This window comes from Chiroxiphia lanceolata, chromosome 1 (assembly GCF_009829145.1).
Source record: "Chiroxiphia lanceolata isolate bChiLan1 chromosome 1, bChiLan1.pri, whole genome shotgun sequence".
In the NCBI taxonomy this organism is placed as follows: domain Eukaryota; kingdom Metazoa; phylum Chordata; class Aves; order Passeriformes; family Pipridae; genus Chiroxiphia; species Chiroxiphia lanceolata.
In genome coordinates this window covers 53,440,727-53,512,815 of record NC_045637.1, presented here as the reverse complement: position 1 = coordinate 53,512,815, position 72,089 = coordinate 53,440,727, and the positions used below count along the sequence as shown (strand labels likewise).

The following is a 72,089-nucleotide window of genomic DNA, read 5'->3' as shown; positions in this document are numbered from 1 at the left end:
CCACACAGCTTTTGTAGAAGGAAGTCACATCACTATGTTGATGTAGCTCGTGGAAGGATTCAACAAGTATGGACCAGAGGAGATCAAATGGATCTGGTAATTCTGGATTTCCAAAAAGTGTCTCACCAAAGACAGACTGTCAAATGAAATTCAGTATAAACAAATGCGTATGCGCTGAACAAATCCTAACTTAAACTTCACTATTGCCCTGTAAAGACAAGATTTTAAGATCACAGTAGCTAATTCCATTCCCCTGACTGTCCTATAGTCACCAAAAAAGCAAATCAAATACCAGAATTTGTTAGGAAAGGAGGAGATATCAAAACAATTGCATTAGTCTATGTGCATATACCTGCTGAATACTGAATAGAGTTTTCATTTCACCATCACGAAATGTAAATAACAAAGCTAGAAAAGGGCCACAAAAAGCCAGTCAGGTCGACAAAAAGCATGAAGCAACTTCTGTAGAAAAACTGATTTAAAGGACTAGGACTCTTCATCTCAGAAGAGAGACAAAAGAAGAAAATACAAGTGGAAAGGAGGATATGAGCAAAGACTTCATAATACCCCACAATATAGGAAATAAAAACAAGAAAAGAAGTTGCCAGGTGGTAATTTCAATGCAAATAAAAGAGGGCTATCTTTTAAACCATCATATGCTTAATATGGGGAATCACTGTCAGACAGCTTTGTGGATGTCGAAGTTTACATTGTTAAAAGACATAATTAGACCAATTCACAAAAGAAAAATCTTTCATGAGCTGTCAGATGTCAAGATAGCCATTTCTGGGTCAGGAAACCACCAAACTGCATCTCACTGAAGCTTGAACAGTGCACCAGCAAAGTATCATTACAAGCTGTCGGGTGGGTAGCAGCCAGCACTGACAGAAGTCAGACCACTGAGCTGTGTGTACGTGAGGAATGGCTGTGCAGCTCCTGCCCGTGGTCTCCCATGGGTCTGCTTCAACAGTCAATCCATAAACGTCAGATTGCATCATTTCCCAATACATGACATCAGGGCATAGGGAGGTTTGGGACCCTGTTCTGTCACCAGCCAGGCTGGAATTTGCAATACCAACATCTTATTCAGTGGGAACAGCAAGGGGGTTTTGCTGCTTTTGGCAGGGCACAGCTCTCCCACCTTTGACTATTTTTTTTATTGTTCTGTGCATCTCTCCGCAATCTTTTTTCCACAGGACTGTGCTGACAGGAGCAAAAATGCATTCATTTCACTGACACTTCCCAAAGGAAAGCATGTCCTAAACAACACCATTTTCAGGAGCTTTCTTTGTGAAGGGGTGATAAGATGGCTCCCCAGAGAACGTGTGCATGTGTCCCCTCAGTAGCTGTTTTCCCTCTTGCAGAGCACAACTTGTTGGAATTGCACACGCAGCCCCAAGGACTTTTTTTTACTCCACCCACGCACTGCCAGGAGGTTTTTCAGACTTGCAACATGCTGTTTCCAGGGTGACCATTGATCTCAGATTTCAAACATTGCCAGAGCTACATAACCTCTTGCTATTCTCTCCTTTTGGAAAAAGGCGTCTGCGAGCCCAATTTTGCCATAAGGAGACTCCACACTACACATACCACAAGTCTCTAACAAGTCCATTACCTAATGCCTGGGGATTCCTCTTGGTCTTGTACCTTATACAGTGTATGCCCACTAAGGAACTATAAAATACTACTAATCCAAAGTGCTTTCTGGTAATTGAGTCTTCAATGTTTAATTCCTTCTTGTCCTCAAAAAACCTTATAAATAAGGGGTTAAGTCTCACTCAGGATATCTGGGTTTTGTGGGAGGGTCCTTCCAGTATAAGGAGATGTATATTGTTTTTAAACCTCTTTCTGCTGCTTCCCACACCATTACCATTCAGGAAAGCTAAAGAGACTCGAAGAGCAGCCTGCAGGCGAAAGCCTAAATTCATTGCATATGCACTTGAAAGACAAGAGACAGGGACCCAGCAAGTTTTCCAGGGGCTCCAGAGGAGAGAAAGGAAGCGAGCAGGACAAACAGACACAATCATACCACATGCAGTGATATCTGCACATGCTTTGCTGCCTCTCCAGATGGGGAGCCTACAGCCCAGGCACAGTATTTCCAGGAAGAGTAAGTCCATGGCAAATCAGTCTTAAACCTCCTGCCAAGCATCCCAGAGACTGCACAGCCTCCAGTTCCTGCTCCCCACCGAGAATGAGGCAAGATTAACCTTTTGAGCAATCGGTGTCTGGAAAACAGGGGCAAAATCCCATCCCAAATTGGGTTCTTTTATGAGGTCAGTAAACACAGATCCCTAGTAGCCCGTATAGCCCTAAAAATCAGCATCTTCAAAAGGTCTACCTCAACCACTTAGTTAAGGACACAAACTCCTGCTAATGCAAAATACCTTGCTGAATCTCATCCTAAGGACACTGGAGAGAAGAGACAAAAAGCAGCCTTCTTTATGATTCCCTTTTGAACTCACTGCATTATTTCTGGCCTGTACATTAAAACAGATGTCTCATTGATTTCCCAGTCACAAAGAAATCATTCTTTTCTTGTCTTGTGACGGATGTTTCTTCAGATGAACAGCTTTGACTTCAAACGGGATCTTTACCTCATGGAATAACTTTTCCCAAACATTTAAAAATATCTATTAGCAAACTAAAGCCAGCCTCGTATTTCTCAGGCAAAGGGGGAGGAGAAATTATCTCTTTTCAAAATTGTGCAGAATATCACCATCATTTGGCATTTTTGTCTCTTAAAGCACTGATCACAATGCAACATTACAGGTGCCTAATTAAGTAGCATTAACTTTTTTTTTTTTGTAAATCTCATTATCAGCCCTGAAAGAGTAAGCCCCAGACACATCTATGTTTTACTTCAATCACCTCTCCTTCATTAACAAGGGGAAGTTTAATGCACTTTAAACTTTCTCAAACTACTTTTGTAGGGTTTGCTCATTCTGTATCCCCTGGAAAAACATTAAAGGAGGGAAAACACAGAAGTATATAAATGACATTTTCTACTTTGAAAGTAAAATGTCCTGTGCTGAGGTAAAGGAAAACTGGGGAAATAACTTTGTGATTTACTGAAGTGTAAGAAGGGAAATATTTTATATACCATTTTGGGTTTTGATTTAGAGAGAGGCATAATAACAGAAAGACTAGCTTGGTCTTTTCCTTGGCCACACAAATCCTTTGTCTCACTTGAACACACTATAAAAAGGGAATAAACCTCTCCCATGGGCTACTTAGTTAAACAGTCTGGTGGTGGGGAAACACTGGATTACAATTTTAACATTGCTCTTGATTTAGCCAGGAGATTTATAGTGTCATTCTCTCCAGCAGATCTTTTTTTCTCAAGAGATTACATCAGCGGTAAAGAAAAGAGCAGCTAATACGTCTTACAATGAATATGGCATGAATAGCTACATGCACCAATTAACTTCACAGGTTGCTTCTGAGCATATGCTTCTTAAGAATATGGTTGCAGTAGCTACTGTTTGCCTGACAGGCAGTACTTTAAAAGGGCTCATACAGAGAGCCAAAAATACAAAAAGTCACTTTCTTAAATCAGCAACAAGCCTGTAAACAACTTTCTTATTAGAAATTTAATTTAGTAGAGGTTACAGGTTTATGATTTAAGAATAAGGGCAAATATGAGCATTGGACATGCCAAAATTTAGACACCACAAGGCGTTCTCGCATGGATTGCTTATCCTCAACTCAGCTATATTTAATGCCTGCTTCTGCTTTACAGGTAATACAGAGAAATACAGAATAAAAAGTGATCTTTGGGACTGGGATTTCACATAGTGAACTTGGGAATTTCTGCTCATTTATGCCATTCTTCATGTGTGCTAGTGACCACTCTGTCTACATATCTGTGTATACAGACCTGCAAAATAAGTACATTACCAAACAAGACAAAAGGGTAATTCAAAGGTCACAACCATACTTTTCCCGCCCTGGAAATTTGAAACACCAGAACACAATAAAAAAAATTTCGCTAGTGAAAAAATTAATCCCCTCAAACATTTTTTAAAACTTACTCTTTGTTGCAAAAATTCTTTTCAAAGAGAAACAGTTTTAAAAATGAAAATGTCAGTCACGCAAAAAAAGAGACATTTTATTTCATGACAAATCTTTTATCAGCAATGGCGGCATATACCTCCTTCTGTTTTTTCTCTGTCTTATCAAAAGACTTTATGGCTTCTGGTGGAGTAATATAGTCCTGTGCCTGCTTTTTATATAGAAACATAGAACATTCTGAGTTGGAAGAGACCCACAAGGATCATCAAGTCAAAGTATGGCACTTCAGCTCACATGTGGATGTAACTATGGGATACTTGCAGCCACAAATCATGATAACAGGGCCTCATAGGTATGACATGTGGCACACATCTATGTCCATGACTGCTTATGTGCAAAGGCATGCATAAAAATACCAGAAGACTTGGAGTTCCAGCAGCACAGGCTGCATTATCCCCCAATCCACCCAGCAAACCAGCTATTTTAGGCACTACAGGAGCACGGGTTATTCTCACATACAAAAACAAACATGTGGAGTGACATCCTCTCCACATAAAAAGAGGAGTCTGTAATCTCTGTGGGTGTCAGTTTAGCATAATCCCCACAGAAAGTTTTAGCTTGCTTTAAAATACACAGATGTCATATTTAAGAAGGGCCCGTTCATTTCAGGCCCAAAATACATAAACATGCTTTGAGTAATAAAGCAAAAAAGGTACTTTTTGCTGATGTGTTGTGGTTTAGGATTTCTGAGGAGGTGAAGTATGGAGCTCAATTGTTGTTTTCATTTTCTGAGGGGGTTTTATTATTATTAAGTTTTAATTTAGCTTGGCTCAATCTTTATTTTGCAGGTATGTAAATACAGGGAATCCACTGCCAACAGCTAGAGCAATAATTCTGGTCAAAATGAAACACAGAGCTTTAGGCTACAAATGTAAGACAAAAATCAAAAGATTTAAATGAAATCTGACATGGCAACTTGTTAAATTCAAGAGTATCCATGATATTTTATTAAACATCAGTTAAGTGCATCTTTAAACAAGATGAATGCAAGTTCAGGAAATGAAACAGTCATTGCCTAAATATTTAATATGCTAAAGGCAAAGGAAACACACCACTGTGCCGGAGGAATCACCCCAGCTAGCCCACAGCCTTATCTTCAAGACCTGACCATTTCAGCATCTCCAGAGGAATTAACCTCCTTTCTAGAACAACCTATAAAACTGGTTTTAAGACTGGCTGACTGAACTGAACACAATATTTCTGATGAGGCCGCATCACTATGAAGATACCAGAGCATTTAATTGTTTGACATCCTATTTCTTAGGCATTTAATAAGTTTGATTCTGAGTTCTTTTTTTAATATGCTGAATGCAAAGCTTTCACAACAGCACCCAAATATTGGTTTTCAAAATATAAAAAATGCACTACTGGGTCAGAGACAAACTCTCAGACTGCAGTCCTGTTTCCAACCACGTCGTGGTGATTCAGTGGAAGACATATGAGACCAACAGCAAATAACTGAGGTGATCTTCCCTCCTCCCGTTCTGGAGATCTTCCCTATCTCTGCTGCTTGACTCGAGTTTAAGATCTTTTTCTGTGGTGATGGGGTTAACTCAGTGTTCCAGATGTTTCTTCTAAAAGAATGTTACTTTTTAGCTTTCCTTGATTTTTATCTGTTATTGACTCAAGTCCATCTGACATTGTCCTGTCACGTTCATTGAAATAATTTTGTGCTATTGCATGATGGGTTTTTGTCTCTTATTGCATATCATTAGCAAATAAGGTAACTTCTGTCCCAGGATATGAATTCACTCCCTTTTTTTGGAAATATTTTGCTATAATATTCTTGGAGTTTATCAAGGAGGGAAGGAGTATTTCTCAAAACACTTTGTTTCTCACACCATGACTGTCTAAACCTTTTTTGCAGGCTTTTTACTAAGATAAGCAATTAAATTAAATGCATCAACCGACTTTCCTTTATCTGTTATTTTATTTTATTATGATCCAATTTAAGTTTATTAATAGACTTCAAAAACTATGCCAATTACATTCAGGTATATCATGATAGTCTTAATCTTTAATTTCACTTTCAATGTTCTTAATTAAGCAAGAAGAATCATTCAGTGCAGATGTTGCCACTCTATAATTACTCGTATTGCCTTTTGCCCTTTTAAAAGATACAGATCCAACACAGTAAATAAATTAAAGCAGGTTAATTAAAGCAATAAGTATTTTAAAGCAATGCAATCTTTAGATACTTAGCTACTGCCTTAATCATGTAATGTTAAGAAAAGTCTCTTTTCCTGTATATGTGTAAATAATTAGGACATAGATGACAGTATAGCAGAGGTTTTTCTAAAATAAGTGGTCCCATTCCTGACATTTTGAGAGCCGATATATTTGTATGTTGATCTGCACTACAAGCAGCCCTACTGTTCATCTCACTGCTCAGACATACATGCATTGAATGGCAATTCAAAACAGATTTGCCCAGTATACCAAATCAAGTCCTGAATCCCAGAGAAAAAAAAGTGGTTAAGAACAGGGAAACTTAAGTAGCTGCAAAAATACATCTGAGTGTGGCCATTCTCCCCAGCCTCCCCTGCTGTAACAGGCTACAAGAAACATGGCTTGTTTTACCATATATCTCAGGACATGGCCACACTTCCTGTCGTCAGAGCTCTGTAAACTGTCTGCAATGTGTGTTCTTGTCATAGGACTCAAGACTGCTACAGAGATTATTTTTATCAATATTATCATAGGCAGTGTATTAATCATAAAGTTACCTCAGAGGTGCTATAAAGAAAAAGAAGGGGAAAAAAGAACTTAAGAAAGCTTACCAGCTGAGAGGAAGATAAGTCACAAAATGCCTGTGTTAGAACCACAGATGTTTTGTTCTGCCAAATTTAAAGGACCAGTTTCCAAAAAGTATTCCTTGGGAGCAGTATGACAGCCATTATCCATGGCTGCCATATAAATGAAGCAACATGCAGCATTTCATGAGTAAAATCAGTAGTGACCATTTAACTAGAAATGAAAAGACTGCTTTTCTGTGGCTTCTCTTCGTTATTCTGCATCTGGTTGTGAACCCCAAGTTGTCCATATATACAGAGCAGCCACAGAGCTCACAGTTACCTCTGAAAAGCCAATATCTTGGTAGCTCATACTTCACTTGCCTTGAACATGAATATGTCTGAGCTTTTTTTCTGCCCTTCCATGCAGCCTGTTTCCCAATTTTTTTGTGGTGTAACACACCTGATACATAACCCAACATAACACATAACCCTGCTTGCTCTGGCCAGCTTTTAAAATACTGCAACAGGTGCTAGTCTTCCATGTGTGATAACACCATACCACCACATCTAATCCACTGCAGAAGAGCAGATCACTTGGGCCATGGTGTGATCCAAAGAAAAAAACCTAATCCCTCCTCACTTTTCTAGAAGTATGAATGGCACCAGCATTTTCATAAAGCCCCCCAAAGCTGGTAGACCTAAGGCATGGTTACCAGTGAGGCATCTCAGCAGTGATATGCAGAGATCAGCAGACAGTTCTGAAAGACCAAAGGCGAGAATCACAGTTCGAGGTGATTTCTGACAGTCCAACATTCATAGCTACACAATACCCTCCTCAGAGCAACAGGAGATCTCAGCACCATCCAGGAAAAGTAAACCCCTTGTTAATCTAAAGAGGATGGCATGAATGGCCACAGCATCAGTGATATGAAACATAATCCAGGGGACAGGAGAGGGAGTCAGAGCAAAGGGAACTTCTGAGGCTGAGTACTTTTTCAGATGGCAGTGGCAAAACAATCATATGACTGTGGGAGTTTCTTGCAAAGGACACACCATGATGGAATGAGTCCAATATCCATGAGCTCTTTGATCTGAACTGTGAAAATAATTTTTTTATGGGGTTAGATGGTATCTTTGGGAATTCTAGTAGTATTGTCTTTAAATTTCCTTTAGCTGTGTGTAACAGATGGGCAACATGTTAGTTTTATTTACAGACAGTCCTCATTCGCAGGATAACGGAGGGGGAAGGGGAACAGCCTGTTTAGCTTTGATGTGAAGGACTTCTCTTGGAAAAAGTTCTGCTGAGAGGTTTAGAGAGACTTTTTATTTTAATTGTTTTACTTTATCGTCTATTCCACATCTCTATTGTTCTCCCCTGGAAAACCTTTATGAAAATTTAAACATTAATCAAAAAGGAAATTAAAACTAAAATTACCTTTAAAATACAGTGAGTTATGCCTTGGCAACTCTACCCTTTTGACCCTGCTATCACTTTGATGAATTTAGCCTATTGTGTTGTGTAGTAAAGTGCTGGATTGCACAAGCCACAGCACAGGCTGTCAAGCAGTATAATTACTGGTTTGTTGATGCCTCTATTACCAAAGCCTCTGAGTGTGTTTAGACAATGTCATGTATTGGTTTAAACCAAACTACTGAATAAAAACAACATCCAGGCAACAACCCCTATTCATCAGACAGAAGTCTGGAAGTGACTTGGGCCTTGTACTATTTTATGAAGATCTGAAATTCACCTAGATCAATGGGAGAAAAGTTGCAGAGATACTATTTTTCCTTAAGAATAATTGATTGGGATCTACTATTAGCTGATAATAATCAATTAACACCAATAAACTGCTGTTTATACTAATAATCCACTCATTTCACTTGTCTTGTTAAGACAAGTAGCAGTTCAAAAGGTGTTCCTCCAACCTGAGTAAGGAACCAAAAATCCTTGAGTCCAACAGCCTTAGTGTTGTCGCACAGAAATCTGTATCAACACCTTCAGGTGCACTCACAAAGCAGAGAGTTCAGACTGGAGAAGAACTTGTCTAATTTGTCTTCCTCTGGCAGACCATCAGACCTGTACGGTTGTGTTGGGTTTACATGGCAAGGTTTTGGTGGCTAAGGCTAAGCCCATCAGTGACAGTGGTAGTGCCTCTGCGATAATGTAGTTAAGAAGGAGAAAAAGCTACCGCACAAGAGAAAATTGCAGGCAGAGAGAGGAGCAAAAATATATATGTGAGAGCAACAACTCTGCAGACACCAAGGTTAGCAAAGAAGGAGAGGGAAGAGGTGTTCTAGGGGCTGGAGCAGATTCCCCTGCAGCCCATGATGAAGACCACGGTGAGGCAGGCTGTCTCCCTGCAGCCAGGGAGGTCAATGATGGAGCAGAGACCCACCTACAAACCTACCACAACAGTGTAATCATGGTTTCATGTACCTCAGGTTTCATGAAACCTCAGGTCCTTTGAATTAGGAAACCTAGACCAAGCTCCCAGCTCTGCCATTGCTCTGCACTGGGACTACTAATGCCATGTCAATGCTTTGTCATTCTCATCATCTCTGCTTTAGCTTGATGTTTTGCACTACACCCTCCTACACTAGTAAAATTCTGTCAAAATCTAAATCTAGCAGTAGGCTGCAATTATCATTGGAAAAAATTCTTTTCTAGCGATATAATTTCAGTGTCATCAGAGCTGCCTAAAAAAAGAAAATACTTCATTGTTTTATTGCATAAACATCCTTGTAGGTCATGTCTGCCTTGATGAACTTTATCTGTGCCACCAGAGGATGGAAGATGGCAGAGGGAGCCAAAGTGCGTCAGCTCTGCAAACCCACTGCTTCCTGCTTCAACAGCTTAACCGAGCTCTGTCCACACGTCATTCCCGGGGAGCCGGCTGTTTCCCAGAAGGAAAATAGAAAACGTACTGTATCATTGTGGGGCAGCTCCAGCACACTAAATAGAGCCATATACTATCACTCTATAAGCAAAACCTGCTGCTGAGGGGAAAGAAAGGTTATGTTTGGTTTTGAGGTTTTAAAGCTTTTTTTTTTCCTCTGAACCCAAAGGGATCCAAACCAGAAGTTCCTTCCTGTCTGAAAGAGTTAGGCATAGGACATTTGTGGCCTGATTCTCTTCTCAGCTTGAGTTAAGTCAGATATACCTCCAGTGAGCTGACAGAGCTACTTCAGATTAAAGCCAGGGCAAGGGAGACAAGGATCTGTGCCACGCTAATGAAGTCATAACAGCAGCAGCCGTCCAGAGCAGAGTCAGCATTTTAAAACCAAAATTATGTTGATCTTTCAGCTGGAACACACAAGATTTTGAAGCTTTTTCAAGTACTCTGCACCAAAACATTCAATTTCTTTCCAGCACCATTTTATTGCAGTCAATAACATGGGTCTGTAGCCTGTTGAGGCCAAGAAAAACAGTAATGACTTTACTATCTTTTCTCTTCTTGCCAGTTTTTGACCCAGATGAAAGAGAATACTAAGTAGAATAAGGAACAGCAATAGGTAAAGAGCCCTTGTGGATGCCAAAAGGTGTGACATTCTCCAAAGCATCCCGACACTTGATGACAAGAGCGACTGTTGTGATGAGAGCCTATGGCATACAAACCACAGAAGTCATTCAGAAGTTTCTACAGTCAGACCACAACCTTTGGGTGACTTGGAAGGTCTAGACTGGAAGGGTTTAGACACTGTAAATTATTTTGAATATTTGCAAAGATGAGGCCTACCATCATGTGCTTCAGCACTTTTTCTTTTTAAAGCTAGTTATCTTCATAGAGAAAAAAAAAAGAATCTCAGAATATTCTGCCTGTGATAAATAAACCTCCTTTCTTTGAAAAAAGACAAGTGCAGCCTCCAAGTTTCATCCCTGTAAGTATTTGAGACCCAGCACAAAATCAGGGTTTCTGGTTCTAATTAATCCAGTACAGGTAGACTTTGCTATGGGCCATATGTATATTTTCAGCATACACTGCTTCTTATCTGTTCAGTCTTTGCTTTGGCCTTTGAACCTCACTTGTAATTCCCTACTTAGCTCTTGACCCTTCTGCACAAGCTTCTGATCTGACCTTTAATAATTTTCTTTCTCCTAATCCTGACCCGCTTGTCTTACATTGCTTAAACCTTATCTCATCTACTGTCCCAGAATGTGCTCTGCAGTTTATAGTCCCTAATCTTGTGGTTAAGCCTCTAAGGACCTTCTTGACCAGCCCTTCTGGTGAAGTGCAGCGTATTTCCCAGATTATAATTGACTGCAGTACCTTTATCCCACCTGATTCCAGTTTGTCTCTCATCAGGGGGCCTGATTACCCATACCCTACTGCGTGCGTTTTACCTCTCAGACCAGTGGAACGTGGCAGAGTCGCTCCTGAGTCTTCTGGGATGACTATCAATATCCAGTCTACTTACAGTTCTAAGCCAACCCATCTCTCCCACATCAGAAATTCTCCCCATTTTGGAGATTTTTTTTTAAGCTGAAATTTTTTGCACTTCTTTTTGCATTCTGTACTTAAGCATTTTCATGTAGATTCAAGTAGAGGCCCTGAACTATCAGTAGATATCCTGGACCCACCTTGAACACTCAGAGTAAAAGGTGTCTTTTTCTGTTTTGTTACAAAAGACATTTCCCACTCTAGCAACAGACAGCATCAGCACAAGGCAGTGCTAACCATTCAAGTTGCACATTATTTTTCCACTCCCATTATATCTTCTCTGATACTTTCCTGTGCTACCGTACCTCTCCTTCTCAATTCCATCCTGATCTTCATAGTCCAACAAGTCTGTTGACCAAGAGAGGATTTTTACAGGTCTCATCTTGCACAGCATATGGGCCCTGTTACACATCTGAATATTCAGCAATATTACAGAGTGACTGTACACCACCCCAGGCAGTCATGAGGGCATTGCCTTTCCTTTTGTCTGCATCTCCTGAATGGAAGATCCTTATTCTCCGCATGAACTACTTTTTCTTGAGCGAAAGAAGCCCAACCCCACTGACAAATGTAGCTCCCTGTCCACACCCTGGCTGGATCTGCTGGCTCTTTCAGTGGCATCAGATAAAGAAGGAGAGATGCTTCCTGCCTGCATGCCCAAGCTCGTTGGAAGCATCCAAGCTGTGGGTGCTACAACACTCCCAAATATCTTAAATTAAGGCTCGGTAAACTGGGTATGGGACTGATGGAAAAGCACCGTCCTCTTCAGTACCACAATCAGCTGAATCAGCTCAAAGCTACTAAAGCAAAATTGGCTTCAGGTGCTGTTGGTTAGGTCATGATTATTCAGAATAATTTTTCCGTGACAGGGTACTAAAAGACAGGTGTAAAATGATTCTGACTAATATTAGGAAATCAAATAAAAATAAGGTGGATATTATAAATAGATTTTTCTCCAGGCTGCACAAAGGCAGATCTTCACAAGGTCACAGGTAATTTTGATAAGTTCTAGATCCTGTACTAGATCCTTTCTTTAATCACCTTCTAATATCTGTGAAGCAGAAAGTTTTTGGCCTCTCCAGTAAAGGAAATTGGGCTGGGTGGATGTTTGTGAATCTAACAGCAAGAACTTGTGTGATGTTCCTCCTTACCTGCAAAGGATACTCACAGACTGACTTTTTCCTTTCCTTTCTGAAGAAATAATCCAATCTGTATGCAGCACACCAGCACACTGGTGATTCTTTGATTTTCTCTCTCACTTCTCTTCTGACAGAGTGTCCAAGAAATGAAATAGGTGGAGGTTAAATATTTTATTACTTCTATAGCCTTATTCTGAGATGTTTATAAAGAAGGAAATCAACCTCTTCCTGGATACCAATGAACTGTCAACTTCCTCCAGCCAGCTTCTTTGTAATGGATGAAAAGCCTTTCCCATAGGCAGGCTTATTAGCTTTGCTCCAGTAGTAAAAGGTAAAGAAAGCAAAAGGGTTAGATGAGGAGCATACTTAAAATCCTTCTCTTGAACTACTTCTCATATTCACCAGTAACAGGTAGGAGCTCAATATGTGGGGCATGTCTCTGGCTATGTTCACTCTTCTCAGTTTTGGGAAGGATTTGAGCAAGGACAAGGCAGGCAGTGTGTCAGAGCTCTCACTGAAGCAAGAGGGCTTAGACAGAACCCTTCCTGCGCATCGAAGTACCCAGAATAAACTATTCATTGTTCCCAAATATATAAACAAGAGATTTTTGTAGTTTTCACCAAAGCCTTTACAACTTCAGCTCTTTCTTTCGCATGTGTATCTGGAAATGCTCTTTACTAAAATATAAATGCCCCGTTTCTCTGTCCCAGTAGGAAACCCGGGACGTCCATTAAGAGCATCGCAGCTTGCCAATACCCTGAAACCCATGACATCGGGTAAAACACCTGGCCTGACGGTTCCTAGGTTAAGTTTTATGCTTTTTAACACACACACACGCACACCATAAACCTGCAAGCAACTACATATTTTCCTCTGCAAGTGTCTGGAGGAGTTCTGTCCTCTCTACCTTAAGGGAGGGTTCGATTTCAATGGTTTTCCAAGCTGAACTGGAATCACAAATCAGGTTTGAACTATCAACCCACCTCTCTCAAATTCTGGGAGATAAGTTAGTGAAATTCATGCCCAATATCCCATGTCTGAGCCAGGTGGGGATTCATAACCAGCTCAGGTGATACCTTCAGCAGGATTAGGACACCAAGCCCCTCAAGGCTTGAACAAAGAAACAGTTATTGACCAAGAACAGTAAATACACATCTTTCATAATGTGATTTTGAGTTCTTATATATGAGAAATGGTCTGGGAAAAGCCCCTCCTGTACAGTGAATTGGCTCAGTAGCCAAAATAGTGCATAGCAGGGGAGTAGAAAAAAGCCAAGTTCAGTGCAGAAGGTAGGAGGTTAAAATTCATCACGTCCCTGGGGACTACAGAGGTGCCTGAAATCTTTCAGGACAAAAGTAGCTGAAGCTTCAGAAAATAAAATAAAAGATAATAGAAGACGAAAATAAAAATAAAAAAAACAAAACATAGAGACAGTCCCGGGGCACAGTGCTGCACCCTTGCAAGGATTCAGGGAAAGAACCCCTTGTGGTTATTTGTCCTGGTGGGTGGCAGTGCTGGGATTTTTGAATTTTGATACTGGGAAAAGAGAAGAGGCAGTTGCAGCAGGAAGGAGATTGGGCCTCACCACACTATGGGGAGGAAAGGGCTAACAGAAGCTCAGGAGGAAAGGGAGCTGTGGGTCTGAGCTTAGGCAAACAATCACTAACATCTCTGGAAAGCAGCCTTGTTGCAAGGGTGATAGGTGCCAAGGGACTGGGAAGACAAGTGGCAGGGTCAAGGGCTGATGGCCTGAGATAGATTTGATAGCAGGATCTCATGTTAAGAAGCTGGAGAATTTTACACTCATGAAACTCTCTTGTAGGTACAATATTTCCTTCTATTCTCCATTTAATCCTCTGACTTAAAACATGATTTCCCATGGCATGAGCAGCCCAGGCTCATCAGTTCATGCTGTCAGCAGAGATAACATTTTGTCTGTAGTGCACCCTTGCCCTCCCAGCATGAATCCATAATTTTAGTTCATTTTCACCTTACAGAATCCACTAGTAAAAGGTCAGACCTGCTGCAACTCCTCTTGCTTCCTGAAAAGAAAAAGAGAGAAGGAAAGGTAAAAATATCAGGGAACTGTACAACTCTGAGAAGCAGCCTTTCTGTAGCCAGTAGAAGACAACAATCAGTGAGAGGCATTTTGCTTCTCTGTCTGGGGAAGCACAGTGCACTAAAAATGGAAATTTTTCCTTGGATTTTTCATCTATTTTGAGTGGTCCTTCTCTCATCATCTCATTGGCCTGTTCTAAAGGTTTAAGGGGATTAGTGAGTGCTTTATGCTGAGTTTGGAATAATGCCAGGAAGGCTGAAGGAAGCTGAGAACAGCCGTGTCAGACACCCAAATTTCAGGACATTGCTATGCTCCTGTATGTCCCTAGGATTGGTTTCTAGTCCCAAAACAGCAGGGTCAAGAAAAAGGGGGACAGGTCTGGACATCAGCATAAGCCCTTGGCACATTGACATGGCAGTCGGTTGCTACTTATATTCTTCTAGTGCAAGGCACTAAACGCTGGATAAACAAAATTCTGTTTATCCAGAAAAAAAATAAAATCAATACAAAAGGTAGTATATATCACCTCGAGGGGTTTTCCCCAGCAATGACACTTTGATGTAGTTCTGCAGCATGTGGTTTTCCTTTGAACCACACCAGAAAGGCTTCTGTGCACTCCCTTTCCAAGCATTTCATGTAGAGTTGCTCCAAATATGCAAACACCAGTCGCAACAGTGCTCGTGGAACTAGAGGTCAGATATTTTAGTTCAAAAAAGCTACTCTGCCAAGAACATCAAGCATGGGTAGCTGCGAAAGCATGATTCAGGCTCAAAACAACTCCAAAGTTCCTCAGTGCAGCCCACTCCACCATCGCCTGCTCTGAATTTTGGGCCTGATGCAGCAGTGCACCAAGCACGTGCATAATGATTTTGTTATGGGACAGTTACTGCCTGTTGGCATCAGCACATATTGAGCTGCTTGTCAGAGGCAGGACCTAAGGAGGTAGGAGCTCTTCTCTGACACCCACAGGTATCTCTCCAGCATGGAGCCATGCCTGGATGAAAGGCTCATTTCTGCTGTCTTTGCCCTCCCACTCCCACTGCCAATGTTGTTTCAGTCTTGCACTTGCATTTCCCGCAGTGATCTCACCCTGACCTTTGACAGGCTCCACACAGTTAATTAAGTTTGTCTAAAGTTGCTTCATTTTCCCTTTCCCCCTCCACTGCAGGATACAGGTCTTCAAGGAAAACAAATTTTCTCTTCAGCTGGAAGTCCAGAAGTATTTTTTCATTGACCTAAATTAAATTCCAGATTTGCATTGACATCAGAATTTAGTCCTAGGACTTTCAAGTCATGCCAACTCCATAGAAATGGAGAGCACCATACTTAAAAATCCGCTTCCACTCATTATTTTAATTAAACAATATTTATAGTACAGTTGGACACATGTATGTGCATTTTGAGTGAATATTAATGTTTAAAATTATGCAATTAAATTAATCATGAAAATAAATTAGATGCCTGTACTCAGGGAGTCAGCAAAAGCAGGGACAGAGAGGATTCCTCCTCTTTTACCTGCTTAAGAGTTGAAATTATATATGTTAATGCTAGAAGGTGGTTCTTGAATTAAAATATCACAGGGCCCTCAAAGGAGAATAAAGAGCTAGGTAAGAATGATTAATGTGCTTTTACACAAAGAATGATACTTTTTATATATCTTTGACCTTAGAAGGTCAAAGGGATTATAGGACTGTTTGAAGTTCAGGAGGAGCTGAGCAAGGAAACAAGAGGGCTTTTCATGGGGTGATGAGAAGCTGTGGCTGACATTTCAAGAGCAGAAAGCCTGTTTTTATTAACTCCCTCTTTCTCAGGTAAAAAATGTTTTTGACAGCAGAAAACAAAACAAGCACACAAATGTGCAAAAAATAATCCAATTTCCTCTGCAAGCACACAGACCTAATCTTGAAGTTCAGCAGATCCAGCAGCACCAGTGTGGCTGATCATGAGGAAGCAGAACAGAAAGACCTATGGGAGGCAGGTCACTGAAGGCAGGATAGCCTGGCCTTACCAGCAGCTAAATTAGCATAGCTCACTGCGCTTTTGGAAATTTATTAGGGCAGCTGTTCAAATTCAGCAGTAGTCACAGCATATGATTATCATAGATTTTTGTGCTTAAACTTCTGAAGCTTAAACAAGAGTATGACTTGTAGATTTCTGTGCACAGCTCAACGGGTAAATGAATATCAGGGTAGTTATCTGAGCACGCAAATAACGGCAAACACAACATGTGCAAACTAGAAAAAGGAGTGCAGCATAAGGTATCTAGGGTAGGTTAGGTTATCTATCCTCAGTGAGTATTTTACGTGCTGAAAACCACTTTTTGCAGGGGGGCAGGGAAAGGATAGGTGAAATTTAATTAATAGTTTTGGCAGCGAGATCTTAGAAAGATGAATGACAGGCCAAAGTGTTTCATTTTATATTTTCAGTATTCTTTCTCTTTCTTGTTTTAAAATGGAATTTTTTCCTTTAAAGTTGTCCCATTAAAGAGTTTTTAAAAAGAGTTTAAAACCTCACAAAGTCAAATGAAAGGTTTTGATCAATTCTAAATTATTTTGGTTTTATAATATAATTACATATGAGTATGTGACTTTTGGCATGTACATTAATATTTTGTAAACGTATATACTACATAAAACATAAAGTAAATTATGTGTTTCTACTTACTCAGCCATGGTGGTAAAATGTGGAGAAGACCATTTTCTTGTTTATCTTTTCTGAAATATATGGAAATTTTGTATTTTAATGCCACAGGGAAGTCCTGATGGTGAGTCCTTGAAAAACAGGACAAGTAAAAATACAAACACAAACAAGTATTTATGATTTAGGGTCACCAATATAGGAACAGTCTACTTCAGTGTCCTCAATTCAGCTACCCAAGTGAAAATTCAGTGGAGACCTGGTAAAGAACACTTGATCAGAGCTTTCTTCTCCCTTTTAACTTTTGTCTACATTTTCCGGCGTTTTATAGACAAAATGAAGGTTTCTCACTTTTTCAAAATTATTTTTCATTTTCTAGCTCTAATAAAAAACTGGAATGAAAAATCTCATTTTTCACTCTCTCCCTTTGCTTACCCTCAAGCTATGAATGCTAGTACTTGATGGTTATTAATGCAGCTTGCTCAACTTAAATAGACTTTCTGAGCATAAGTTGAGATTGCCAGCAAAAGTTCTTCATCTGCATATACAAAGCCACATATATGGCTACCATTTTCTACAAAAATGCAGCAAGAGTTCTTCTCAAGAATGAACTCTTAAAACTGAATTGGAAATAGACTGCAAGCTTCCACAGTCTAAAGGATGAGTAACTTAATTCCATTGTTAAGAGCAATTGACTTGGTCTCAGCCTTTTTCCTTGTCTGTGTCAGGAAAACATGGGAAGCTTCCATGTTCATGACTATACCACCATAGAAATGTACAGTTCTGGAAAAGCTATTCAAGCCTAAGCCAGGCCTCTCTCAGCTCATCCTCATAAGTAAAGTAGTTTGAAGTGACTATTTCCTCTTATTCTTCTTTAATATTCTCTCTACAGACACCCAAACACTGAAAGCAACTTCAGCAAAGATTATTTGGTCAAGGGCTTAGACCAAGTACAAAATTATACCTAGAAGATATGGTATCTACCCTATAAAATCTGCTGCTTATGGACCACTCTATCTGTGTTGAGAGAAATGCCATCTATTTTCTTGATTTCTAGAGCTTTCTAAAAGAAAAGCTTAATTTCACCTTAAACAGCCCACTGTTTGCTCTGGTCTTGTACTGTAAAATCACATACGTTCAAGAAGGTTTTTTATTTGGTGTAATATCTGCCATGTAATATATATAGCAAAGGGCAGGCTGGTCAAATTCTCCAAATAATTTTGGCTTGAAGAAAAGTTAAGAAAGCCAGACTCAGGAGAGTATTAGTTGTGGTATACTTTTAACTGCTATTGTAGCAGTGGGAAAACAGCTAGATGTGAGAAAACATGGGTTCCCTTCCTCTGCCAGAGGAGATTTAACCAATGATACTCACCTCCCAAAAGTTCACCTGTGATAACAACTCTTTTCATATTCAGGGCAGGACATCTGTCTCAATATGTCCTGCTATCTATTTTCACTGGCCATTCACTAACTTAAAAAACAACTGAACTGCAGGTTCCTCACCTTTCAGTTGAGCATCCTACCTGCTGGATGTCTCAGTTCTTAAAAATCTTGTACGGGCTAGAAGAGCTTCAACAGAAGTGACTGAGGGGGCCCCACTAAAACCTGACGGTTTGGATGTTTGCAACAGAGATCTGGCTTAAAATTCACCACTTTCTGCTCCAGGGGCTTGGTAGCACAGGAAAAGTGAGCTGTACAGGTTAGACGTAGTTAAAGACTATGCCATGTAAAGAAGGTGTGTGTAAACTCACCCTTCATCTTTACCTCTGCTGTGCTTCAGAACAGGGATGGGGGAAAGGTGCTGCCTTCTGGTCTACTTTTTGTTAAATATTTTTTAAAATCTTCAAGGGAAATAGATACAAGAGGAGGCGTAGGTAGCCTGCAAGTTGGAACAGTCCTCTGAGCTCATTTCTGTGTTCCAATAAATATTTATACAAAGTTGAAAAGTGACAAAAGAGAAGAATTCTCTGGAATAGGTTAAAAGTGTCCAAACCCTCCTCCTGATTTTCCAGTTTTGTGAATCCCTTCATTTCCTTTGCTTTTCTTGCAAATGTTTGGGAAACTAAATGTTTCATTTTGGATTGAACAGAATGTTTCATTCAACAAAAGGTAATTTCGAGTTTTCATCCTTCCTTAGGGAGAAAAAAATGGAAAAAAGTCTAGATTTATTTTAATCCAAACCAAAATCTTGATTTTTTTTTTTTAACCACATCACCAGAGGAAAAAGAAATCAATTCTTTGCATAGCCTTAGTGATACATTTGATCAGTTGGATCTGCTCCAGCTACAAAAAATTGTAGAAGTCAATATGATTAGTGTAAGGTAGGTGAAAAAGGGAAAGGGAAAAAGAGGAGGGGAGCAGAGGGGAGGGGAGAGGAAGGGGAGGGGAGGAGAGGGGAGTGGAGGGGAGGGGAGGGGGAGAGGAGAGAAGAGAGAGAAGAGAGAGAAGAGAGGAGAGGGAGAGGATTATCCCATACAGTTTGCAACAAGGTAAGTCCCACTGACAGCTGCAGTTATTCTGACTTTGAGAAATGTGGAAAGCAAGCAAGCAATTAACAATTCGGATTTGCTCTTCTGTAACATTAACGAAAAGAATTAAAAAGAAAAACCGGCCAAACTTACACTTCAACACTCCCCTGCATGCAAACCAGGTGAGCCTATGCCAATTCTTTGCATTGTGTGTGTTGAGACTTGGCTGGTGCTGCATTCCACAAATAATTCCTCTTCTCTGTGCCTTGAAGACATTTTGGTGTAGGAATTAGAACACTGTCCGACATTTCAATTAAAATAATTACTCAAGACGTGGAAACTCTGAGATGCTTCTATTGTTTCTTGCTTCAGAGGTGTCATTTAAACTTTCAGAGATATGGAGAGAAATTTTGCTTATAAATTAAATGCAGTTCTAAGGAAATCCTGCACCTCACTTGCTTCTCCTGAAGATCCTGAAACCCCCTCTAAGGCCCCCTTTTAAAAGTACATTGTTAATAGGTACAGGTAACGATCTTACCACACATTCAGGAAAATATTCCTAATAAAACATAAACTACCTGGTCACAAATACTGTGGAGACAAAGGACTGAACAGCATATAAAATTATTCTCTTGCTTGCATAGAACAATCTCCCTTTCCAATGCTTTAATATTAACTAAGCATCTCACCACCTTTTTAGGTGTTTTACCTTACTTTCTCTATTAACACATAGGAAAACAGAGGAAAATGTGAGAGATTATCTTTATTTAGACTGTGAAAAAACAGGATTCATGAGAACCGCACATATAAACAAATAGCCTTTTTTAATTACAAATAGCTATTAAGTCTTATTTCTTATGCATGATCATTCTCAGAGAGAATCTGGTCTGGTGCTACAAGACTCTGTGATTTCTAAGTTCTACTGATTGTTGTGTGTATATGCATTATAACTTTGCTGAGGCAAGTTCTATTCTTTGACTCTAAATGTCTCCCCTGTGGCTCAAACCTTTCCTGTTGCTTTCATGAAAATGAGAAATAGTCCTTGATCACAAAGTTCCCAGGTTTTTCCTCACACTGACAAAAGAGATGGTTGTTAGCCTGCTGGCAAGTGTTTTAAACTATACCAAAGAAACGAGATTCAAGTGAATATTCTCATGCATTGGGAAGGGGTTTGTTAATCCTCAGTAGAAGAATCAGGGACTCAGTGATGGGAATGTGTAAGAGAGGCCAAGGGCAACAGTGCACCAAACACAGAACTTTGGACAGTTTCCCAACTTTTTCCACCAGTTTTTTCCAACTTTTTCATGACCTCACTTCCCAGTGCACTTCCAGGCTCAAGACCCCACTTCTGATTGCAAGCCCTACTCCTGCAATCAACTTCCTATCAAGCCACCTCTTAAGTACCATGACCTCTTGTTTGTAAACCAGTGTCTGGTAAATTCCCTCGTGATTCCCTCAGCACAGATCCTACCAGAAAACCATGGGATCTCACACTGCCTGCCCTGTATTTCCTCACACCAGGAATTAAGATATTTCAACTCAAGATTTTGTTTGGAGAATAATTGTCTTGCCATTATGCATCCCTGTCCTTAAAACTGTAGAAATAAGAAGTTTAAAGCCTCAAAATACAAGTAGGCCAAGATGTCTCACACTGGCCAGCCTGCTCTCCCAGCCTGTGATTTCTCAGGATTAAAGGGACATTTCCACTGATCACCGAGACCTCCACGTAGGAGGGCAGGCACAGAGAGGATGTGAAACCACACCTTGCCACGATTTTTTCACAATCACTTCACCCACAATTTGCAGTATTCCTTGTATTACCAATAGAAGGAAGGGGAAACTAAGCCATTCTGGTAAACCTCCCTTCATTTTAATCCTTCCTCATAAAACAGATCCTCAGCTCCTGAGGACTCTGTGAACATTCATCTCTGGCTTTCTCCCATTTTACCATTGAATTTTGAGAGTTTCTCAGAGGTGGTCTTTAAGGGAGAATACACAGCTAATCATAGAAGAACTAGAGACCCGGGCCATGATTTAGGACTGAAACTTATTCTTAATCAGCCTCACACATGATCTCCTCTTCTTGGTATCTCCTCTTCTGAACTGCCCAAAATCCCACTATGTTTCTATTTGTCAGACTGCAGATGTCACTGCAGATTGGGAGAACCCCACAAGGATCCACATTCAGTTCTACACGGAATGTCCACACAGGTCAGCTTCAGGTACACTCATGCAGGTCCACCAAAACAACAGAGGGGGAAACATATCCTACAAAATGTTTTTGTTTTAATAACAAATATTTTCTTACAGGTTGTTGGAACATCTGCCACACATTAAAAATACCATCTCTGACTGCAATGACCATATAGGGAACCTTGGATTCAATTGAAAATTTCAGATGCTTGTTCGTAGTAATGCCACATGACTCCCTCTCCCTGTCTTTCTGAATGCAGGGGAGATCTTCCCACCTATGCACAAAAGCAAGAAGCATGGATTGATTTTTTTCCCCCTCCCCTTAGTGAACGTGCTTGCCAGAATGCAAGCCAGGAAATACCAGCTTCCATAGGCACTGGCGCTGTGTGTGGTTCAATGCTGGTGCACCCATCCCTCTGGGGGAGCAGATGTTGCCACTGATTCACTTTGCAAGCATGTGAGTCAAAGTCTGCATCTGTGACAACTTACAGTAAAGAATTGCAAGCAGCTGCAGAGGAAAAAGCACAGAGTGAAAAGTCAATCAAGATGTAAGGCAAGATACTGCATCAACCCTGAAAACTGACAAATGGAATCCATTTGATTCAAGCTGCAGCAAATCTACCTGAACAGAAGAAAGAAAAAGAAAGAAGACACACTGAGTGCCCCATGCATGATCCACAGTGACTGCTCTCTGATGCCTTACGTACTTTCTTTGACATTAAAAGAAAGCTGGAAGGGGTCTGTACGATACTGCAGGACTTCTGACGAACTTCTGATCTGAGTGCTGCAACCACTCCCTGGCCCAGTGAATCACTCAGAGGGTCTTGTTGAGGTGCTGCAGCTTGCCATTTGCAGCCACAAAAAGATCTGGGATGTTGTTCATTGCAGTGAGAGTGTTGATTTAAGTCTGATGGTCAAATTCCATTTCTACCATTTGTTTTCCTCTTTGATACAATATTGGCACGCTATCAAAACTAAAGGAGGTTGCATCTCATTGGTATGCCATGCCTACCTCACACCATAGGCAAGTGCAGTTCAGCTGACAGCAATGTAATTGAAGTTTATGTGTTGCTTGTTGTTTGTAAAAGGGATTGGAATTCTCTAGGTAAAAAGTATTGCCTACATAAAGAAGTAAAGCTACCTCTGTGCCTACACAGGAAAGTGAATACTGGGGGTGAAAAAAAAGTCTGCAAATATTTGGTCAACTTTGTAAACAAATGTTTCACAGCTGTTTTTTTGCTGGTTTATGTTTGCTTTCTCTGGATATTTACGATATTGGGTTTTACTAGTTCAAATGTTTGTAGAAGGGAGACATGTGCAAGGTTGCATATTGAGGAAAAACAAATTCTAAATGGGTTTTATCCCCTAACTTGACAGTGGGATTATATTGCTACACAGGTCAGTCACAAAACAGAAACAATTTCACAAGTCGTAAGTAAATTAAGCCTGGGATGTGAGAACTTTCTCAAACTTATGAGTAGTATCGGTACACCAAAAGATAGTTATCTTTATAATCTTCAAATAACTTGCAATGATAATTAAACTAATTTAGTCAAAGTCAGGGTTTTCACCAATCAGAACTCTTTTCTAGCTGTTACCACCACTATAATTATGCAAAGGGAAGCAACATCTTCAAAATTATGTTCTTTATAAATGTTTTGTCTTTTAAACCTATGTGGTTCAGGGACTTCTTCAATTTAAAAGAAGTTATTTGACTACCTGAATAGTTTTTATTTCTTGCGTGGGTAGGACTTTCCCTAATGCATATGCTACTTGTAGCAGCTTAGTAGCTACATGCTAAGCAGATGTTTTTCACTGTTTCTCTTGAGTTCCTGCAACATAGGACTGTCTACAGTGCACAGAACAATTCTGTACATTTGCACTGTATTTATCCCTTGATTTTATAACTAATACTGCATTTATAAATTACATTTAGCCTTACTTCATTTGCTATGAGTAGATTTCTTAAGCTTCACCAAATTTTTCCCAGTTTTTGTCTTCCTATCTACTTCTTTCATCTTGACTAGCCTAAATTATTTGGGGGCCATCTGCTGACTTACTGCCTCTGGGCTCACCATCCTTTCCAAGTTATTACTATATACATGAAACATTGGCCCTAGTACAAAAACTTGTCAGACCCTGCTCTTAGAATTTTGTAATAATGAAAACTGATCATGGATGGAAATTGACTCCTTCCCACTTTTTCAGTAATAACAATTCTTTGACTTTTAGCCAGTGATGCCTTAATTTTTTAATAGCTGCTGTCAAAGGTCTTTCAAAGTCTAAATAAATTTTATTATCTCATTTTTCTTTATCCACTGAGCACTTTATTAACATACACAAAGAAGTCCAAGGATTTGTCCAGCACAATTTCCCACTGCAAACACATATTACGATCTTCCACTTTAATTTTATTTCATTAGTTCAAAGCCTTTTGCAAGGTCTGAATGTAAGGTTCCTGGCCTGAAACTTCCTGAATCCTCTCTAAATCACTATAATATTTCTTTAAAATGTAAAGAAAGACAAACAAAGAAAACTTACAAGTAAGACTTTTTGAAACAAAAATATGAAAAGAAAATTTCAGTGAATTGCCCTAGAAGTGTTTCTTTTCATTCTGGATTTAAAAAAAAGAAAAAGATCCTGCCCTATTTTTCTTGAAAGAAACTCTTTTTATTATTTTTTTATTGCTACTGTTCGGCGAGGCTGGTCTAGTCTAGCTCTCCAGACTGGTACAAAATGATGGCTTCTAAGACAATTACTGCCCTAGAGTGCAATCCTTTATGTGGATATGTTCACATAAATATAGGGTTTGTATCAGGAAGCCATCAGTAAGAAAAATAAAACAGTGGGATTTTTAAAGAAAAGACAAAAAAATTGTTGTTGTTATTAGTATGCCACTGCATTATTTCTGCACCTTGAATAGCCTATGCAGTTTTGTTCCTCTGACCCCAGAAGGGATATATTTGAACTGGGGAAGGTTCAGGAAAAGGTCACAAGGATGATCAAAGGTATGGAACAGTTTCCCCACCAGGATAGACTGGAGGTGAAATGACCAAGTAGGGGCACAACAGAGGTCCATAAATCACACATGTGTGTCACAGGGTGAGCAAACTGGGCACAATGGGAGGACTGTCCCCTCAGCGCAGGAACTGGGGAACAGTGTGAACAGAGAAGGTAGCAGGTGGAAAACAAGGGAAAGGCGGGGGCTCTTTACGCGATGTGTTATTAAGCTCTGGAGCACTTTGTCTCGGGATGCTGTGGATACCAGCAGTTTCAAAAAGCAACCAGACAAATTCATGAAACAAAGGTTTGCAGGGGACTGTTGCATTTTACAGATGCAACTTCCAGCTCAGGGGATGTTATACCCCAAAGCACTGGCTGGCACACCAGGCAAGTACTGCTCACTAACCACTAAGCACTATTCTTCTTTCATCTTGCCATCCATGGCTCACCAACATCAGAGAAAGGACCCTAGCTTAAGTGGGTGTCTGGTTTGCCATTCCTATATTCCTATTTTCTATCTCTGTTTCTGAAAAGTACTTTCAGTGACAGATTTTTGCTAGCATCTAAACCATCTCATACCCAAGTTACCTGCCAACCCTCTTCTTTTGAGAACACCACCTTGCTTTAGGCAAGTTACATTGGATTATCTTGTCCTCCAGGGTAAAGAAAAGGCATTTTAAAAAAAAAAAAATTCTTGCTGAGAAAACTTCAGAAGTTATGGAGGAAACGGGTAAATATATTTGATTATCAAGATAAACCATGTTATTTTCAAGCTTGTGTAACTGTAATTAAAAATTCAGGGCTTGTGAACTTTTTGTCTCATTTACTTACATGCAAACATTCCACCATATGTTCAAAAAAGGCACTTTAAAATTTATTTATAGACACTGAAAGCAAAAACACCAATGCAGCAACAACAGAACATCCAACAACAATCTTTGTTGCTAAATTTGACAGGGTCAAGCTAAAAATCCTCTGGGCTTACATAATAAATATTCAGCCTAAAAAGGGTCAGTAACACTTATCCTGGACTGATTCCAAATGTCAGCTTTTCAGAAGGCTCTCAAAATAAGCCTTTCATGCTAGTGAGACATCCTGCACTAAAAATTAGCTCTGCTTGGAAAAACATGGGATAACGTGGCCCGGTTGACATGAAGAACTAGATTTTATGGATTTCATTTCTGTAACTGTCACCAAACCATTGTATAATTCAGTCAGCAGGATGGCAGGTATTTTTTCAATTAAATAGCGTTTCCTTCTATCAAAAAATGTGATTTTTGTAAACATAGAGTTTTGATGTCTGTGTTCTTTAAACATTCCCAACTGATTTCTTTTTTATTGTTTTTTATAAGCTTTGACATTTGCTACTTCAAAAGGATGAGAAAACTCATGATCCTCTCTCTGTTATCTTTGTTTAAGTCTTTCTTTGCACTGAAAAGAAAAAGACCATAAAAAGAGGAAAAAAATACAATCAATATTTTTACCTTTCTATACTCAACTCTGGAAAACTGATGAGACAACAAAGATGTCAACCAAAAACTGTTTAAAATGCAACTTACATGATGCATATCTTTTCCATTTAAATAGGCAAAGTACTAAACCTAAGTCTGTCTCACTTCACCCATCATACATACAACACTCTGGGGCAGAAAAAGCCAACCAACAACCCTGGCCTTAACTGTAAGTCTTTTTCACCTGGAACTCCCTGCAGTCCTCGGCTCATGGTGCTCTGCATGCCTCATATTTCCACAGAGTATGTCCCTTGGGATACCACCTAACCCTAGGCCAGTCCTTCCTAACACTACTCTGGCATAGGCGTGATGTTCTCATGCTAAAAAGTGGCTGGGCTGAGGAGTGGTTATGTTTTGGGCAGATCAGTTCCCCGGTTGGGATCACCAGGTGACCAGAGAGCACCTTGTGCCAGCCAGAAGCAGCAATTGCTCTCTCAGATGGGAAGCATCCAAATCCAGAAAATCCAGCTTGGTTCTCCCAGGACCTGTTTGTTAAAGTACAGACACCATCTTCAGGAAGGCTGGACTGAAATTCCCAGCTCCTGCCATGAGGGCAGGTTAGTCCTGGCCCCAGAGATGGATGCCAGCAGCCACACAGGAAGGACAGGCAGCCCCATAGGCCTCCTCAGGAGGGTGCCACGAGGGGACTGTCTGTCTCCCACCAACAGGCACAACTCTGCCCCTTCCACCTCCACATAGCATACTGGTCACTCCATAGCCCAAAATCCCTACAAGTAAAAGCAAACCCATCATTCCATGAGAGCACAGCTGATGCTGGCCTCACTAAATGCTACATGTGCATGTGCTGCATGCCCAAGTACGTGCTATGTCAGAAATGGTTATGAAAGAAATTGATGAAATTATGCACAATGTTAGGAGCTTCCAGGAGGGAAATAGCAATGTTTACAAATGTATAAGATGATATTTCATCAGAAATAAACTATGTGGATATGGGATCTTGCCTCATTCCGCATAAAAAGCACATGTGCCACACTGTTGGATCCAATACACTTAGCAAATACAGTCAACAGACCTCACTCAAAATTAATTTAGCCGCCTGAGCTACAGAGTGCATGCATGAAAATGTATGGTGTGCCTCATCTCATAGATGATTCCCATAAATATAAGATTATTCAAGAACACAAGCACATGCTAGAATGGAACTTAAATTTTGTCTGTGGTGTCTAACCTGTAGATTAGTATTTGTTAGACACTAATACTTGTTATTATTGATTGGCTCTCTTTTTTAGTTCTTTTTCTTTAATAGCCTGATTCATTTTGCACAGTGGTCCACCATTTCACAGAATAATGTGTCTTTTGTGAAAGGAATCACATGTTAAATTTTTTCCTTTGTTTCTTTTTATTATTGTACCACTATCTTTTTAAACTTCCAATAAAAGCATGACTGGAATAAAAGACAGTTAAATTACATCCACATGGATACTAATAACCAGCCTCCAAAGTCTTAGCCAGTTGCCTAACCAAAACACAAAGCATATGGGAAAGAAGGGGGCCTAAAATTGAAAAACAGCAATTCTGTACTTCGATTGTTTAGTCTGTGTGGTTGAGGGAACATGAGAGTAGGGATAGGAGGGCAAGCATTGGAAGCCTAGTGCAGTTCATTTGGATTCATAAGGATGTTAAAGGACCCCCACCTGCATGTGTAGACCAATATGGTATACATTTATGTCTCTGCTCTTCTAAAAGCTTCTATTCATGTTTGTTTCCTCTATATCTGTACATCTAAAAGGTCTAGGACCTGGTCCAACATAATTGCATCCACAACCTTGTGTGGAAGACTGAATAGCCTTACTCCTAGAATCTCAGAAGCTTCACTAAGAGCTCAGAGCAGCTTATAAATTGTGATCTTTCCAAGGCCCCAAGTAGGATGCAACAAACTATGCAAAAGAAGATGTACAAAGTGGGAATGGCTGCAAGAGTCCCTCTGCCTCGCTGAGCCTATTTGCAAAAGGCAAATGCCACACTGCATTGACACCCAACCTGCCCCACTCTGGAATGCCCACAGAACTAGATCCCTCACGCTTCCCAGTTTGTGCATTTTACTAAGGAACAATTATAGCTGGAGAACTGTGAAATTTTTCACAACTGCAATTTGCTATTTTTCTACTCTATTTTTCTTTTCTACTCAGGCAGATAAAGTGTAACATGAAGAGATCTGATTTCCAGAGGAGAAGCAGACCTCCGCCCACTGTGCTATTCCAGTGCTGCTGTGAGCAGCACATGAGGCAGCCACTCTCTATCAACAGCAGTAAGAAAGAATGGCAATTACAAAGTGTTTTTGCCTGGTAGATCACAAAGGGATTGTTCCAGATGCAGAAATATATCCTCTACTCACCGGGAAACAGAACTGAACAGAATCTGGAATCATTTCAATCTAAGAAGCAAGAATGTCTTGTACACACAACAGGGCTGAGCACCTGAGAGACCTGGGTACCAAGACCTGACTGTAAGACCTGAGAAAAATAATGTAGATTATTTTTAAATGCTCACTAATTTTTATTCTTCGGATGGATGTCACATTTTTCTGCATGTTCAGTAAATATTACTGAAAGATACTTGCTTTCCTTGTAAAAGAAGGACTACGATACCCAGATCCCCTGTTCTAGCCCCAGGCCCCTTCACTAGGTTCATAGGCAGCATTTTCTGATAAGTAAGGTGAAATTTTTCTCTTGCATTTAACAGAAGTGGTGAAAAACTAATAATTTCTTGTTGAAGTGTTTAAAAATGTATTTCACCTTAAAGTAGGGAAACAGCTAAGACAGCTCAGAAAATTATGAGCCACTGGAAACAACAGATTACCATAGAGAACGTTACGCAAACTTAACAACTGCAATTCAGGAGAAATCTTTGCTTAAGTTCAACAGATCCTTTAGCTTCAATTTCTGAATGTACGTAATGAGATTTTTTGAGTGGAAATACTTATAAAAACTTATGTGGGTTAATGTTCACCGAATGCAGATACACCCTGCAAAAATTTCTTACAATGCCAGGGCCTTTCCAAACAGATGTTTCATTTTAGTTTTACAAAACCAAGCTGTTTAATCTTGTGACACAATCTACAGTTCAGACATAAAAGGATTTGGCATAGATACATATATATATATGTAAGTATGGATTCATGTATACATATACACACACATATTATATATATATCTCTCTCAACACATCTCAGAACAGATATATATTTAGGACATACTTTAAGTATCTTAACACTAATATTCATATGCAGAAGAGAAATAGTAACAGGAGAATACAATGCAGTTGGTATGATAAAGTGTACCCCATTCTACTTAACGTGTCTTCAGATGCAGCAATTTACTTAGTGTCCTTCACATGCAGATAAATATATCTTTACAAATAGATTGTAAAATTGTTCTTATTAGCACATCTGTCTAAGTGTTAACTGTCACCAAATCTCTGAGGTGCTACTTCCCCATATTTTTATAATAAAATATGGGTTTGTCTATGAATGTTTTGAATTGTCTTTGTTCTGTCAAATGTCTAAGGCTATTTAGCTAAATCATGGTTTCTTCAACTTCAGCAACAAGTGACTGCAGTGTTAATTAAAGCCCTTCCGTTAAACAAGAGGTCAGGTTAGACCAGGGGTCCATTAGTGTTATCATTACAGAGAGAAAAAGGACCCCAAGCACTTACAACATAAAGTCGAGGTATGAAAAGAGAGTAGAGGTATGAAAGCAGAAGATTCCACTCTTAAAGTCTATGTTACACTGCTGCAATACAGGCAAATTTCCTTGAATTGTCAGTGTGCCCCCTTTCCCACTCTCAATACTCATACATTCTTGGAGGCAAGATGCAAAGCCTCCAAAACATTAAAACTTAAGACTTCGAAAATGAACACTTAAAGCCATTTCAGACCCTAAACAGATCTGAACTAGCATCAAGGAGGCATAAAAGTGGGTTAAAGAAACACAGTTGTTCATTTAACATAAAAGATTAAAATGTTGGCATTGTTGTCTAAAACTGACACTTGTACTGAGAATTTTTCATTCCATGTCAAATGTGACAAATTTTAAATGCAGCCCATCACAACTCATGCTCAAGCCTGACCTATTGCCACTTCTGCAACAGAAGTAGTGCTTTTAACTTTCGTATATACAGACAAACACCAACACAACAACAGAGAAAGCTGATAAGAGGACCTCCTTTCTCTTGCAAACAAACACCCCAAGAATATTTCTCTGCTGTTCCACCATATGAGACATGATCAAAAATTTATACAACAGCCTCAGGGAACATCCCCTCCTTTTCTTTTTGTGGGAATGAATCTCCTTCCCTACTTGCAAATTATTTTAGAAGCATTTAATTTGTGGATATTTAAATTTTTCATCAGTATACCTTTCAAAGTGATATTCTGATAAGTTTTGCAAGAAATAAGTATGCCTGGAAGATTTATGATTAAGCCCTCAGAAATTAATGCTTGTTCATGGCTGAGCTAGTACTGGAACTTGAGAGTCCTGCTTCTGAGTTCTCTGATGTTAGATTGTGTGGATTTGAAAAGATAGACATCTTGGACTCCCAGAGGAAAGTTCTCCAGACGAAATCAATCACTGTCAGAAGTGGGTGAGATTCCACTGAAGTTATGCCAGGGGCAAGTTGAGCAATTCATCTTCAAAGAAGTTCATTGCATCTTATCTCCAGGAAGATATTAATGATATTAATGGCACATTTATGCAATGTAAGTTTCAACATGCAAATTATTAAGACATTTCTTTTAGTTGTTTGCACTTGCTTTCAGAGTGAACTATAAAGGGTTTGTCACTAGCTCTACAATCTACCTCACTTCTGTTGAAATGAGAGGTGAAACTCTCACTGACTGCAGGAGAAAAGTTCTGAACTGTATAAACCTAGACAAAACCTGGAACAACAGAGTTGGTGGTAGAGGTTTGCTGGAAAATTGGAAAAAACCAACAACAACAACAAACAAGTAAAAGGATAAATATTGTCATTATCACAGAATCACAGAATGGGAAAGGTTGGAAGGGACAAGACAAGGTTGAAAGGACACAGTGGGTCATCAGGGTAAGCAAAAAGTAGGTTAATTGCCATCCTTTATTTGAAGATACAATATTCCTGGGATACAAGCTATCCGGCTTATCACACTATGAAGCATCCCCAGTGCTTATATCTAGGGCATTTTGCCAGTGAATAAGGAATGCATAGCTCTTCAGAGCAAACTTCTGTACTGTTAAGATGCCCAAAACCAAGCATAAGCATGTAAAATAAAGTTTGGGGAGTTCATAAACACCTACAGACTCATGTCAGACAGTAACAAGATTGAGTAACAAAAGTTTGGCAATGGCCAACTCTGAAAGCATGTGAGCAATCAAACTGCATTTCTCTCAAGTTCTTGATTTCCCAATCTTGATGTTCAAGTGAGGAGAGAGTCTGAGAGCAGTGGAGCACACTGCAGAGGGCCCTTTGCATCCAACCATTTGTACTCCTCTTCCCCTTCTCCTTTATTCCTCAAAGGTGTTAACCCATAGGAATGTGAACCCTGTTGTGGTGGCATCTCCAGAAAACAGTAACCACACTACTGTCAATGTTCATAAAATACAGTTATAAAAATATACAGTAGCTAGAGTAAGACAAACAATGTTTTACACTCTGTGAGGGAAGCGTTAACTCCTATCCACTGCTTGGGTTTCTCTGTGCCCACTATGGAAGAATGAAAGTCCACAAGGCATATTTGAAATGACCTGAGGAATTTGTAGGAACTTCACCCCTTCCTCTTCCTTCCAAACAGCTCCATTAATCACAGGCAGCTTGCTTCTTTTTCACATACAATAATGGTCAGAAGGAAACTCTTTTTCCCAGACATGCATCAATGTGGAATCATAGACCGCTGCTTTCTCTGACCACATTAGCTTCCAGATCTGGGAGAGCAGAAACCAAAGTGAAAGCAGCAGCAGCAGCAGCTGTCTGCCCCTTGATTCACAGTGGAGGCAACCTTTGCAGAAGTCTCCTTTAAAAATATCTCAGGGAGTTTACCACACCTGCATGATGAGCAGAGAGCTCTGTGTGTAGACTCTATCACGTCAGACAATTACTACCAAATGTACTTTTTCTTCCTGTAACGTGATAGAGAACACTTCAGTAATTAAAGAGCAGGCTGAAGGGGATATTTTTAGTAACTTGATAGCTTTACAATTGCTGAATTATCTGCCAGGAGTAAGTCGCACACACGTGTGGTTATAATAGGAGTAGCTGCGATTATTCCAATGGGAAAAACAGTTCCACAGGTCACCCGCGCATGGGGTGTTTATTTGTTTGTGCATATGTCTGGCAGAAAAAGAGTGATGCAAGGGTCACAGCCAGTGGATGGGATAGGGATAAAGGGCTTCTGCACTGCTGTTATCCCTCCCATTGTAGGAAGAAAAGGTACCTCTATGTGCTGTTTGACACAAGTTAATTGCAACTTTGTCCAAACATAAAAGGCAGGACAGGAGGGATGAGGTATGACCAGAGAAGTGACTGTACCTCTGTACTCAGCACTGGTGAGGCTGCATCTTGAATGCTGTGTCCAGTTCTTAGCCCATCACTACAAGAAAAACACTGAGGTGCAGGAGCAAGTCCAGAGAAGGGCAACACAGCTGGTGAAAAGCCTGGAGAATAAATCCTGAGAGGAGTGGCTGAGGGAGCTGGGGTTCATGAGCCTGGAGAAGAGAAGGCTCAGGGAAGACCATGTCACTCTCTACAGTTACCTGAAAGGAGGATCTAGCAAGCTGGGGATCGGTCTCTTCTCTCAGGCAGCCAGTGACAGGATAAGAGGGCATAAATAGCCTCAACCTGCACCACCGGAGTTTCAGGTTGAACATCAGGAAGAACTTCTTCATGGAAAAGGTTGTTAAGCATTGGAATGGACTGCCCTGAGAGGAGTCACCATCCCTGGAGGTGTTAGAAACAACTCGACATGGCACGTGGTGCCATGGTCTAGTTGACAAGGTAGTGTTTGGACAAAGGTTGGACTCGATGATCTTAGAGGTCTTTTCCAACCTTAAATGACTCTGTGATTCTGTGATCCTCTGGACACAGAAACCATGCAACTGTTTGGGACTGTTTATGACAGCCAAAGATGCAAAAGGGGACACAGCAGCCCTCTGTTACTCTGAGCAGTTACTCACTAGCTGTTTTCTAGACCTTAAATATCGTCAGCCACACAAAACACAGACATGTCTTACAACACCATAGCTGTTATATTTCTACTTCTTGTTCCAAGCACAGAAACAGGAGAGGAAAGAAATGAGACAGAATTCATCTGGTCAGTATCTTTCCTTTCCTTCTTTACTCTTTTTATTACCTACAACTGTAATTCAGCAAGTGCTCTGAGAAACTTGGAGCTTCTCTCCAGGAAGCTGCTGGTAATATTTTCTAAGCAGATAGCAGTTTCCCTACAAAACCTGGCAGCTTTTAGATAGTCTAGAGAACACCTTACAGCTGCAGACAGAATTGTCTGGGAAGGTTGCAGTTTAATTCAGGTAGTCAGCAAGCTGGTTGGCTGTGTATGGACTTGAAGAGCATATGCATGGATAATGCACTATCCAGATGTTTCATAGATTTTAGGCATATAGAACATAGACAAATTTTATGCCATTCTATCTGTGAGTCAACTCCTACCTTAAGTTACAGTTCATACTGTATAAGCATTGCTTTTAGTTTCCCTAACAGTGGGAAAAAAGAACAAATCTGTGGATAACTTCATGAACTGAGGCCCTGAGAAACCAAGTGGCTTGCACTGTCCTGGCACATCAAACCAGAGCAGAGGCTTGTCCTTGGCCTCTGTTCCACACTGGCTGTCGAGACTATACATGGTAACTCTCCAAGACCTCTTGTTGCTCTTTCTTTTGTCCCTTCTCCTTATTTTCAAACTACTTGGGAAAACATATGTTTTTATATTTTTTTGAAGCCAACTGTACCACTGGTGGCCACAATGACACCTTCATTATGCCATTGCTGAAAGATGTTGGTTAGCCCCCTTTGGGAATGAGCTTTGATAAAATGGACTTGTGCTTGAACATATGAGTGGTTTTGAGAGCAAGGACCCTGAGCCTAAAATTTGGTGAATGTTTTGAACAAAAGTCAGCTTCCTAATGAACAAAGAAAAAATGCCTGCAGTGTGGGTACGTTTGAGAAACCTGCAGAATGCCAAGACTGTAATTCAAGATCAAGATTGAAAGAGGCTTCTGTAATATCAGAGTGAGAAAAAAACAACCTTAGCACAAGAATGAGACTGGATACAAGCCGGCCAAAGGGCCACTACAAAAATCCAGGGGTACTGTGAGACAGGGTCATACTTTCAACTTCCGTTTGGTCATCTGTGTATCTAAGGCACATTACAAGAGACCCACCACCAAATACAAACACTGAACAAAACCATGAGAGAAAATTTCCCACCTGCTCCCTCAAGGCAACACTCAAGTTCCATCTGGTCCAGCTGGCCACTCAGGTCAGATGCTGTGAGAAGGGCAGGAGGGCTTTCTCCTCTCCTCACTGGAGAATGGCTCTATCTTTAACAGGGCTGCATGGAACAGGTTCAGTTTCCCACTCTTTGTCCCTCCCCTGCTGCAGAACTTTACCACATGAAACAAAGACCACTGGCAGTGATCTGTGAGGGATGAAAATCCCATTTCCCCAAGGATGTTATTAACCTGGAGAAGCATTGGCCCCAAAAGGACTACCAGAAGAATATAAACTAAGAAAGTAGCTCCCAGGTGCATTAGACGCTACTTGAGACTCTTACACAAGTTTAGCAGGTCATGTTACTCCATTTTTCAGTTTGGAAATGAAATCTGCTTCTTTGGATAGTTTATAAATAATTGCCAGGACTTCCATTTTCTCTAAGAAATTAATCAAAATCAAAGTTTCATTTCACTCTGAGAAAATACAAGCAGTAATGAACAACACTCTATGTATGTTTAAACTTTTCCAGAAGTTTTCTTTTTTCTTCAGTGATGGAAATCATCCTTTCTCTGACTGATTACACAGCACTGCAAAGCGAGATATATGAAGGGCATTTTTGCCCAGACTACAAGAGATTTTCAATCTGCTGATTTAGCTATGTGAAGCGCTTTGCTCTTTTTTAAGTCACAACATCAGAGAGCCACTGTGCAAACAATAGAAGGCATAAACAACATTTATGGAGGCATTTTTACCACACTCATTTCCATGGTACTGGAGTGCCAGGAATGGATGGCAAAGCTGGAGAGGGTTAGGATGGCTGCCCATACATATGTTGGATGAAGAAATACCTTCAGCCTCTGTTTGCTGTGCTTCCAGATGAATGCCATCAACATACAAGTACTAGCTGCTCCAGCTGGTGTTTTCGACAGCCTCATCCATGGCCTGGTCCAGCCCTTGCTACAGTCAATGGCAAGACCCCCACCAAGCTCACTGGGAGCTGAACCTGGCCCTAAATCTCTGGTTGCAGCAACAGCACCATGAAATTGTTCATGCTTGTAGTAAAGTAATTCTACACAGAGACAATCAAATGACAAGCACATTTTAAATGCTGGAAACAAGTGGAGAAACAAGGAGAGAGCTTATTTTGTGGAAAGTCATTTGCTTTGTGTGAATTATTTACATCTTTCTTTGATTTTCTTGTCTGGGATGGCTCTTCAGGGTCTACTCTGATGTAATTTTATAACTTTATTCCCACCTACTTCTCAAACGATTCTAGGAAAACTGAAAAAAAAACCCTCCAGATAACAACCTCATCTTTGTGAAACCAGCAAGTCTATTCTAGCAGATGGGCTCTGTGTTTGCCTCTGCGCATGCATGTCTCTGTATGTATCTGAAAAGAAGAGGGGGAAAAGAACCTACCTTGACAATGGCCACAATAACTTCATTTTTACTATGCTTGGTCTATGTTTTCTATGTTTGTTACCAGGTAACAGGACTTCATTTTATTGTGTCTTAAATAACTACAATAAATTCATTTACAAAATATACTTCTCAGACTAGTTATCTAGCTAAAAAAAGGAAAAGCAATAAAGGATACACCCCTGCAGCAAACTCTACCATCTCAGAGCCATGGTTTGCAGGAGAGCATTACCAACTAAACCCAGATTCAACATCCTTTAAAACAATCATAAAATTCCATTGGCTTCAGTATCTGTACCAAAGATCAAAACTCTGGTAGGGGCAAGTGACATAGTCTGCACAATGTGGGACACAAACACCTAGGAAATATTGCCAAAGGTTCCTTCAATTACTCTTTTAACAAAGAATAAGAAAAATATCAGCAGCTTAAACAACTTACTCTAAATATATAAAACTGATAGAGGAAGTAATGGATAAACCTGCTATACCCCCACAAACTAATCCAAATTAAAAGGAGAAACAAACCAATCACCATTTGTTTTACATCACAAAAAAGATTAACTTCTCCCTCTAGCAGCTGAAGACAAAACAAGTAGCCACATAGTGACTATTTCTATGTATCTGACAGGCTCCAAGCTCATCTTGCAGAGCCTAACTCAAGCTGGATATGTAGGAAAACTTCTCTCCAAATCATCCTTTATTTTGATTAATTTGTCATGGACATTTCATAAACAGAAATCTGACAGATGCTTGCTTCTTCGAGAATTAGCCACTCCGCTCCTTTCCAATAGATCTTTACGCCCCGCTCCTTTGACTTATCCAAAAGAACAACATATTGTCTTTTTTAAAACATAATGTAGCCATTAGCAAATCATAGCTGTGCTGCCCCATCTCATTCTTCTCCATAGCATAAAGTGTCCCAAATGCTTTCTGCCTCCATTCTTTCCCATCCCCTCTCTCTTTTAAATATCTTTCACTACCAGATTGGCATTGGCAGCCAGCCAACCAGTCAGCACTTTAGCTAGACAAGTGCTATGCTGATATGCCTAGATCTTTGAAGTGTCACACAACAAGTCCAACAAGTTAGTTTTCTTCCTATTTTAATACTTTTTGCAGAGGGCCCCAGTCACAAAATACATTTCCCATCAGGTTTGGGTTTTTTTCAACACAGCTCCTTTCTGTGCAAACTTCTGCTGACAACTTCCTTTTTGAAATGCTTTGCCCTCTACGGTATTTTTGAAAATACACTGAGAGATGCCTTTGTAAATGATATTACATTATACCTACATTAAGTATACACCCCAGGAGCCCAAGTTCAGAAAGTCATGGTTGGATTGGTTAATACACTTTTTAATGAGCACTGATGTGACATGTTGCTTAGATCAAAGTGCAAAGAGCTGTTATTTGTCACTGCTTCCCATTACAGCACATTCTGAACACGGGCACAGTAATGAAACAAGTAGGACTGACGATATTTAAAAAAAATATCATACATCAGGCTGAAAAAAACCATATCCTCAAAATAACAAAAATAAGAAAAAAGAACACAAGTAAAAGACAAAGTGTCATTTTTAGCAAGTTGTTTCATGTCTGAGCCCACTGGGTATTGTTTTCATTTTATTTTATTACCACATCTGAAGCTTCACTGATAGTAAATCACAAGTGGAGCCTAATTTACCAAGTCGTCCAGTGGAGAAGTCATTGCCCTTTCCTCTTATGAAAAGCTGTTTGTGATGCTACCATGGGGGCTGTCACTTCCCAGGGGAGAAACCACGAGTGTCTGAGATAACTGACTTTTGGGAGAAATTATTTTTCTCAGGCGATCCCCAGCCTCATCTTTTTGCAGATAATTATGTTGCTTGATCTGCGGATGGTAAAACAGAAAAAGCCTCTCCTTTCAGATGTTGCTGCTTTTATACAATTATACTTTTACATAATTATACTTCAAAACTACTAGCCCTTCATTAGTGTTCACAGTGACACTGGCCTACCTTTTGTATTTACGTAAATAGCAGGTGAACTACATTAAGATACACACATGTCATATTACCTGTATGCCTGCCAAACATGTGAGACTCTTTAGGCTGACTTCTTCCACCAGGCAGGACTCCCTGGCAGTAATCTGGTGCTCACAGCCAACAAAAGGGCAATCTGCTTTCCCATACACACTGCCTTTCCCTACTCCTTATAATGTCCATTTGCACACCCCATATTATGTCACTGATAACCCTGACAGGAACTTCTCTTAGAGGCAACTGGCACATACAGATCTGAAGCACATCATGGGTCCTCATAATTCAGAAACACGGATGCTTGTACTGCATTTTGAGTGAACATTGTTGTTTTTCTTGCTCACTGCATTCACTTACTGAACCTGCAGATGAAGAAAAACTACTTGTGTGTCTCTGCCACTGCAGGATTGTTACAAGTGGCAAAATCAGAATTTTGCCCTGGATTAGTCCTGACAACAGGCAGGTGTATACACAATGCTTTTTTCCTAATGCACTGCATCTATGGCATGAATCACCTCCCTTCACACAATCGCCTCACAAACACCTCTGTGGCAACTTCAGGAATGGGCTGATGATGAGCAAGCAACGTGGGGTAAAGATATTTCTACAGCCCTATCCAGTGTTAATTAATTATAGTCATAGATATCTGTTTCTTGAAGGATGTTGCTTTTCTCTGTCCACTTCTATCCAGGTCACTGAGAGGATATCTGATCACTACAGGCTTGTACAGACCACCACCAAGTGCTCCGGAAACCATCCTTTCTGGCTTGAAAGACATTTGTGTGAAGACACAAGCGCTGAGAATCCAAGGCACCAGAGCGCTAGCTCTGACTCATCACTTATGTGTTTCTGTCTCAGTTTTCTCCCTATGTAAGTGAGGAAGATAAATTTTATTCTTCCCTCTCAAGAGAGTTGGAAGGAATCAACATTGTTTGTATTTCTTTTTAAGCACGCAGCGTGTAAACACTTTAGCTCAGTTAAGCTGTTCAAAACTCAGTAATGTTGATTTTCTCAAAATTTCCTCCAATTTGTTACACATTCCTTGCCATAAGGCCCTACAACTGAGCCCACGAGACCAAACACAAGCTGGAAAACATGATGTCCCTGTCCAGAGGGCATCACTAATGAAAGCCCTGTGCTTAAACTCAGGCACATGAGTCACTCACATGTACATTAAGTACATGAGTGTTTGCATGACCAGGGCCTAAGACTAGACAAAAAAGCAAAACTAATCAACAGACATGGGGAAAAGCGCGCAGGAGAGTGCAGCACCAAAGGCATCCTTGACATCCATTTTTAGCTTTTAAAATGCCTAATTTACGTGGAAAGCAGCAACCATACAAAGGTTTTTTTCGAAAAGAGGACGCACACGAACTTTCTTTCCCTCCAGCTTACGGTCGCGGCGGCAAAGACTCGCTTCGCACGGCTAGGGAAGCGGGATTTCGACCCCGGGAGCCGCAGCCGACCGCCGCGGAAGGACCAGCCACCTCCGGCCCCCTCTCCCACGCGCTCTCCAGCCCCCTGCGGGCACACCCCACCCACTGCCCGATCGCACAGCCCTCGGGATGCCCGGTGCCCGCTCCGTCCCGTTCCCCCCAGCAGATGCCAAGCATCCCTTCCCCCGCCGTGAGAGCACAGCCTGGGGCGCCCGTCGACCCAGCGGCGGAGACACCCCCGCCCCGCCCCGGGAGGAGTCTCCACCTCCCGACCACTCCTCCTCCTCCTGTTGGAAGGGGAAATATGAAGCGGAGCCGTCGCAGCGCTCCGCGGAGAAGAGTGGGGACGCGGCGGTGGAGCAGCGGGCATCCTTGGGCACCGAGCGGCGGCCGAGCCGGAGCCCTGCCGGGTCGGAGGTGGCGGCGTGCGGGGCGGGAGCCCTGAGGAGGGGGAGCGGCGGCGGCGCCCGGCCCCGGAGGGTGCTCGGCGGCCCCCGGCCCCGCCAGCCGCCTGCCCCCCAGCGCCGGGCCGTGGGCTGCCCGCGGCGGCGCTGAGGCGCGGGAGGTGGCGGCGGCCGGAGCGCTGCGAGGCGGGGAGATGTCCGCCCCGTACGGCAGCCTGATGCGGTACCTGTTCCCAGCCCTGCTGCTGCACGGTGAGTGCGGGGCGGCTGCCTGCGGGTCTCGGCCCATGGGGTGGCCCGAAAAGCCGGCTGGGTTGCGAGGTTGCCCCAAAACCTCGCTGGTGGGGGGCAGAGGGTCTCGGGTGGGTGCGCTTTCCCGTCGTGGCCGTGAGCACTGGGTCCCATCTGCTCGGCACGGGGAGCAGACAGGACCTGTCTCCTGACAGAGGAGCGGTCCGCCTGGATGGCGAGGCGGGCAGAGACCTCGGTGGCTCTGCCTGCAGCGCTGTGCTGGCGGGACCCCCGCGCAGCGGAGCGGCGGCCGACCGAGGTGGGTAAAGCCGCGCCTAAGGAGCCCCGCTCCGAAGTGAGTGTCGACGGATTATGTTGCACGCCTGTGACTGCTTGGATGGAGCAGCTGGTCCGGGCGCCTCACACGCAGTTTCTTTACTCGCCTCCGGGCAAGGGCTGGCTCTGCCGAACTCCAGGGAGTTTCGCCGAGACGCCCTGCGGGGTCCGCGTTCCACCGCTTCTTGAGAAGAGATCTTTTGCCATGGAGGTATTATCTGGAAAGCCTCCGGCAGCAGAGTGTGCCAGCCGCCGGGTCTTATGCCCAACTAAAATTGTTTTGCTGCAGAGCACAGAGACTCCGGGTGTTACTGCATACAGTCCCACTTTGACAGTCTCTCAGTTTAGCCCTGGACTGACATCTCTGAAACTGCACAGTAGGCAAAATTTTAGTGAGAAAAGTCAGCCTGTTTAAACTTGAAAGTTCAGCTTGTAAACGATTTTTATGCACTTAAATAACCCATCTTTTCAGAAACTCAGTGTTCTTCAAGAGGAACTTTTGAAAAGGAGGCTGTTTAATGAGCTGCTTAGGTATGTCTAACATTTGGCAGCCAGATTTAAAAAATCTGGGTGCGATATCGTTCTGAAAGTGTGACTCAAGCTACTTAGTTATAGCATCGTTTTGAAGAGTGTTCCTAATTCTGAAGTCCTTTGTAGCATCCAGCATTCTTCAGTTAAATTTCTTAGGACCCCAAGCTTGTAAAAACAGGAGATTTTTTTTTTTTTAACTGTTAAAATGCAAGTGACCTACGTGAAATCAGTGGGATATCTGTGAGCTGGGGTAAGGATTTCAAAGCTATTCCTGGGGTTGATTTTGTGGGGCAGGGATTCTCTCTCTCTATGTTTGTACAAGTGCTAAGCACACAGATGGTATTTAATAAATAATAAAGAGCATGGGCTTCTGATGGTGTATTTTGTTTTGAGAAAGAGAGAGTAGGAGACTCTGTTCCCCAGGAGGGGATTTTATACCCTTCTCACAGCTCAGCTATGAAATCTGGAGAGCGCAGAAACATGTTTAGCTGATCGAGACCTGACGGGCTGCCAGAGGTGTTCTTTAAAACTCTGTGATCTGAGATGTAGAATTTGAAATGGAAGGTTTAAAGTTAGAGGGTAAAGAGAGGAGGTGTAATTACAGGGTTGGACTCTCTGGCTCATCTGCTTGGAATTACAGAGCAGAGCTGAACCCTGGCTGGAGCAGGAAACAAATCAGGGCCAGTGATCAGATCAAAACAGCAGCTGCCAAAAGAGGATGAAGAAGGAAAATCATCTATTTCTTCCATATGGAGTTATATTTCACCAAATAACATAAACCTGAGTTCTTGTAGGAATATATAACTCTCCACCTTGTACATAAAAACAAATACCTTGTTAATGTAGCAGTGCACAGTTTGGATCAGAGTTGCAAGTGTTTGGAAACTACCGTGCTCTTACAAACTTGGAAAAATATATCAGTGGCATATAATACACTGAAATGTAGTGCATGTAAATGTATTTACCCTGTTAGTTTTAACTTGGTCAAGAGCTTTTCTTTCCATGCCTTGGAGTCAATAGAAGCATCCTTGGGTCAGCAGCTAGCCCGAATTGGTAATATGTAAGAATAACCACCAATCCCAGGGAATTGCAGTGTTAAACCTCTTTACAGCATGTGATGTTTTCTTTTTTGCATTTCTATTGCATGTGGCAATTTAAGGGTTAAAATCGAGTGAGTATGGGTGGGTGGTTAAGGATTTTTAGGGCTTAAAGCTTTGTAAAGCAAGTTAAAATGTCCTGTAAGGCTAAAGCTTCTGCTTTCATTACATTAAGAAATGCCTTCTTTAACATCACTGAATCAAAATTTGAAAAAGTTGTCCTCATACATCAAAAACCTGTATGGTGTCATTAAAAAAAAAAAAAAGTTTGCAGCTGGAAGTTGTCCATTATCACTGTTTTCTTTGCTTAGATGAAAAGCCACAGAAGTTTCAGATGTCAAACACTAAGATCATTCAGCTCTAGAAAACCTGATTAATAAGAGCTATGTTCAAGTGAATTCAAAACAAATTTGGCTAATTTCTTTTGTAAATGTAAACTTTTTTATTACAAATGCAGATGCTAAAGAGAAACTTTAGTCTATTTCCGATTATGCTACTCTTAGAGTAATGAATTAGAAACTTTAAAACAATTAGGTGATAACATCATGGAAATGGTACTAATAAAGATTATGAAGACAAGACTGACGGGCTTTTCAGAGCAAAACTTTGTGCTTTTAAAAGTTCTCTGGCAATATTGCTTAAGTTAGTTACATAGAAGTGTTTTATTTCAAAACCTTTTCAGGAAAGTAATAAGTAAATACATCAGAAGATATAAATACCCGTAGCTATAAAATGAACATATACTGTGCTCTGTGCAAAAGGCATATGTGATCTGTTCCCTCAGTTAAATAATGCATTTCAAAATCTGGAAGACAATAAAGAGAAAGACTTCTAGCGTTTGCAGAGAGAGTTATAAGATGGACTCAATCTTGTTCCCAATTTTATCAGTGTAAACTCTTCCACTCATCTTTGTAGCTTGACCGGGGGCTAAAAGTGGCAAGATGTAGATGTCATCAACAGCAAGGGTAATTTTTTTGTGTTTTGTAGGGTGTCTGTAGGAAGTAGGCTGCCATGTGATGAGGCCCAAAACTAGCCTCAACCACACTGAAGGCAAATACCTTTAGGTAGTCAAATCAAGGGTAATATTTTATTATTGAGATGATACTTTAAGCAAGGCTGATAGAGGGTAGGATTATATGTAATGAGGATTATTAGCATTGTCTTTACGCAGGCACAAGTCCCATTGAAGTTAGGGGCAGTTCTGGAATAAATCCCAGTGCCAGGGTGTGGGTGGAAGACAGGGCAGATGTCTCTGACAGATGTTTCTTTCAAAGAGGGCAAGGCCAAACTACCATTGATATTGAACTGCACTGACATCCCAGCACTGCACTCACTCATGTTGGTGGCAGACTTCCCGCTGCCCTGAAGGGAGGTGAGCTTTAACCCTTCAGGGTTTCATAAACAAGCCCACACTCTAGGCAGTGCTGTTTCACCTTGCGTGGGTAGCAGCAGCCATCCTAAAGAGCTTCAACTAAGCAGACGTTATGCGTTGTGTAACTGGTGCTTGGTTCTCTGACCTCTTCCAAGATGGGGCATTGAGTAAGGACTGAGCTGTAGGGTAACAGGGGACTCTATGCTGGGCCTCTCAGGTTTGGGGGGAGTTAACTTTTAGCTATACCTCCTAAACATACTTTAGATCTCTCCTCAGAATCTTCCATGCTCTGAAACATTCAAATTGTGTCTCTTCGGAAGCTTATGTGGAAACTCTGTATGCACAAGAGAGGCAGCAGATACATGTGAAAGGAAGTCATTGTCCTGTTTGCTTCCATGGCCATAAAACCCGGCTTTCCTTTCCCAACCCTTTTGTTTGTAGTTGCTAATTTAGGTCCCAGTCCTTCAAGGACTCTTTGAAGTTTCAAGTGCAGGGAAAACACTGGTAAACACAGATCAGGGCCTGGTAACAGGACATTATATTCTCCATGGCAATTATGTTAGTTTACTGAGCTAAAGGCCTGTCATGGGCATTATCTCACACTACCCCACATCAAGAAAGAGCATAATCCAAATGTCTGTTTATTTAATTGTGCAGGGCAACTGCCCAGATAAGGAGAGCTATAAAGTTAATCCAGCCAATTATTCTTTATCTGTTGTAAGGTTTTTCAAGTTTCAGACAAGTTCTAACTTGAAAAGAGATTGCTGCAGGAGTAAAGCATGAATGTTAAAATGTTTCTATCAGAGATGAAGCCATTGCATATTTTGAACTTGTGCTATCACTCAAGGTTTTTTAATTCATAATAAAATTGTGCTTGTGTGTATTTACATTGCTAGAAATTAAAAGAAAAAAAAAAGAAAGAAAGAAAGAAAGGTGAAGTAGTTCCTGCAGAGCAATCCCAGCCTAAATCCAGGTTTGAATCCTACTTTCAGGTAACATATATTCTATTTAGCGAAGGATGAACCTGCTGAACACCTGGTAGCTTTGAAACTGGTTTGAAGTGCTACACTTGGACATGTTTGAAGCCATGGCTTAGATTCTGGTAGACGTGTTCATTAAACTGATAAAATCTAAACAGGTTAATATTTAAGATTATTTGCCTTATACTTTAGCAGTCTGGCATAGCTGTGAACAGAATTTGGCCAGGGTATTTAGGCATGAATTAAATTAAAACTACTTGTGTTCAAGCACAGCTCTGCTTGAACTCAACGTTATCTTTGTTGCAATTGTATTTGCATACTATTTTGCATACTATTTTAAAGACAACCTAAACATTTATTCTAGCAGCTTGCAATTTTTTGCAGAAATGTTGGCGGAAAGCTTTGCTGTAACCATTTTTGATACACGTTCGGGTAACGGGCTGCCAACAGATTGCCCTTTTAAGATTTGTATTTTACTCGCGGCTATGTGCAGAAATCTTTGAAGAACTTGGAAGTAACCTATCTTCCCTTAACAATTATTTTTATCTTCAGTGGTAGTTCCCACATCAGATAGAGGTTTATAAGCGAACCTGAGAGCCTGAAGCCCTCTGTCTGGTGTGATGCGTGCTCCTATCCATGTCTTAACCGGAGTGGCAGCTGTACAGACCTCCACTTTCCCACTCAGACAGATGTTGCATTCTTCCCCTGTAATGTGTGATCTGTGAGGGCCTGGGCAGGGATCCCCAGTGAGCTGTAGCACCTCTCATGCTGTATTCAATTAGTTTAATGCTAAAGCTGTGACCTACACTGCTAGAGCTTGATTTTGAAAGAGAAGCTGGATATCAGCTCATCATAAAATGGTTTTATTTTGCTTTGTTTTTCTACCTGGCATTTCTGATGGATTCTGGAATTTTCCTTTTCCTTTTGGACTTGATCCTTTGTGAAAAAAGACACTATGGAGTGGGTGATACGATCGTATGATCTCTGGTTGTGGTCTAACTAAAATGAGAGCCAACCACAGGCTTCACGAAATTATTGCTGTTGGTCTTGTGCAGAGATTTTTTTGTTTGTTTGTTTGTTTGAAGTCTGTCACACTTTTGAGTAATTTTATGGTGGGTGGATTTTGTTTTTATTTTTTTTAACAAGTGGGTAAGATTCCTTTACAACACACAAAAATTTAAACAGTCAGTCAGAGTCTGAGATATTCTCAGTTGAGTCTGAGATGCTCAGTCATGGACATACTGAAACCTACCATCTGTCAGTGCTGTAGGGAATAGCGGACTTGGATCTCCTTGAATGAAAGTAATGGCTCCAACTATGTTGCAACTGCATCTATGCTCCAAAGTGGGCTTCTAAAGACTCATGAAATCCTTTTCCCAGTTTCGTGAATGCCTGTTTTAACGCTGAGCCTTCCAGCGTTGTCCCATTTAGCATGGCCAAGTGGATCTTTTAAAATTAGTGACATCATCCCTGCAGGACCTAATTTTTGCAGAACAAAACCTCGTGTGCGCTGCCAAGGATGGAGCAGGGGGACATTGCTCTGCTTCTGAGCACCTGTTGTGAGGAAAAACACAGGAAGATGGTGTTTGGTTTACTGCTCTGTGTGGGAAGCATATCGCCGGTCTTGTGTTTGATCTGCAGATGGCACAAGAGGAAGTTGCGTCTCCTTTGTATGGTAGTTATATCTACAGGCATATGTCAGTAATTACAAAAATGTTGAAATGATTACTTTGTAAGGAAGTAAATTAACTATTTCCTTGCCCTAGCAAGGCAAACATAGGTAAAGGTCACATAGCTGTCTCTTAATTTTACACTGTATTTCATATTCTGATATTTGGGTCCTATTGATGTGATGTTGCTTAGCATTATTGAGAGCAGCCCAGAGGAGAAAGACTTGAGGGTCTTGGTTGATGAGAAGCTCAATATGTCTTGGGAATGCGTGCTTGCAGCCCAGAATGCCAAATGTATCCTGGGCTGCATCAAAAGCAGCGTGGCCAGCAGGTTGAGGGAGGTGATTCTGCCCTTCTACTCCGCTCTGGTGAGACCTCACCTCAAGTACTGTGTCCAGCTCTGGGTTCTCCAACAGAAGAAGGACATGGACCTATTGGAATGAGTCCAGAGGAGAGCCAAGAAGATAATCAGAGGGTTGGAGCACCTCTCCTATGAACACAGGCTAAGAGAGCTGGGGTTGTTCAGCCTGGAGAAGAGAAGGCCCTGCTCTAGTAGCATGTGTCCCTGCCCATGGTCGGGGGGTTTGGAACTGAATAAACTTTATCTCTTCCAACTCAAACCACTGTATGATTCTACGTATGTGTTTTCTACATCTCTCCCTCTGTCTCTGCAGCCTTCATTATGTTCTTATGCTGGTCTTGATTACCTAAACTTGTTCTTGCCTTCGTTTGTCACAGTTGGATGGACAGAGTCCCAAACAAATACCCCCTTTTCAGGTACAGGTCTCTAGGGCTATTGATGCAAATCTCCCTTCCGTTCGCTGGTTGCAGTTTGTCATTTGCAAGTTGCAGACAGAACTATGTACATGTAACATGAAGAGCTGGGACACAATTGCTTTTTGAGCTTTATCAAAGAGAAGACACTGTATAATACCACATAAAGTTTGACTCCTTTTCGAAAACTCCTTCTTTTCATTATTTCCTTCAGGGAATAATTGAGAATGTCTAATGTGGTCACTGTGTTTCCTTCTTTGATATGTGCACATATAAGATGCTATCCTCCTACAGAAGGATTTTTGCTTGAAGAAATTAAATGCCCAAGTATGCTTACATGAATAAATCATTTCTATTCACGTATTCATGAATCATATGACATGAGCTAGGCAAAATACAACTGCTTAAAAGCAAGTAGTATAATAAATATGCCTTGGAAATAGTCACTTGAACAATTTCAAAACCTCCTCTTGGTGGCAGATTTCAAATAGTTAACAACTTCAAGAGGAAATGTAAATTTTCAGTCTTTTCCAGTATGAGAAAATGTATCTGCAGGAGACATCCTGTTGAAAGTTAGCACTGGTGGCTACAACCTCTACCAGGTACCTTGCAGGCAGTGTCAACTCTGATCCAAAAGATGCTTTGAGCCTGGGTAGTCAGCTCAAGCAGAGCATCACCCTACCTTGGCCATACCATTTCTGATGCTGCTTTACCATTTCTGGCTGCTGAATGGGAGTGGTTTGGTGCTAACATGAGTGACTCTGCTCAGCAATGTGGAAATACCTGAGAAGCCTTGACTTCCAGAAAGGGAGGAATACTGACCTCCTGAAAATCAAGCTTCTTGGAAGGGCATCTCAGATGACATGCTCAAATATCAAAGCATCCCTAGTATTTATTACCCTTTAGAAAGCAAGGCCATAAATCCCCATTCACATCGAAGAATTGTTTGTAACCTGCAACAAAGCTACCAGATTTTCCAGTAGACTTTGTGAGGTCGTATTCATTAATCTCATTAAATCTTGGAATCATTTGGTGGTGAGCACTGTTTAGATTCAGGTATTTATTGTATTCTTTCTGATTGTTCTTTACCCTGTCTACTGGATAAGTCCTTGCCTCTGTTTAGCTTAGGAATTGCCATTTTTAAATGGTTGACATTTTTAGCAGTGCCATTTTCCCAGGTGTTACCCAAGTTTCTTCTGGAAGATCTAAGACCTAGCCAACATAATGAATCACTGACACCTGGTTTTTTGTGGGGGTTTTTTTTGAGTAGGAAATGACAAAGGTTTAAGACAGTGCCTACTTAACACCAAATAATAGTGATTTTTTTTTTTTTGTAATTTCTGTAGTGATGCTGCACACTGCAGCATGTGCCCAAGTGTTACATGGAGTCTGGGACATAAAGTGTAGGATCCTGTCTTAGGTGGCTTGGCACAGTGTAGGGTTGCACCACACACTGATGATCCCCAACTGTGCAATTTCTGAGCCTGGTCATCTAAAAAGGCACTAGAAAAGGTGGGCATCAATCTCAGATTCTGCCCCTGGGAGCATGTTTCAGCAAGACATCCCTTTCCTGAGATGGCTGCCCAAACTTCCCAGGCACTCAACGAACTGCTCCATCCACCCCATATCCATTTTCTAGCCCTCTTTGGTACTCATATTCCTTCTGGCAATGTAACACATTTTCCAACACTTTATGTAAGGTTCATGTTTGTCACCTTTTAACCCCTAGATGTGTGTTTTTCTTTTGATCCATGTTTTCAAACATATCTAAGAGCAGGCTGTGCCTAAAAGAGTAAAGACGCATTCCTTTTTAAGCTATGTATTCATTTTGTTCAATTAATATTGCGTAGAGAGCGTGCTGGTGGATTTTGCATGTATACATTACTAGAAACCAAAATTACTGTGTGCTGGAGATAAAGTTAGCTTCTGAAATTCTTTTTCCCCTTTAAAATAAAAATAGCAGAATCTGCCTTTAATTGACCACCTCAGACATCACAGAGGCTTCCCGTGTGCAGAGGCTTTGCTTTTAATACCTGTTTTCCCTTGACTTTTAAGAGTAGTCTTTATTTGCAAGTTTATTATAGAAGCATTCAAATTAGAGGTGGGCTGAAACCGCAAAGTTTATGTCTGGACCTGGATGCAACTTTCTAAGAGTTTGAAGGTCCAGGTTTTTGATTGTTCTGACCAGAGATTACAGAGGTGTCTATAAAATTCATTTTCAGAACCACATCTCCTGGGTGTGGAAACACAACACTTTGCTAAGCTCTTTTCCCTAGTGTATTTCGTAAAGCAAATTTATGTAGTGGAATATTAGTGGTCTGACAGAAAGGGAGAGCTTCCTGTAAGTTTTTTTCAGATGAGAAAAATAAATGTAAACAGTATTTGTCCAGAAACTTAACAACGCGAACAAATGTTGTTCAACTCAAGATGTTCACAGTCTTTTTTAGCATGTTGAAGCCCTTCTCAGCAGGGTCTAATGATATAATTTACACTTTCTATCACAGGGCTGGGAGAAGGTTCTGCTCTTCTTCACCCAGACAGCAGGTCCCACCCTCGGTCCTTGGAGAAGAGTGCGTGGAGGGCTTTCAAGGAGTCACAGTGTCATCACATGCTGAAACACCTTCACAATGGAGCTCGGATCACTGTGCAGATGCCTCCCAATATTGAGGGCCACTGGGTCTCTACTGGGTAAGGAAAGATAAAACAAGATGCTGGAGATGGGGAAGAGAAGAGGGTGAAGGAGCAGAGAGGGAAGGGTGAATATTCCCACTTTAAGCAGTAGGGGAAATACTTTCTTTAATATGGTGATGCTCTAAATTTCAGATGCTCTCTGTATGCTTATGCATAAAAGGAGAAGGAGTAGCATTATGTACATTAGAATAGCATGCTATAAAGCTATCTTGATGAATCAATTTATAATCTGGATTTTAAACAGCATGCTGTGAAATATCTTTAAATCTCTCTTTGAATAGGAAGAAGCCTACCAACTTGTCAACGTGAATGCTTATTTAAACATAACATTGTACTGTATTTGTCTACATGCATTAGATCCATTGAATGAGTACTTGTTTCCAGAGCATGTGTCTAGCACAGGTTTTATTAGCAAAAGAAAATTAAGAAGCTGTATTTCGCTAGTTCTATAACTCTTTACACATGATGACTTGTAATTGAGAGAGCCATTTTGCTTCCTGTGTCTCAGCAGACAATATTCACATCCTCATTTGAAGTGACTTGTAGTAGGAAAGACTGGGGGTTTTTTAACAGAGTGTATTTCAGGATGAGAGGAAATGGTTGCACCAGAGAAGGTTTAGATTAGATATTAGGAAAAAGTTTTTCACTGTAAGGGTATTCAGGCACTGGAATAGGCTACTCAGGGAAGTGGGGGAGTCACTGTCTCTGGAAGAGTTCAAAAGGCATGTGAATGTGGCCCTTGGAATGTGGTTTGATGGTGAACATGGCAGTGCTGGATTAATGGTTGGACTCAATGGTCTTAGAAGTATTTTCCAACCTTAATGATTCTATGAATCTATTTATGTTAAACAGTGTAGAGGTGACAAGGGGAACAAGTCTGAAGGCACAAAAGGGCTTTCTACAGGAAGTGGAATTTAACTGCTGCTTACACCTTCAGGAAAAAAAAAAGAAGAAAAAACCATACCAAACAAAAAAAAAACAAAACAAAACAAAACAACCAAACAAAAAACAACCAAACAAAAACTAAAACCAAAACAAAACAAAACAAAAAAATAAAAACCTGCCCTGAATATTGCATGGTCCAAATTCAAGCCAGGTAGAAGTTTTGCATTAACAGTCAGAAGTTTGCATTAGCTGCCAGCCCTGTTGAATGTTTGAGTGGGAAATCTGAGGACATGATCCTACATGTCCTCAGCAGGCCAGAGCTCATGGAACTCACACTGAGAAGCTTCTACTGCAGCTTAGAAGCCAGTTCTTTGTGCTATTCCGTGGACATACGGCACTTCACTTTCTGATGTTATCAGTCTTTCTGCTAAATCTACCATGAAAAAGAGAGGAATAGATGTTTAAAAGACTGCTACTTTTTTCAGTGAAGAATTGATTCACATGGTGGTCCTAAACAAAAAGAAAAAGCAAAACATGATTCGAAGTATTTAAACCTAGAAGATAAAGCCTTTAGATATGATCACATTAATAACAGCAGAGGGAATTGTTGATTAATCAGCAGGCCACAGATGACTAGTTCCTGTTTATTCCCATTCATGCCAGGGGGGCATTAGCACCCAGGTGTCTGTGGGTCCGGGTCTTGTTGCCTGTAGTGTACATGATGTGCCGCCTTGCTAAAATTTTGTTTCCACACTTTCTTTCTTTCTTCCCACAGCTGCGAAGTTAGAGCAGGCCCAGAGTTCATCACAAGATCTTACAGGTTCTACCACAATAATACTTTCAAGGCCTACCAGTTCTATTATGGTGGCAATCGCTGCACAAACCCCATCTACACGTTAGTTATACGTGGCAAAATACGCCTCCGGCAGGCGTCCTGGATCATCCGAGGGGGCACTGAAGCTGACTATCAGCTACGCAACATACAGATCATATGCCACAACGAAGCAGTAGCCAAAAGATTAAGTGAGTTGGTGAACCACACATGTCCTGGATTCATCCCAGAAGATAGTCCCTGGGAGCAGGATGTGAGTTACGATTTGCTGAGAGAAGAGAATGGCTGTGAATGCACCAAAGCTCTGAATTTTGCCATGCATGAACTCCAGCTGATCCGTGTGGAGAAGCAGTACCTGCACCACAATTTAGACCACCTTGTGGAGGAGCTATTCCTCGGAGACATTCACACTGATGCTGCTCAGAGGAGGTACTATCGGCCCTCTAGTTATCAACCTCCCCTTCAAAATGCCAAGGTAAGTGTGTGTGTGTGTATATGCCCTCTTTTTGAGATACTGGTGGCAAAGCCCAAATTACTCAGTTCTTCTGAGTAGCATAACCTAAAATGTAGATGTGCTTATATATAAGCACATATAAGTGGTCTGTTGCAGCCTTACAGATGGTGTAGCCACTTAACAAAAGATCACAGAACTTATTTTGTGAGAATAGTAACTTTGCTGTGGTTTATGTGACTGCATCAAATATGCAAAGAAGTAGTCTGGTGAACTGAGGCCCATAAAGGCCACTCTGAAGATGGAATCAAAAACTTGTAGGCAGAGATGGGAGTGGTTGGCCAGAACCATGGCTGTAGGCTAGCAGCTGAGAAGAAGGTTTCATACAGAGCTGAGAAAGGAGAAGAGGAACATGCATCAGTGGATGCTTGTATAGCTGTGGGCGTGCCAGGGAGAGAAGAAATTGAATTCCATCAGCATATGAAGGCTGGGTGATCCATAACCTGAAGAGGAGAAGAGGAAATTGGAAGGGGCAGCATGAAGGGTAAAAAACTGGTGGGCTGTGCAGGCATACACATTAATGAAATGAAAAACAGGTGAATTTTGAATGGGGCTCTAATTCCATTTGATAGTTAAGTTTTCAGAGGGACCTCAAAGTGCCCTCCACTTCACTGGGAAGTGATCAACCCATAGTAAGCTAAATACAACTCAAACAGGAGAAGTAGACACTGATGGCCTGTAACGGGAAGGCTGTCTATAGATCTTTCCTGGTGACAATTCAAAGGCAGGCAGCAATTGGAACCACATTGCCAGGTACCACTGCCGCCAGCTGGGCGCTGCCACAGCATCACTTCCAGCTAATGCGTTACCACCATTTTTAATCACCTAGTCACGAATGGTTCAAAAATCAGCTACAGCTTATCAGCAATAGCAGGAAACACAACAGGGAAAGGGAGAGTTTTGATGAAAAAGCCTTGGCTTTCCTTTCCATTCAAAACCATGGTTTGTGTCTGCCTCCTGTGAATATCAAATTTTAATAGTTCAGGACCTTTTGTGATCTGCCTTTATTAATTGTTTTATAGCCTGGCCTATAAAACAGGTATCATTTTAATCTACAGTCAACTGTGTTTCTGTATGAAAACTGTCGTCGTTTCTGTCATTCTTATACTCTATTCAAATGACCACAGGCAAATTTAAATTTTCTTTTAAAATCTATTTATCTTCCCAAAATAGAGAGTTTCAGCAGCAGCAGATGAACCACAACACAATCCTCATCAAAATTTTGATTTTCTTTAATTAATTAAACAAGAACATCGCTCACTTTACTTATTTGGCAGTGAGGGTTCTTTGCTAAATCTCTTCCTTGAAGGTATCTGCTGATAGAAATTATCAGACACCAGCTATATTGTATCTGTTCTAGAAAATATTGTGCATCTTTTTCTGACCACATGAACAGAGACAAAATCTTGATTTAATTCACTGTAGCTGAGTATTTTTTTCTGGTCTAATCTACTTGTCTTATTACGGGCTGACAGATAACATAGTAAATGCCTACACTTCCACCTTGTAGTAGTTTCATTACAGTCAGAACAGTCCAGTATACTCTCAGCCAGCTTTATGAAATTAAGCTTGTTGTCCAGGTCTGCTGTAATTTTAGGACAAACTGGTGATGATTCTCCTGCCTGTCTGTTCTGCTACTGTAACATCTCTTTTTCCCTCTAAAATATAGCCCCTTTAAAATACAATTCTCAAATTTAAGGGATCAAATCTTGCATAAGAGGCCTGTTTCTTTGGACAGGTTAGCTAAATAAACAATGAGAGCACTGATATTCTCATTTATGTTCACAAAGCCCAATATTTCAGGCACGATCCAATCCATTCTGACATGAGTGGGTGACACCTCTATGTGGAAGAAGAGAGCAGGTTCAGCCTGCCTGCCTGAGTCACCTTACACACTGTTATCCTGCAGCCCCACATGTCCAGATGGTCCTAAGCATTCCAATCGGGAGAGCCTGCAGTGTGGATCACAGGGGAGGCTTCCATGTCATATATTTACAAGAACTGGGAGAAAGGAAAAGTGATTTTTGGTAACCAGCTCTTGGCAAGCCTGAATCATTGAGGCTGAATTTATGACACTGGAAGCCCATTCGTAACAGTACTAATGGTGACAGAAAGTGCTGACACTATAGAAAGCACAGCTTAACTCGGAGTACACCAAAATACATATAGATTCCAGCTCTCCGTGGTGAAACTGAGTAGTTTAATAAATGGGGCCCCCAGGTCCTGACTTGCAGGCTACTGCTCAACTCCGAGTTTGGCCAATTATGACTTCTGACAAGTTCCATTACTTCTTTTTCTCCTGCAGACATTGTCTCCATGGTCTGCTTGGTTCCCACAATGTATGTATAGCATATATACATATATATATACAGCATCTGGATTGCTGGGATACCAGTCTCAGCTGGAGCCTTCAATGGCAAAAGATGTGTAGGTTTAACACAAGTTTTGAGTGTGCAACAATGCAGCTTCTCTTTATGTTTTCTAGGGGGTCCCTCATGCGCAGATTTGACATGAGATTTCTTTTCTCTCAAGAGAAGCTGGGCCTGCTGATACTAGGCTTTCAGCATGATATAAACAGCAATATCCCTGAAAAATGAACCTTTGCCTTAGCTGCCATGAAAGATCCCTGGGTCCTGATTTGTACCTAAGCATGAAATTCTCTATACCAGCAGGTTCTCAACCCAGCTGTCTGACCTAGTGTTTGCCAAGTGGAAGAAGAATAGTAACAGAAGTGCTTTTTTTTAAAAAAAAAAGGGTCCAGGCAAACATACCGTTGAAAGGTTATAACCCTTCTTTTTTGAACTCTTTTCCTTTTCTAATTGTTGCTCCACTGGGACCCAGCTGAAAATGAGTTTAAATGCTAAATTGAGTTTAAAACTACAAGTCACAGACTCCTCTGGAAACTGGACACCATGAATAAATAGAAACGTTAAATCAACTTGTTTTTTTAAGGTTTCCACAGTCATACCAAGAGGTTGGGGAGGCCAGGAAATTGCCTCTGAAGTGAATCAGGTGTATTGTGTGGAATCTTTCATTTAAGGCTTTTTTCATTTCCTTTTTATTTATTTATGTTTTAGACTTATACAGGCCTGCCTAAAATAAGTTAAGAGGATTCACATTTTGAGTTAAATTTATAGTTAAACCTCTATATAGAAGAAAGTTCCACCCAGCTCAAGAGTTTACACAGCCTGTAAATTGGATGTGGTAGCCACATTCATTACTTGTGTGGTTGAAATGAACGGTAATTAAAAGCAAATGATTGCTGGATATGTTAGGAATGCCATGATCAAGACTTTAAACAAATACAGTTGGACCTTATCCAAATTCCTGCAGTGATTTCACCACAGGATGGTAAATCAAAAGGGCTGTCTAAAAACCAGACAGCTTTATGCTGAGCTACAAATCTGAATAAATTCACAGATTACAGTATCTCAAGTGCTCATATAAAATCAGGGAGCTTTTAAAAACATATAATATGTCATTTCTTAAGGCTTTACAAATTCTCTTAGATAAGAGCATACCTTAAACAAATTCCTCTCGTAAAATACACGGAAGTTCCTGAGTGCAGATGATGAGTAGATCACTATATAGATTTATCTTAGCTGTTTCCTAACCTGGCTCAAGATATCAGTTAGGACTGACTGATGAATGGAGATGAACATCTTTGATGTCCCTTGGCGTTGCAAGTGTATCAAGTGATTCAAGATATTGCCCATGAAACTTCTTCAGCCAGCATGAGAGAACACATGGGTGGAAAGGGCGGGCTGGAGAAACCGCTTGGCCATCATTATGTATACTACAAAAAATGTTCCCAATTAGGATGACACCAGGGAGGCTGCATGATTAGTTGTAAAATCACAAATGTATACAGGGACTTGTAGCATGAAGGAAGGCTTGAATGCAGTATTTGTTCGCTGTGCAGCACAGAAGATGTTTTCAGAGATGTCTGCTCCAAACTACAGAAAATGTGTACAAGAGCAGTTCTGGGAGACTTATTTCACATGTAATTGCCTCAGTCATATTGCTTTGTAAACAAAGAACTCCTTGAGCTATTTTATCATTAGCAGAGTAACGGGAAAGATCAGAGCAGGACTATGACGACCGGTCATTCTAGTTAGATCATTGTTTAGGAATAAGGCCAGAGTGGTCTGGAACATCACAAGAAGCCTAGAAAGTGCTAGGGTAACCTTCGCTCTTTGTCATGCTCAAACATTTGCTGGCTACGCTCTTTCAGTAGGACATTTTCCCTTGAAAATGTTATTCCAGTGGATTAGTTGTCTTTTACAGGTTTATTCACCTCTAGGAGCTGACTTCCAGCAGCACTTGGCATTTGCAGATAATACAGATTCAATGTATGGAGACTGGTGTCAGGGCTTTCCTTTAGCCAGGTGGTGAAAGAACAAAGTGTGCAAAGTTTTCTGTGCTTTTCAGAATTTGAGTCTTCATCTCTTTGAAATGCAGTGACTTCATCTATAGGGGAATGTTATGTACTTGAGGAGCTCACGGGGAAATGCAATCATAAGTTAATAAATAGAAGTTCAACATGTAAAGTGCCTCAGAGAAATATGCAAAACATTATCTCAACCAAAAAGTAAAATTTTGGCAGACAAAACTCCTTTGTTTGCCTGAGTAGTGCCACTAGACATTTAGATTAAGCCAAGACTTGAAGGGTTCCTTTTGTTCATTATTACTTGAAAAAGGCTCTTGGTCGGGGAAATTGTGAGGGGAAGCAAAGAAAGAATATTCAGAAGAATGTTCAAATGGGTTAATTCCAGGTTTATGAACAGTAACAGTGTGTGCTGTGCCCTGCAGAGATGAGAGAAGCAAACAGCTTCTAGCTGAGGTTGGCCCTTGCCGTGCTCGGCAGTGCTGTCGGCTGTGGCCCTGCTCCTTTGAAGCTGCCACATCTGCACTTACCACTGTCTGTTCTGCAACTCCAGTAAAAGCCTGCTCCAAAACAAATGCAGTGACAGACTATTAACTATTTAGCGTAGCAAAATAAACCACAGGCCTTCAGATCGACTCAAGATATGTATCTAAACTACTGACACCTTCTTCATGGTTGGAATCTAAGCACAGTTGCTTCATCTTTTTGTAAGAGGGAGAGAGGACTCACTGGTAATATTGCTTCATGGTTCAGGGGCTGTATAAGTTGCTTTTTAAAGGCATAATAAACACATAAGGCAGCTTTATTTGGGAATACTTTGTTCTTGAAGATGGACATTTAAGCTGTCCCTTCGGGTTTTCCAGGAAATATTTTTTGTTAATACTTCATAAAACATTCATGTCACCATAACTTAGTATCATTTTAATGGGATAGATTACATGCAAGCACATTCATCTGAGAAGTCTGGTTTTCTCTTTGTTCTTGTCTTTTTCCCAGGCTAAAGTAGTTTACACCAGAAAAGAACAACCAGAAGACTTTTGCATTTCACGTTGTTTGTGTTTATTTCAGTTTTATGCATGGTTGTGCAACAGAATTAATATCCTAGATCAGACAGTTGTGTAATGGTAGTGCCTTCAGATTCTTTCACTATCTTTCCCTTCATAAAAACAGTTAATAAAAACCATTCCTCAATATCTTAGAATATATGGTACACATTTGCAGATAAATCTGAACATATCTCTACCCTCCTTCCTGCTTGCAGCACCTCTGCTCCCCACCAAAAGAAATCCCCATCTGACAACCCTGTAAAGGAGTTACCACTCTCTCTGGCATTTTACTTGCTTCAAGATTTTTAATTAAAGTTTTAAATCTTTGTTATTCTTCATTCCATTTGGCAGGCTGAATTATAACTGTGTCAGCCGTGCTTCTGAACTCCCCAGAGCCAGCCTAATGCACATTAGTCAACTCAGCTTCATATGAGGTCATGGAAAACCTGCAGATTATCACTTTTGCAGTGAAGAGAGTTTGTGGCCTTTTGTTAAAGCGTTGTCTTGGTCTGCAGTTATCTGGAATGGTGGAGGCGTGAGCTTGATATTATACTGAGCAATTCATAAAGGTCTCCTTCCTGTGGACTTGGCTCCTTGGCACTGTGAAGCAAAGCCATCCAACGTTTTTTGTTGAGCTGGAAGCATTTCCTTGAACTGATGTTCTCCCAAGAGAACATTTCCATTTATACTCATCTTGGGAGCATTCACTTACTGACACTAAAACCTGGTACCTGGTTTTCTTGGGTGGTGAGGTTTAAAGCATCCTAACCAGGCATGCTTCATTCCTGTCCCATCTAGCCCTGCCTGTGAGACATGGTATTTGGGTGGGTGTGCGAGATCAGTGCTAAGCGTGGTTTTTCTTTCCCTTCTTCTTCAGTACTTCCCCTCGCAGTAATACATGCATTCACATGGCAGGGGTTTCCTACCTCAGCTTTTGTGACTGTTGGATTCTACAGGATCCCAGGCCACCGGTTAGATCTGTAGTGCACACACAGTTCAAGCCTGAGCCCATGCTTGAGGAAACCCAATGCCTGCTCCCTCACCTCACATTGCCCTGCAGCGAGGGTATGATGGGTGCAACATGCCAGACCCGGTCATATGCTACGTGGCAAAGCCAATGCCAGACAAGATGGCCACAGAATCCACCCTAAAAGGGAAGCCCCCAGTGCAAGAGCAACCTGACCCTGCAAACAACCAGAGCCTGGGTTTCCTCACGTGGACTCCACAGTTTGGTCAGGAGCATCTTCCTCAGTGATGGGAGGGTGCAGAAGGGAGCTGGGATGAGTGCTGGGGATTTTGCTGTCCCTTGCTTCTCACCCTACTGTATAGGTGCAACCTGTCCTCCTTTTCCAGCCATGAATGAGACCTGCTTCTGGGTTTTGGCTTGACACTGCCATTGATGGTGGGGGGGAGAGGTGAGTGAGGAGCCCAGTGTCGGCCCAGACAATTGCAAAGAACATGTGCTTTCCATCTTGCTGAGGCAGAGCTGATACCTGAATCTCTTAACCTGGTTATGGAATGGGAAGGATGTGTCCACTGTGCAGCAACTCAAGATAAAAGAGGAGAGACAATTTCTCGAATTACTTTGGGAATCTGCTGTGCAATTTCATGCAGGTTTAAAGATGTTGCATGAGAAAAGGAACTGGGTTCACCACTTCACAGAATTATCCTCTGCTTTTTTTAGCCCTGGTCAGCTCTGAGCAGCAGTAGTCCTACATCTCCCCCAACATCAGGCCTCCTAGAACAGCAGCGGCCATATTTTTAGGTGGTTTAGGACCTTACTATACATCGCTACCTTCTATTATTTTTGTCTTTTTACTGTGTCTAATCTGATAAAATACCAACTATTTGCAGCTAGAAAAGACAACAGAGAGAGCCTGACAGAAAATGGTCAAAATTCTCCATCATATGGAGAATAAATATCAAGAAATCCCTAAAAATGCTTTTCTCCTTTTTTCAAAGAGAAAAATTTGATTTTCAGAGAAAAATTGAATACCAGAAAACAAAATTTTTCTTCCTATCTCTTTTCCTCCAGACTGTGTATACTTAATCAGATCCTTAGCCATGTCCTTTTAAGGATAAGAATCTAATTTAAAATATCACATTAATTTTTCAGTCTGTTCTGCTAAGAATGCACTGCGTCTCTCAGACTCTAAGTAGTCTGAACAATGAATCTTCCCTTAAAAAACAGTAAGTTATAGTTGAGATAATGTTAGTTTTCCATTATGTAAATGAGCAAATATCAGAATAATCATCAATTATAATTCTACTGGAGAAAGGTTGAGTTACAATTGGAGGTGTTTCAGACAAATAGTATTTACAGACACATTTTCAAGATATAAAGGGTAACTAGATATACATGGGAGAGAGCAAATATGTTTGAACAAGGCGTGCAGTTGAAAAATAACTAGTTTTTCATCCTCCCCTTTACTATTAGTGCTTGTTTGCTTTGTCCCTAAGTACAACTTGCAGTACATATTGCAGGTCCTTGCCTCAAAATTAAGAATTGATGGAACCCTAAGGAACCCTAAGGAAAGGGCACATTTTCTGTATGTTTGGAAAATGGTTTGGTCCATAGAAGTCGTATTCTCTTAACAACAACATCGAAATACAAAGGTATTCAGAGAAAAGCGGAACACCTTCCAAATAGATCTTTCTAGGTGTTATTCAAAGCTCATTTCACCATTGCTCCAACAGCATCCCAGTTGTATGATAGTTTTTTTGCCTCAGCCATAAAGAACACCATGAATTTATTAGAGGCAAATTAATTCTAGGCAGGCATAGAAATCCATAGAACTTAAGAGAAAATTAAACTATGCTGGGAGGGTTTATGTTTCTGAGTATCCACAGCAATTGGAAAAAAGATCAAGGGAACCTCATCCTTGTTTGCCTTTTTTTATTAGAAACCTCCCTGCTTGGCTTCCAGAGCTCTCTGGCCCTATTACCATTTCAGCTGAGACAGCAGGAGGGAGGGATAAGAAAAAATGTTGGTGGAAATTTTCAGATCACAAGCTAATTTCTCCCCAACTACAAGCACTGAGTTTCCAGCTGGAGATTCAGGCTTGTTTCAGCACACATGGCTTAGTTCAGAAATTGGCTTTAAAGAAACACCCAGGAGGGTGAGGAATTGGGGCACTATGAATTTGGCATTGCAGAGCTGCAAGGAGACACCCATCATGGGAAGGGATCTTCCAGCCATTCCAGGGGCCAGTCCTTCAAGCAAGACCCCACTATTAAAAATATTGCGTTGTACACCTCAGATAACCAAAACATAGAACAGATGTTCATCCTGTCCGCTGCTCATTTTATTGCTTTTTAGTTTATGTCATGCCCAAATGAGCTTTTTATTAGAGAGTACTTAATCGTGTTTGGACTCAAGTGTCCTCTGTCTCTGTTCCCTATTTTCTTTGAACGTCTGTTTTTAGAAAATAATCTTTCCCTGAGACACATGGAAAGGGAGTGATTTGCAAAGCCACAGCTAGTGTAATTAAGATCCAAGAGCAGCTGTCCTAAAAAAAAGCAAGAGGGAAATATACAGTCAATTGTTAAACATAAATTATTCCAAAATTAAGTCAAATTGCCTCATAACAAAACTAGATCTTTCCCTTGTCCATTACTCAGGCAAAAATAATGCTGAGGGAGTTTACACATGGCATATTCTTCTCCTAAGAAGTTTATAACTTTGTGAAAGATAGTATCACAGTAAAAAAAAAAAAAAAGTTTTTTTGGGCTTAGATTCAAGTGCTGGTCTCAGCGAACCGATGCACTCAGGGTACGGGCGTATGAGGTGCCTGGGCCAGCCAATGTCTCACTGATGGGAAGGGTGTAGTTCTGCTTCCTTCCACACTGCCCCAACCTCTCCCTGTCCCATTCCTGGTTTGATGCAAAAAGTGATGGTTCACCTCTGTCCCTTCATTCAGGCACATGATCAGTAAATAGAAGGCCATCAAGCTGGACATTTCTTAGCAGCCCAACTGGCCAGACCGTCAGAGCTGGTGCAAAGCCTTCAGAGTTGGAAGGGCTGCACAGAGGTACATTGGTTCTGGACCACAGAGGTCAAAGAGCCAGGTGAGCTACAGAAAAGTAACAGAAAGTTAACATGAACCTTCCTAGAGTTTGCCAAAGGAGTTACCTCTGCTCACAGTATAATGGCAGACAGTGTAGTTTTATGTTTTGGGAAGTAACCCCTTCTTATGCCCTAAGACATAAAATCACCCCTGATAAGGAGAAAGGGGCTGCTTGTGGTTATGAATTGTTTTCCACTGTGGATCTCCATGGGCCTTCTTCTGCCCACTCTGCCACTGGCCACAGGCAAGGGACTAAGCAGCTGCAGGTGTTACGAGTCAGCATCTTCTGCACTCCCAGTATGATGGAGAAGACATCAAACTATGAGAATATTCCTTCCCAACATCAGAGCCTTGACTCATAATACCCATGGTTTTTTAATGGCATGGAGAAGAAATGAAACTTTAGAATTGCTGCTAGAAGAACAGCAAAAAGAACTGTTATGCTTGATAGTCCTTTCTGGTTCAAAAAAAAAAAAATGTAGTTGCAAACAGGATTGATTACAGATCTTCATCTTGTCCATCCACTAGATCTGAGAAACAGCAGAAGAATCCCATAGCCAAGGGTTGAACAAGAAAGACAACAGGCTGAGTTTCTGTTTGGTTTTCTTCAGATTTTGAACAAGGGCTACAGACATCACTCGTTTTGAGGTTAAATTGCCTTGGCTCAGAAATTGTTTTTGGAGGACAGGCTCCTGAGAAGATGTGAATATAAACCAAACCACCATAGTGCTCTGCCAGGGTCTCCTCTGGGAGGTAATAGAAGCTTTCAAATTAACTTCAATAGAGGAGGGGCTGTAGCAGAAATTATCTCCTACTATTGACCAATTCAGCTTATATAAGCTATGTTTAATTTTACAACACTGTCTTTGTCTCACTTTCTGGCTTCACTTTATTTGAGTGGGGCAATCACAGCTGTAAAGTTACTGTCATCAGCGCAATTTATTAGCCCTTAATGTGTTAGAGAGGAGTGACACCAGTCTACCTCATGGCAGGACAGCCACACTGGAGAAACAAGTGGCTTATAGACACTGGCATCTTCCACAGAGCAATCCCTTGGCCTGGATCTCTCTGGGTGTCCATGCAAAGCAGTGGTGGCATCTTTTGGATGTTGATGTCCAAGAAGAAAAAGCATTATTTCTATTACAATTCAAAAATACTTTTTGAATATAAGTCTGTGCTAACTTCACCAGTGGTGTTAAATTACTCAATTAAATGTTCTTTGTTTTTCATTAAGGTACTAGTAGCCCTTGCACCTGCTTGCGGAATTTAGCTGAAAAAATGTATCTTAACATTATTTAAAAAGCTCCACAGTGGGAAAGAAGTGCATCCACTTGAATTGCATGCTGACACATAGTTCCCAGAAGACCATGTGTTTTGGGGTGGAAAAATCCTCTGGAGGTTACCAAGTCCAACATCCTTCCTCTTCAGAGCAGGGCTGTTGGTCAGCACTGGTTCAGATCAACCAGCTACACCATTTATAGTTATTTTGCACATAGACCATTATTCTACATCCCAGGGATGTAGAACAGTGGACTTTTCATTGATTTCACTTTTGGTGAAAAAACTTTCTGGTGAAAAAACAGACTGTCTGGCCTGGGGTGGGGGCAAATATAATATGTGTAAAAGGGATATATTGTGGAAGTTGTATGCTGATTCTCTGAAGCTACCTATGGTCATATCATATTACTGGAGAAACTCAAGGCACTAACGAAGATTGTGTGAATGTCACCCCTAAAGTGAGCTGTGAGCTGAAGGCAGTGAGTGGAGCAATGGTGACTCCAGAGCAGCTCACATGGACTTTAAAGAGCAATGAATATTAGCCCTTATATTATGTAGGGATCTCAGAGAGACCTGAAAAAAGAGGGCTGGAAAGGGGCTCAAAGATAAAGTATTTCTATATATCTCTCTTCCCGATTGCTGCATGGTGAGCTTTAACTCTTAACTCAATGCACTCTGAACTGCACCTCAGGAAAACACCTCACAGCTTGAACAAGGCAGATGTGAGTAACCCCCCCAGTGCATTCCCCTCTCTCCAGGAAGGATCACGTAGTGCCCTTGAGAGATGAAGGCACAAGCTATCTGTGTGGTCTTTCCCTTTCACTCTGAGTGTAAGCCTGCTTACAGCTCAGAGGACGCTGCCCCTCCACACGTCACCAGCTGAGTAGAAAGTCTCTACTGTCAAGTCCTGAGATGTAAACAAATGGCACATCACCAACCCAACACAGGCACCAGGAAAACAGAATCACAGAATCATACAATGGTTTGAGTTGGAAGAGGACTTAAAGATCATCTAGTTCCAACCCTCCTGCCATGGATAGGGACACCTTCCACTAGACCAAGGTGGTCAAAGCCCCATCCAAACCGGCCTTGAGCACCTCCAGGGATGAGGAGTCCACGATCTCCCTTGGCGACAACACTGCTTTTATCTTGAGGGGTTGTTCTTCTTAAGCTAATTATTTGCCATCAATAAAATGAGCTAAAAAATTAGCATCCTAATCCTCTATTGGTCTATAAAATTTAATTCAAGGCTTAGCAGAGCAGAGACAAAAGCTAATGGTGCTATCTCTCTCTTGCCATTGAAAAAGTGCAAAATACAGTTTGAAAACTTAGAGGCCAAACTTTTGCCAACAAGACAAAAACCTTTCAGAAACAGAAAGAGTTAGCCTTAGGAACAACCTACAGGTCTCTGTCATTTCTGATGGCAGGAGGCGGAAGCCTCAGTGTGAAATTCCCTCCCTTCCTGCCTTGGACTTGGAACCTGCACGCCCCTAGTAAGACACTTCTTGTGCTCATGGTTAGGGCTGGGGTACTTGACTACTTGAGGCTGCTGCTTGGCCCACAGCAGTGAGCCGTCATGGAGCTCAGCAGGCACCGCAGACCCTGTTCTGGCTGGAGAGGGCCATAAAGCTTTCACCACGTTCAGCGGTAACTGGCCATGTCACACACTTCACAAACTTGCATTAGGGTTCAGAAAAGCTGAAAAAAGTTTAAAATCACTGGTTACTGTTCTCCCAGGCTGCCATCCAAAAAGAAAAATGGCCGTAGGACAGCCATGTTTATCTGCAGTACCCGAAGTTAACAACTAAAAAGAAGACAGATGCAAAATAAGAGCTCAGCAAATGTCTTGATTTCTAACACAAGTGTTGCAAAGTCCCTATCATAGTAAATTACTATCTGCCAGCTTCTCGTATGATTTGAAAGGTAAAGTCAGCCTTTTCTAGGTTCTATAAAAAGCTGAACTAATATGTTAATTTCAGATAAACGCAGACAAGGGACTTAATCTCTTAAGTGCTCTCCTGCTGTGCAGTCTTACACGTACAAAACCAAAGGTACCACTAACAAGATAAGAAATGACAATGCATTAAAATGTAGGGCTGGTGTCACTTCAGCATGAAGTGGCTGGCCTGATTCATTGCCCTGTATCACAGATAATGCCTAACAAGGGTTTCTCTCTGCTTTGTTTCAGAACCACGACCGCACGTGCATCGCGTGCAGAATCATCTACCGGTCGGACGAGCACCACCCTCCCATCTTGCCCCCCAAGGCGGATCTGACCATAGGGCTGCACGGGGAGTGGGTGAGCCAGCGCTGCGAGGTGCGACCAGAGGTTCTCTTCCTTACTCGGCACTTCATCTTCCATGACAACAACAACACCTGGGAGGGTCACTACTACCACTACTCTGACCCCATCTGCAAGCACCCCACCTTCACCATCTACGCCAAGGGACGCTACAGCCGGGGAGTCCACTCCTCCAAAGTGATGGGTGGCACAGAGTTTGTGTTTAAAGGTAGAGTGACTTGCTACGCTGGGGGCAGAGGTGGTCAGGTAGTCATGGACCAGAGCAGAGTTTGCTCATAGTGATTTGTTTTCTGATGGTTTCATTATGTGATTTTCAGGAGTTCATAATTTCTTGGGAAGTTTTCAAGTGTTGTGTGAATGCCCAGACAAACTATACAGCTACTAGGCATTTCACACCACTGAAGCAATACTCATTTGAGGCAGAGGTCTTTAAGTACAGCACAAGAAAATAAGATTTCACATCACTAAGTCTTGGAGTCCAGTGACCAGACTTCAAGCATCTAAGAAAAGTGTCTAAGGTTAGATCTATGTCCTAGGACTCCTTCAGCAGAGAGAAAAAAAGGACCTTCAGAAGGCATTTCAGATCTGAAGAAGTATAAATAATTTTCTGTCAAAGATAGATGCAGCAGCACACATCTTTTTATATGCTTCCAAGGGGCCCTCAAGCAAGTAAGAGTGTCCCTAAAGACAGCTCTGATTAATCTCACCGGAACAAAGACTAGACATATCTAACCAAAACCCCTCGAGCACTTTGGAAAGCAGCACTCAGTGGTGATGCCACCCAGGTCCCTGCAGCTGAGAAGCCTTCCAGTGCAAACAGTCCCACGGCTCCCTGGATAGAAAGAGCTCAGAGGCCTGATAAAACTTGTACATTCAATTTTTACAAATTACCTTTTACACCGTATAGAGCAAATAATGTGAACTGTAGAGCCATTGAGTCAAATGTCTGTTTATAAAACCTGAGAATAAAACTCCCAACAAATATTGCTATAAAATGACTTGAAAGAGAATTTGGGATTTTGGTGTGTTGGGAGCCATTAGGACCTTCTGTTTTGGTCAGCACCAATCCATTCAGATCCCCTTTCTTCACATATTCTTGTGTCAAACACACACCAGGAAAAAACTCTATTCATCTTCTGTTCAGGCCTCTATTCAGGCTCATTCAGTTTGGCTTTTCCCAAGTTTTTTAACTTGGCTGGAAAATAAAAGTTTATGTGCCTTAAGCTCCTTTGAAATACAGACAGGTTAGAACTGAAGAAGCTGCAGCACTCCTACATTTGATACTGCAAGCTGCAGCCAATGTTTGGATATGAGAAAAAGCATTTCTCTGTAGGTCAGCAATATTTTATAATTCATGCAAAAAAGAAAATATAATATATGATGATAGTGCAGCTGTGATATTTTCGAAGTTCCCTAATTGAAACTAATTATTTCATTAGCTTTACAGGGTAACAGATGTTAAAAAATGATGAAAAATACATGATAAACAGCCCCACTTATGGATTAATACAGATGGTAATAAAACATCAGTAAAGTTTTATTGTTTCCTCTTCTCCCTATCACCTAATATAACCAACCAGGTTTTATCTGTAAAGGATTGTCTGGAACCTATGAAAAGCTCTGCTTAATCTCTGGCTGAGATATGTGGCTGTCAGGTTTTTTCCAACTGAGTTGGAGGAGGGGGGTTGTTCTATGCAAAAAGCAATTTTTGCACAAAGTCATAGACATGAAGTGATGCAAATAGATTTGCTGGCCACACCTATAATAGGAAAAATTCACTTAAGAATGAACAAGGGGAGACAATTTTGATTTAACGGGCCCCAATCTGCATGTTGGCTTTGCTTTTGTTTTTGTCCCTCTGCTAATAGCTCCCCTCTTCCTCTCTCACAGTGAATCACATGAAGGTCACTCCGATGGATATATCCACAGCCTCGCTGCTCAATGTCTTCAACGGGAACGAGTGCGGAGCGCAGGGATCCTGGCAAGTTGGGGTACAGCAAGATGTCACCCACACGAACGGCTGCATTGCGCTTGGCATCCGCCTACCTCACACCGAGTACGAAATCTTCAAAATGGAGCAGGATGCCCGAGGCAGGTACTTGCTGTACAACGGGCAGAGGCCGAGCGACGGGTCCAGCCCCGACCGCCCGGAGAAGAGAGCCACTTCCTACCAGACGCCTCTAATTCAGTGCGCCTCATCAGTACCCAGGTCTGAAGAGTCACCAGAGGAGAATAAAATAAGGCTGTATAGCAGCAGGGCACCGGAAAAATATCCCAGTGCCCCAGCTCTTGCTTTGTTGTTTGTTTGTACTGTGTCATATTGGGACATTCTCAGCTAGAAGTGAAACAACTTATTTTTCGTGACTACAAAGCCAGGATTCCACCAGACTGGGGGTTGTTTTTCTTCCAAAAGAAAGGGACATTTATTTTCTTGATGCACTTGAATGCCTGAGAACTGTTGTTCTTTTCCTTACTTCCCCCTTCCTCCTCGAATCCCGAACGGCACTCGTTTGATGTTTGTGCTTTGAACTTCATCCAGTCTGATCCCTGGCCTGACATGACTGCACAAAAGTAATTGCACTTTAGGACTGCAGACTTCTGGGGGGAGGGAGGGGGTCTCCTTTTATTTTATTTTTCTTTTAACTGCTGGGATGAACATTTATGATCCTGCTTCAGTTGTCTCTGCCATCCTGCCATTGTGGTGCTCTTCTCCCCAACGCCTGGGTTCTCATCAGAATGTAGCTCTGGGGAAGGGCTCGGTGTTGTGCCAGTACTGTGATAGCAGCTTCTCCCTCTGACTTCACAGCTCTGATGTAGATATGTATATAAGGAGGAAACCCACAAAGATTTATCTTGCCATTATCTCACAGCTCATAATACAAAAAGAATCAGCAGATCAACAGCCCTCTGTTCCAAAAGTGCTAAATGGTTAACACCTCTAATTAAAAAAAAAGAAAAAAGAATATTCCAAGTAATTTAAGCTCTTTTTTCCAATCATTAAGTTGTAAAAGTAATCAGTGGTTTAATATTTTCTCATTCAATTTCGTTAGCTATGTAATTGCTTTGAGGCCTCCCTTTGTAACTAGCAAGCAGTTACAACCAAGCCCACTCAAAGCCAGCCAGCAGCAACATTTTTTCTATTGGGTGCACACAGTGCAGGTAAGCTGCCAGTACAAGGCTGCAGGGACAACTTCTGTTTTCATATTCCTGAGGCCTTACTCTGCATACTCTGTGTGCAGTATTTGTGTCAGCCAGGTGGACAAAGTAAAGAAGCAGGTGGGATTAATATGTTCTGCAAACCTACTTAGCGGTGTATTTTTAGTGATGTGACCTCATGTAGGAACAAGGAAAAGAGTTGCAGCAGCAAGCACTCCGTGGCCCTTAGGAGAGCAAGAAAGCAGCTGGAAACTGACCTGCAGAGGGAGGGACACTGGCCCAGTCTTACCATAGGGAGGGGCAAGAGATGCCCAAATGCAGTCAGGTCCTCCCTTTTCTCCTTGCTGAACTGTCCCAATACATACCACAATTTCATAGAGCTTAAATCAGTATTGTTTGGGGAGGTCTGGGGAGACATTGCTGGGAAATAGGATAGGCACAGGCCTCAGAGAGCGTTCTTCAGCAAGAGCCTGCTGAAGAAACTCAGAAGTTTCCCTCAGTGGCAAATATATCCTTTTGTGCACTGACGTGGATCAGAGCAGATTCTGGAGGCTGTAGGGGAGACATTTAAGGCCAGCAAGGAGTTACAAGTTCATAGATGAACCATGCTCCCCTGCTTTAATGGGGAGTGAACCTTGCAGCATTTCGGCGGTGGCTTTTACTAATGTACACATTTTGGTTTGCAGGAGGAGCAGGAACCTGTGTAAGAAACATAAGGAGTAAGGTCATAGCGTTTCTTTACAGTATCAGCAGCTTCTAGCTGCCCCAATCAGTACTGAGTCGGAAAAAGAGCCTTTAATGAGTTATTTTCAGTATCATAGGAAAAGTATGAATGAAGGTCCTTCAACTTTATATAGTGAGTCTTCACACTGTCTGCTATAGCAGAAGAATTCCTTGAAAACATGGATGTGAGTTTCCTCAGATCTGGAACAAAATCAGTTCACCTGCTTTTGAGACAGCAGGAGGATGGGGAGAAGGAACAGTATCATAGACTTGCTGCCAGGTCAGATCACATCTTCCATATTTTTTCCTCAGGCAAATGAAAAGTCACAGAAAACTCTTTAGGAGTCAGGAATGGAGCTCAGGTTGGTTCAGTGGTCTCCAGAGAAAGTGTTCATCCATCCACCTTCAGCTCCACCTTCAGATCCTCCTTCAGCCTGCTGGAAGGAGCTGAAAGCCAACTCACCATGGTGAATTGAGCCCTATGAACAACTTTTCTTGATGGTTTTCTGCTCCACATAGTCAAACCTACTTGAAGAGCCAGCTCTGGATCAGTTGCTGGTCAGGGGGGGCACGAGGAGGACAGTTTTAACTCGGGGGTCAAGAAGGAGAAACAATGTCTCTGAAAGAGTAGCTAGGAACCAGGATGGAGTTTGGTTTTCTCTAGCTAGACTTGAGTTTTGTAGTCAGCATCCAAATGGGTCACTGAGCTATTACAGTCAAACAAGTCCCTTGACCATTAGTGTAATTTCTGACTTCTGTTTGAGACCTAGCAGCATGAGTGAATTCATGTTAGTTTTTACTAAAGAGGATGGGTATGGCGTGATGTTCCTTAGATCACAAAGGAAAGCTTCTTCTACCAATGTGGACCATTCTCAGGTCAGGCAGTGCTATCTCTGAAAAAATATCAATGGCTAGGAGTTGTCAGACCATGTCCATTCCCCGTGCAAGTGCCACACACAACTCAATCCCAGCTGAAATCAGCATGTGCTTGTGATGCAGGACTGAAGCAGAGAGCAAAGGAACTGCTCCACAGCATGATCTTCTGTATTCATCAGGGAAATCATCTACAGGTTAGCGCTATGTGGGTCCTCTGTAAATTGCCTAATGTCAGAAATATTACATCAGTTTCAAGAGAAAGCTCTATCTAGTTCTTACCTCCAAAAGCACATTCATGTCTCAGCTGTTTTGAATCACAGACTTGCCTGGGTTTTCCAAGGTTTATGGTTAGACTACATGCAAATGTGACTCAATGTACTGTATAATAAATGATCTTTTTCCCCTGCCATTTAAAGACACTTAAAAAGGAAGTATTTAAAAAGGTCTTCATAATGCATTACAAGAAATCTGATTGGGGACTCCTGTAGTTTATCTGTAGTGTTGACCAGAAACATAATTTTATCATCTGGGTTCTTAGCCTATGCAGCACCAGCTTCCCTCCATGTGCTTATATATTTTTTATTTTTCTGTTAGCCAGTACAAGTCAAGTTGGTTAAAGCTGCAAGTCTACAGAGCGCATAGTTTATGTGCCAGTCCATACTCTCTGTGCCTTGCTTACAGGCACAGAATGAGGAGAAAGGCACAGAAAGCTTACCCAATCTTTTGGTTTCATCACACACTAAATTAACTGCTCCACAGTACCACATACATTTGTGACACAATATATTACGTTCATTTTATTTCTCCAACCTGACCTCATGTGCTGGCAGCCCTGGCTGCTAAAGAAGTTAAGCTGGAAGTGGTTTAGCAGTGGAAGACCTACAAACTGAGTGATTTGTCCCTTGCTGAAATGCACAAGCTTTAAAAAAAATGAAACCATTAATGTTGGTATCTTCAGTAATTGCCAGTGTTACAAAGACAGGTGAAAACTTTTCCCTCAGTAATGTCCTACTCAAGAAGCTACCTGACAGAAGAAATGGTAACCTGAAGAAACTCTTAGGCCAATTGGTTTAACAGGTTCTGTTTAAGAAATAGGACAAAAGGGATCAGAAAAGCCAAAACAAGTGTTCTTACTCTGTTTCTATACCATTTACATATTGTGCCTGCTGCCCTGGGGTAAAATATCATTTCTATTAACAGAAGTCTCTATTTTAAGATATAATGTCTGTCTTGCTTGAGTTGGAGTGTGCTTGCCTAAAGTGTAGGATTTTAAAAGAAAAAAAATCTTTTTATTTTTGTAAAACTATAGAAGATATTTTTCTTCTCAACTATGTTCCAGATTAAACTGCTGGGGAAGTTTAAGCACTTGTTAAACTATTGATTGAAATAAAAAAAAAGCCTAACTGAAAACTTTAAGATTTCTTTGCCTCCTCTACATGTTAGTTTCCTGTTCTGTTGACTTTCTACCTGTAAAAACATGACAGGTGCCTCAGAAAGCAACAGCCAAAACCCCATCTGTTGAGTAACTTGTGCACAGAAAAGATAATTTCTTACTATATACACAGGAAAACATTTTTTGTTTCAGACAAAACAGACACGTCTGTCATTAGAAACAGCTCTGATGGATACAGCTGTGATGATTTGGGTTTCACAGCACATCTTCAGGTTCCCTGAATAAAAACGGGGCTGTAAGTGCTCAGTGAGTAACGATGGTGTTGGCTTGCAGGGAGAGTATGGTCAGAGCCGCTGTGTCAGCACAAAAGGTATGGTTCAACAGAAACCACGTGTTTTTCATAAATGAGATGTAAATGAACAAACCAGCACTGTTGCTCTGCTGTTGCATCTCAGTTGCTTTAAGGGCTATGGCCTGGGGGAAGGAGCACGGAGGGATTTGAAAGGACACTTTTCTTGAAAGAAAAACCTGAAATGAACTGTGAAGGGAAAGCAAGCCACAGGATAACAAAAGCATCTTTCCCGAGTGCTTTGCAGTTTCACACAGAAAGAGGTGAAATGCAATCAGTGAGCGTTCTACTGCCACCATCAAAAGCTTTATAGTTGACCAGTTTCTGAGTTTTTACAAGTGACTCAGGAGATCCCTGAAAGATGAGCTCTGTTTTCAGGAAGCGTGCCCTAAATTACAAGGTACTCTGAGTGCAGTAGCCACAGCCTGTGAAATGGCCTCCCTTTCACACAAAGCGGTGAGTATCGATGAGTCCAGGCAATCTATTGCAAGATTATGCAAGCTTCTACTTGGCATAATTTACTCAGTCCTTACACAACAGGGAAGACCATGTAATAAAAACCAGCACCACTCCTTCCAGTTCATTCAAGTTCATTAATTTTCCATAATTTTCTCTCTTCCTACAAGTATTT

General features: G+C 41.3%; 1 protein-coding gene across 1 annotated transcript; it reads left to right on the top strand.

Annotated features, from left to right (window-relative positions):
- The first annotated feature begins 40,109 nt into the window (after nucleotides 1-40,109).
- On the top strand, nucleotides 40,110-71,083 carry APCDD1 (APC down-regulated 1). The gene is made up of 5 exons (XM_032712163.1): nucleotides 40,110-40,223; nucleotides 49,467-49,650; nucleotides 51,314-51,845; nucleotides 64,848-65,169; nucleotides 66,852-71,083. The coding sequence occupies exons 1-5, from the start codon at nucleotides 40,166-40,168 to the stop codon at nucleotides 67,298-67,300; spliced, it is 1,545 nt and encodes a 514-aa protein (XP_032568054.1). The 5' UTR covers nucleotides 40,110-40,165; the 3' UTR covers nucleotides 67,301-71,083.
- The last annotated feature ends 1,006 nt before the right edge of the window (nucleotides 71,084-72,089 follow it).

Coding starts and splice junctions, on each gene's coding strand:
- APCDD1 (XM_032712163.1), top strand. CDS start 40,166: ATGTCCGCCCCGTACGGCAGCCTGATGCGGTACCTGTTCCCAGCCCTG. Junction 49,651..51,313: donor GGCCACTGGGTCTCTACTGG/GTAAGGAAAGAT, acceptor TTCTTCCCACAG/CTGCGAAGTTAGAGCAGGCC. Junction 65,170..66,851: donor CACAGAGTTTGTGTTTAAAG/GTAGAGTGACTT, acceptor CCTCTCTCACAG/TGAATCACATGAAGGTCACT.